The sequence below is a fragment of the Helianthus annuus genome, chromosome 2, assembly GCF_002127325.2.
Source record: "Helianthus annuus cultivar XRQ/B chromosome 2, HanXRQr2.0-SUNRISE, whole genome shotgun sequence".
NCBI classification, from domain to species: domain Eukaryota; kingdom Viridiplantae; phylum Streptophyta; class Magnoliopsida; order Asterales; family Asteraceae; genus Helianthus; species Helianthus annuus.
Genome location: NC_035434.2, coordinates 41,543,496 through 41,615,584, shown reverse-complemented (window position 1 = coordinate 41,615,584; position 72,089 = coordinate 41,543,496). Strand labels below are relative to the sequence as shown.

Sequence of the window (72,089 nt, the reverse complement as noted above, 5' to 3'; positions counted from 1 at the left end):
AATATATTTCTAAAGTTAGACATGAAAATATATTATTTTGGAACTTCAAATACAAGAATACGAATATACATGTATGAGATACCCCCATCCTTGGGAAGGAAATATAAGTATAAATACTTGAGAAGTATTATTACAAAAATATTGTTTAACGGTTATTCCAAAATTAAATATAATTTAAAGTAAAGTAATTATTATTTTTACAAGTAATTATAACTTGGAATAATATGGAAGTCATAAAAGAGACGTAACTCAAAAATGTAAATACTAAGGCAAGGCACGGCCCGTTCGTCTAGTAGACCCTAGTACATTGTAGGTAGTCGTGTTTCCTGAAGGGATTTAAGTTACGAGTACAGAAGACGCAAGACTGTGAGTTCATGTCCCCCTTTTCTTTTAACTGTTTTCAGTTTTATAACTTCGGGGGTGAAATACATGTTACAATTGTTTACAAACGTTTTATACATGGTATGGTTAGCTAAGGAGGGTTATTGCTTGATCATGTGAGTGGTGGGTACAACACTTAAGGCCATTAATCCTCGTCGTAGGACCGAGGGACATGAGTGATAGATCTATTTGGGTGTAGCGAGCCCACACCCATGAGGACCAGGGTGGCCCATGTGGTGACTATGTCCACATACTAATGCCGTGGAAAAATCCACTAGGTTTGAGTTTTCCTGCACCATTTCACACATACCATTGGCCTTGCAAACCATTGGTAATATGTTTTTCCTTATTGCTTCATACCAGGGCTTACATACATACAGACATACTTTAAAGGTTTACTCACACACATGAACTCGCTCAACTTTTGTTGATGCTTTCAAATTACATGTATTTCAGGGAACTAAGTGGATCTGGCAGGTGTTTGCACATTTCAAGCTTCGTCATGAATAAAAGATGTCATCCGAAGTCATTAGGGTTTAGGAAATGTATCTTAATCCTGGAGGAGATACAGGGTTCTAAACTCGGTTTTCTTTAAGGTCTTTTGTCGAGTCTTCGTGAACTCATTTAAACATGTTGCATGGTCTGTAATTTAAATTTGGACTCTACGTTTCAAACAATTTATGTTGTGGTATTTTCAAACTTAATCTATGGATGAACATCTTATGGTTTTATCATATAGTGTTGTTATGATTGATTGCTATGGTATTAAGAAAGTCACACCAATAATCACGCTTCCGCAAAAGTCAGGGTGTGACAGCTTGGTATCAGAGCTTCGATCGTAGCGAACTAGGATTCTTTCTCGAGTCTAGACTACGATCATTAGGGCTCTCACGAAAGTTTTCACAAACATGTTTTCATTGCATACACAAAACGCCCAGATCCAGGAGACAAACATTTTTACAAACAAAAGACACGAGACATATTTCAAAGTTATGGTACATTTTGAGAAACTGGGGAGGTTTAGCCTGAGAGGCTAGGTAGTTCAGTCTGAGAGGCTGGGTGGGATAGTATGGGAAGACTAGGATGAATACATGCTTACATTGTTACTACTTACATGCTTATTTGATGATTGTTGATATATGTGCATATGTTGTGATTGTTTTGTTACAGATACCATGTCCTCTTCTGAGAGTGGACTGTCAGATATTGTAGACCCCATGGCCACTATGTCAGATGATGAGATTGTCCCAGACGCTGAGATTTTTATATCTGACACTGAGAGTGACGATGACGATGATTTCCAGCCTTTTGCTTTACCTGACTTTGGCGACATTGTACCGCATGCTGATGGTCTACCCGACGAGGATCTCTTTCTTGTTCCTATTCCTGACCAGGACCATCTCATCCTCGGACATCCCGACGATGAGCATGTCGTGGTTCCGATCCTCGCCCCTTTTCCTCTTGCGGCTTTTCCCCTTTTCCTCTTTTTATTGAGGGTCCCCCTGAGGATGCCCAGGATGATGGAGTTCCAGTCAATGATGTCGTAGTTGTTCCACTTGTCGAGATTCCTATCGTTGAAATTTCAGCTGATCATTTTGGTCCTGATTCTTTCGAGTCTGTATCATCCACTACTTTGCATGCACTGGGATTGCAGCGTTACCCCATTGATTCTGATTCTGACACGGCTATGTCTGCCGCACCTATTCCTCCACAGGACTTTGAGTTTGATGACGAGTTTGATCTTGACATTGATCCTGAGCACGAGATTGACTTTGTTCTCGACGATCAGCCTTTTGATGCACCCGCTGATCTCGAGCTGATACCCGCTGATGCTGAGCTGGCACCAGCCGACCCTGAGCCTATGCTTGCACCCGAGCCTAATACCTGTTCCTGATCCTCTGCCTGACCATGACCCTGTACCTGTTGGCATACCTGTTGTTGCACCACTAATACCTGACCCGATCCCTGCACCCGCTGACCATGCTCCTTTTGCAGATCAGATAGACCCCAGATATGTATTCACCCGCAATGGGTGGATAGAGGATGATGACGATATGCCTCCTTTTGTTTAGCCCGTTACTCCCCCACCTGCACCTACACATGCACCTGTTGACGTTGCCCCGTTTCACCCACATGTGTCTGATATACACCACACTGACTTGCCGATCACATTCCTACAGGATATCCCTCCACCCCGTGCAGGGGAAGGTCCGTCTAGCTAGCAGCCTGGCCATGTTCCACCTGTGTCAGCAGCATTCCCTTTCATGCCTCAGCTTACACCTGCTGCTCATTTTGCTTCTGCACCCCAGGCGAGCCACTCATATGGTTTCCGTCGAACACTATGCCAGTTTCTGATCCATACCATCCCTCCCACTTAATTGGCTACACGAGGGATGAGCTACTCCTGTCCTTGCAGCTTCAGCGGGAGATTTTGTGTCGTAGAGTCATGGAGCTAGAGAGGATTCCATGTCCTCCACCTTGTACATGTCAGTCACCTTTCACGACTCCACCTGCTCCTCTTCTGCCATACCCAGATTTTGACGTCTGATTTCTTACTATGGAGCAGCAGATAGTTATATGTTGCGTCGCGTTCATGCTCTTGAGGAGGAGTTAGCGCATGTGCGCAGTTTGCTTTTTGTTCCTCCACCTCCTCATCCTCCATCTTCAGCATAGCCGGTTTTTGGTTTTATGCAGGTCGCTTACTTTTGATGAGAGTGTCGCTATTAAGCCCAGTTTGCACAGCCTTTTGAAGACCACTTTTTGACTTTTGACTGTTGTAGCTTGATGGATATTTTGGACAAGGGTGATGTGACCCTGTAATCCCCTTTGATGTATGGTACATTGTAGAACATGTAAAACCATATTTGTGGTCGACGATATATGAAAGCTCAATCGCAATATTCTCATTACATGCATTGTTGAATTACTTGTTTGTGATTATGATTGAGATGTTATGTGCCTACTTGCGTTAATAAATGCTATTACGTATGCATGCCATGTACTTACTATACTTATTATGACCTGACCGATGCAATCTTCTTTTAGAAGATGCCTCCTAGAAGAGAAACTCGATTGCCCACAACAGAGGCTGAGCTACAAGAACGGATTTCACAAGCGATAGCACAGCACGAGGCCCTGTGCTCTGAACATAACGGGGGTACCTCAGGAAATAACCCACCTCATGGTAATGTTTAAGTCACTAAAGACACATTACGTTACATTTGGATATTCCATGTGCGTTCGCTAATGCTTTATGTGAATGATGTTGCTTGTACAAGTTGCACCTATAAGCAGTTCCTAGACTGTAAGCCTCTGAATTTCGACGGCACCGGGGGTGCTGTAGCTCTAGTCAGATGGGCGGAAAAGACCGATTCTATGCTAAGAATGAGCAAGTGTGCGCCGGAGCACCAGGTCACCTACATCTCGGGACTTTTTCTAGACGACACTCTATCATGGTGGAATCTCCAAGTTCAGACCTTGGGAGAAGAGGCTGCAGATGCCATGTCATGGGACGAAATGAAGGAACTCATGCGCAAGAAATACTATTCAAGGGTTGAGATACAGAAATTGGAAACTGAGTTTTGGAACCTCAAGATGGATGGTCCAAAGATTGCTGAATACGTGCAGAGATTTCACGACCTATCTTGCGTCGTTCCTTACATGGTTGATCCGGAATTCAAGCGCATCGAGCGTTTTATTTGGGGATTGGCACCCCAAATCATGAGCATGGTGACGACATCAAAGCCTGCCATGATCACTGAGGCTATTGATCTGAGTGTGGCACTAACCGAAGAAGCAATCAGGTTGAACAAGTTCTCGATTTCTGACCAGAAGAAGAAGGAGACTCACGTTGAGTCATCCGGTGAGAACAAAAGGAAGTTCTCAAACTTCAAGAAAGGTACCAGTAGTGCTAACAAGAAGAAGGATGTGAACCCACCAGCCGAAGTCAAGACTGGTGCTGAAAACAAAGGAAAAGGATATATGGGCACTCTGCCCAAATGTGATGTGTGCCAGTACCATCATGCCGGCCAATGCAGAGTTAGGAAATGTGAGTCTTGTGGAAAGGTTGGCCATTCGAAAGAGACATGCTGGGCTGGTACTGGTCATGGTAATGGTGGTCTGAGAGGTTATAGCAACGGGAATGGAAATAATAACCGTGGTGGTAATGGGTATGGAAACCGCAATCAAGGAGGAAATGGCGGTAATGGTAATCGTGGTAATTTTGGAAATCAAGCTGGTAGTGGAAACCGTGGAGCAACCAACAACCAGGGTGGTAACGGAAATGGAAATGCTCGGGGACCAGGTTGCTTTAACTGTGGAGATGTGGGGCATTTCAAGAGAGAATGCCCAAAGATCAATGAAGAAACACTAGATTAACGACCGGAATCGAATAATCTAGAGGGTTTAGATCTGCATAAAAGGGGGGTTGTTTCTCTCGTTTGATTCGGTACAACAAACCTTCTTCTCCGATGAATTCTACAAAAAAAGAAGCATCGTTAGCCTCGCCAAGGGGAGAAAGGGATTCTCTCCTTGACCCAACTCCGGTGTGAGAATAAGTATGGATTATGAAGAAGAAGATGTATTATAGAAGTGTGTGTAACTTGGATTTCATACCTGAATGGTTCTCATATTTATAGCCGGGAGTCTTTTGGGCGGGAAAACCCGTTAGTGAAAAGTTGACGAAAGATGCCAACCCCGTAAGTGGTTACATTTCCTTCCGTCAAGTTTCTTGATCCGTCGTGAGTGCACATGGATCGTGGTTTAGATCGATGGCTGGGGTTTTGCCACGTGCAAAGTGATCAAATGGAGATGACTCTCCAATTGCATGCTCTCGTTGTGATTTCAGGGATGCCTGAGGTGGCGACACGTGTCCAGACGGTTATAACCGTCTTAGTGGTGCACGATTGAATTCCTTCTAGAATATTACTTCTGTAATCTGGTGTGACTCCTTTTCGTGTGGAATCAGCTGAATAAATAAATCCTAAGTCTGGGTAAATAATATCTAAGCCTGGATATTATTATGCGGAAGTATTTTAACTTAGGATTTTCATCCTTTGTTTGTGGGGAAGGCGCAAGGATTTATGATTTCCTTTTTGCGCACGAGTGCCGTTTGCTATATGCCTTTAAAGCCATCTTTGTAGGACCAGTGCGCGGCCGCGCAAGGTCAGAAGGGCTATTTGACTAAGTTGTGGTATGGTCCCAAGTACTTGTCATAAGGTTTTTGGGACCTTACCCCTTCAAGTCCCCCCAGTCTAGTGTTGCTCTTATGCAAGTAAGTGGAACACTGGACTTATGAGAGAGAAAGTTCTTCTTGGCGCGAAAATGAGAAATCTTTTATGAGAAGATTTAATTTTGTTTTTTTTAAACTTTTTTTTAGGGGAAATTATGATTTTATGCCTTCTTATAATCATGACCTGACGTGTGGTGACGTCAGTTTGTAATAAAAAAATTGATATTTTGCAATATTTTCCTTCTTACATTGGGATACGTAATGGCGCTTGTCAGGCTTCATTAATGGAGATAAGACCTTAGTCCCTGTAGCGTCGTTCAGAGGGGACGTTTTTCTGACAGTTAATCATGGTGATCAAGTTTTTTTCTTTTCCCGGAGTATTGTTCCTCTCTCTTTATATATATGTATTGGGATGCTCGTTTGCTTCCTTAGTTTGAAAAGAATGAAGTGGAAAAGTATCGTTCGTTCCCGGCGGCTTTCAGATATCCTAAGGATTCGTGAAGCTGCTGAGGCCCTCTTACTTCTTGCTAATTCTCCGCCATTAATGGCTACCGGAAAAGAAAATTCTTTCGTCGTTGGCTCTCCAATGGTTGCTGGTTCTGATGGTAAAGTTTTCCGGCAAGAGGGTGTTGCCGATGAGGAAGCCGGTGTCTTGTCTGTTGATGCTTTGATGACCCGTTTTCCAACAATTCAGCATGGGGGATGTGAATTGGTGTATTCCCGTCGGAAAAATCGCCGTGTCGATTATGTGCCAGTTGTTGTTGACGGTCATGCTACTAACTAGGTTAGGTTTGGGAAATAATGTATTCCCTTTTTTGTTGTTTGTATAAATTTGCTGGTTTTGGTACTGGAAAGGTTTTGAAGATCATTGCCATGATCATTGTTATGAAGTGTTATGCTACACTTGATAATGTATATTTGTTTTGGTGTACTGCTGTACCTGTAGATCTTGTCTGTTTTGTGTGTTTGGATTACAATATGTTGCATGTGTTTTAATTGCTTTGATCAGGTAGAGCGAATGAGAGATGGTATTGTGCTCATGTGTGAACGTTTGTCCAGAATATGCGCTTATGTTGTGCTTTTTTCCAGACTGTTCATGAGGTGTACAATGTTTACCATGTTGTTTTCGCATAGACCAAAAGAATTTCATGCAATTTGTAACAAACAGTAACAAGTATCAAGATGATGTTTGTATTAATAAAGTGCGAGGCTTGCAATACAAGTGTAATAGGAAATACATTGCCTGTGAATGAGTTGTCCTATATGTAACACCTGCGCAGCTGCTACGCATTCCATGTGTGGGGAACTAGAGTCCCATCAATTCTTTTTAGGGTGTATGCCCCTTTGCCTAGGACCTCATTGATGATGTATGGTCCTTCCCATTTTGGCGCTAATTTGCCTGGTTTTTCTGCGTTTAACGTTTCACTGTCGCGTAAGACGAAATCACCAGGAACAAAGGTACACACGCGTTCACGCGCGTTGTAATATTTTTCGAGTTTAGATTTGTACCTTGCTTCTGTGATGGCGGCGTTCTCGCGCCTTTCTTCAAGAAGGTCTAAATCCATTCTTCGTTCATGCTCATTGTTTTGTTTTTCCATGGCTATCATGCGCGGTGACGGTATGCCAATTTCGGCTGGGATTACGGCTTCAGTCCCGTAGACCAAGTTGAATGGAGTTTCTCCCGTGCTAGTCTTTGACATTGTTCGATGTGCCCATAGGATTCTAGGGAGTTCATCGACCCATCCTCTGCGCGCTGTGCCTAGTCGCGCCTTAATGCCGTCGACTATTTGTTTGTTGATGCTTTCGACTTGGCCTTTTGCTTGTGGGTGTGCCACAGAGGCAAAGTTGTGCTCAATCTTCGTTTCCTTGAACCATTTCTGTAGATCTTCTGAGGCAAAGTTAGTTTCGTTGTCGGAAATGATGCGCAATGGCAATCCAAATCTGCAAATAATATGTTCCCATATAAATTTGCGGATTACCATTGCTGTGGTTGAGGCCAAGTCTTTAGATTCAACCCACTTCGTGAAGTAGTCGACTGCTACAATGATGAATTTGACTGCGCCTGGCGCGTCAGGAAATGGGCCAACAAGATCAATGCCCCATTGTTAGAATGGCCAGGCAGACGTAACTGGTCCTCGTGGATTCTTTGGCCGGAGTGTCTTTGGCGCGTGACGTTGGCATGCTGTGCATTTCCGTAGTATTTCTACCGCGTCTACGTGCATTCCCGGCCAATAATATCCTGCGCTCATTATTTTCGCTACTACCATGCGTGGTCCGGCGTGTATCCCGCACAAGCCTTCATGGATTTCTCTGACCAGGTATTGTGCATCTGTCTTGTGGACGCATCGTAGTAATGGTCCCATGAATGACTTTCTGTATAGAATGCCGTCCGCCATTTCGTAGTTTATTGCTTTATTCTGGATTTTCCTGGCTTCCGCCTTTTCTTCCGGGAGTTTTCCGTTTTGTAAGTATAAGATGATCGGAGACATCCAGAACGGATTGCCGATCTCTATAATGTTAACTTGTTTGAGAGGAACAGAGGGGTTGGACAATACCTCTATACGCACCTCTTTTGCTAAGTGCTTGAAGCTGGTAGCGGCCAATTTGCTTAGTGCGTCCGCATGTTTGTTTTCGCTTCTGTTTATATGATTGACCTTAAATGTTTGGAATTGACTGATCAACATCCGCGCTTGTTCTAGATATAATGCCATAGCCTCTCCTCTTGCGTCGTAATGCCCATTGACTTGTTCAGCCACTAGTTTTGAATCAACGTTAGCTTCAAGGTTTCTTGCTCCCATTTTAAGCGCTAGGTGAAGGCCTGCTAAGAACGCCTCGTATTTCGCTTCGTTGTTAGTACTTCGGAAGTCTAGGAATATGGCGTATGTAAGCTCGTGGTCATCCGGGCTGACTAGTCGGAGACCTACCCCTGCTCCATCATCATTAGAAGCGCCGTCCGTGTGTATGGTCCAGACCTTTGATTGCCGGTCGTGGTCTGTACATGATATTGTGGTGAAGTCTGCTAGAACTTTTGTGGTGAAGTCTGCTAGAACTTGCCCTTTGATTGCCGGTCGTGGTCTGTACATGATATTGTATCCTCCGAGCTCAATAGCCCATTTGGCCAATCTTCCCGCAACGTCAGGTTTGGATAAGATTTGACCCAAGTGGTAGTTGGTAAGAATTGTGATGACATGACCGGAAAAATATCGACGTAAGCGTCTTGATGCATGTACTAGCGCTAGGACTAGTTTTTCGATCATTGAATAACGCGTCTCTGGGCCAGTGAGCATCTTGCTTATGTAATAAATTGGAGTCTGAACATTTTCTCACTCCACCATCAATACCACACCTACCGCTACTTCCGCAGCAGATAGATATAAAATCAGCGGTTCTTTTTCTCTTGGTGCGGTTAGCGTTGGCCGCTGAATTAAACATTCCTTCATTTGTTTAAAGGCTGCTTCCGCTTCGGGTGTCCACTGGAAGTGAGTTTTCTTTGCGCAGTTTCGCAGCGTGTTGATGAATGGATAAGACTTCGCCGCATGGTTTGCCAAGAATCTGTTCAAGGCTGCTAGACGTCCGGCGAGTCTTTGCATTTCTTTTATTGTTGCAGGTGATGGCATTAGCTGGATTGCCTGCACTTTCTCCGGGTTCACTTTGAAACCGTCTCTTGTGACTATGAAGCCCAAAAATTTCCCTTCCTCCATGTCGAAGGAGCATTTCGTTGGGTTGAGTTTCAAGTTCACGCTACGCAAAGAATCGAACGCGCGCTGGATGTTTGCGAGCATCGTTTCTTCCTCGTGGCTCATGATGACAAGGTCATCCATGTATACTTCAACTGTCTTGCTGTTGGGATTGAACCCTGCCAAAGGAACAGATAATGAAAGCCAAAACTGGATCAGAGCAGTGGATCCAGAATAAGCAGATGTTTGGTTGCAAGTCTCTCCCCTTGGAAGTGGTTTCAACATCTGCTTACCGCCTATCTACTGATCTATAACTGCTAATCAAGTCAAAGTCTGTTGAAGAACTAAAGCTCTGCTGCTCAATCCACTGCCTTGCTTCAAGCACTGCAGATCATGACAAGTACTGCTGGGTTCACAGCAGTGGAAGGTTACAGCAGCAGTTTATGTTTGCTTTATGTATTAAAATGTAATATCAGTAGTTAGCATAGCAGTGTTTGTATAGATCAGAGGTTAGAGTTTGTTAGGAGGTTAGATGTCACTTTCATGGTGACGTCAGCTTAGATGCTCAGTGGTTTGCAAGTGCCTATAAATAGAACAGTACTCTGTACTGTTCTGTTTAGCTCATTCACCATCTTCTTCCTGCACAAACAAACACTGAGCTCGTGCTGAGGGGGAGTTTGCGAATCATACATGCATTGTAATCAAAGTTTGAAATAAATTTAATCATTTGATTCTGTGTTGAAAATGTATGATTGAAAGCATTTCTTCTGTTTGATTGTGAAAAGTTTGTTCCATTTAATTTCCGCTGCACAACTCACTCACAATTCCATATTAATTCAAATACAAATCACAATCAATCCAAACTCAGATCCTAACAATTGGTATCAGATCTAGGACAGTCAAATTTGATTTAACAATCATTTTGACGTAAAAAGTTCAGCTCGAAATCGTTGATACTGATCGTTTGTTCGTTTTGTTGAAAAACAGAGCAAGGTTTAATCACCATCAAAGTTGATTAATCAGTGCCTGTAAAACAACCAGGAAGATGTCTCAGTCACAAGATGATAAAAATAACATTAGCTCTTTGTTTAAACCACCTATGCTTAAAAGAAATGAATACAACATCTGGGAGCGAAGGATGTGTCATATCCTTGCTCAACAAAACACTGGATGTTGGAGGTCTGTTGTTTTCGGTCCTCATGTTCCTATGGTGCCAAGTGCTAAGGACACCAAAAAGTTCGTTCCTAAACCAACTGAAAATTACACTGAATCTGATTTTCATAAGTTCGAACTTGATGCCAAAGCATTTAGCATCATAGCCTCTGCACTACCCAACAAAATCTATGTTGGGCTGTTACATTGTAACAGTGCCAAAGAATTGTGGGATGCATTGAAGGAACAGTTCGGGGGAACGGAAGAGGTTATTGAAAACAACAGGGAAATTCTGAATCAACAGTATGAAACGTTTTGTCACATCAAAGGGGAGTCACTAACCCAACAATTTGAACGTTTCAGTTGTCTCATCAGTGAACTAAGGCTTGTTAAAGTTACATTTCCAAATGCAACTCAAAATAGTAGGTTCCTTAGATCATTGCCTGAAAAGTGGGACACAATTGCTTTTGTAACCAAGAATTCAGCTGAGTTTAAAGATCTGACCCTGACCCAACTCCATGGTAGACTCCTGACTTATGAAAGGGAGTTAAACCAGAAAAGGAAGTTGCAAGAGTCTGGAAAAGTTGCTGATGACTATTCATTTGGCAGCACAGCTCTATTTGGTCAGGAAGAATCTGGTAGCAGCAGTAAGGATCAGAGTTATGACCATTTTATTGACATAACTGCTGGTGGTAATTTTAACAACTCTGATTCTCACTCTGCAAATTATGCTTTCACTGCAAATACTGAAAACCAGATGTCAGATAACTTATGCTTTGAACTAAATGCTTTGCAACATTTTGATCCCACTAACTTAGAAGAGATGGACATTTTGCATCAATTGGCTTTGCTTAGTGTTAGAACAAGCAAATTCTACAAAAGAACAGGGAGAAAATTTCCAGGGCTTCATGGGAATTTGAGGGTTGGGTTGGATAAATCAAAAATCAAGTGTTTCAAGTGCAATAGGCTAGGTCATTTTGCTAGGGAATGTAGGAGTCAAACCACTGGTCCCATAATCACTCACCCTGGCTCAAACCCTAGACCACAACAACAAAACACTGTGCACTATACCCAATATGCCCCTGCAGCACATGTTAACACTGCTCATTATGCTGCAACCCCTGTGCCTATGCATTATGTTCAAACCACTGTTCCACAAATTCAGCATGTTCAAGCCCCTGTTCCTCAGGCACAAGTGCAACCTGCTGCATCTCAACAAGCTGCTCCAACAGTGACACAACCAGATCAGCAAAGCTTTTTCACACAAGGCTTTGTTGATTGGAGCAGCATGCCTGATGAACTTGGTGATGAAAATTTTGCTCTCTATGCTTCTAATGATGCTTTTGATGATGAATTTTGTTTGATGGCATTGAAGTCAATACCAGAAGGGGTTGAAACTGAAGGTGAACAGCTAAGTATTGAAACAGTGGATGAAGTTGCTGAAGCAGTGGTTACTGCAGTTGCTGGTGAACTACTGCTGGGAGAAAATTTAGAAACCCTGATTGAACCACTGACCGACCCCTGGTCCAAAGATGACAAAGAGAAAGAAGAATTGAAGAAAGTTGGTGAGGAAGAAGGGAGAGCTGATGAAGATAATGATCATCAATGTGACTGTGCCATGATGGCTGCTGCTAAGGTATCACCTCAAGTTCTTGAAAAGCTGTGTTAAGATAAATGTATCATTGCATTTGCTAACATCAAAGAGGTAAATGAAAACCTTAGGAATAAAATCTTGTCTGATGAAGTCAAATTTGAAAAGTCATTAAGAGAACTTAGAAACAAATTGCCTGAAAAAGATAAAGAGATCAGCAGTTTAAAAGAAGAACAAAGCATAACCAAAACTCAACTCCAAACCATGGTAGAAAAATACCAAGTTTGCAAAAAGGAGTTGGAGTCTACCCAGATCACCTGTGAAAGATGGGTAGAATCTTATAAAGTGTATGAGGTTATGCTTGAGAAACAGCTTAAAAGCAATGTCAAGTTTGGTATAGGACATAGAAAATATGATGATCTTGTAAACACTGCAGCAATACAAACTGTTTCTTCTGAAATCATACCAACCAACAAAGTAGCCAAGAAGTTAAAATAACTGACAAACTTGGTAACAAAATTACTCTGGAAAATTTAAACCAATTTAAACCCACATGGTCTGATGAGTGTGACATCCTGGAAAATTTCAAACCAAGGGATTTCACAACCACTGATGGTGTAAAAGCTCCAAAAGCAAGGGTGATTCCTATCAAAGATATCCCAACAGAGGTTCAAAACTCTGTTGCAAAGGAATCTGAGAAAAGGAAGAAAAGAGAAAAGATTAAAAACCTGTTTTGTGATTTTTGTGAAAAGAAGAATCATCTAACAAAAGATTGTTTTCATCTAAAAGCACATGATCTAAACAAAACAAATGCCATTGTTCCTGCTGAAAGCTGCACCATCTGTGGTAAAAATAATCACAAAACTAAGGAATGTGTGTATCTCAAAAACTTTGATGAGAAGAAGAAAGAGTACACTGCAAAAACATCCTTAAGTTCATCAGCATCATCTGTTAAGTTCACCAAGAAACAACCACTGTTTGTCCCTGTCCAAACTGCTGTCACAAAACAGTTGAACCAAACATCTGTTCAAAGGGATGTACAGGTGACTGATGCACCTCCAGCCAATCATTTCAGAAAAGGCAAGGACAAAGCATCATACCAAAGGATTCCACACGTTTATGAGGCTTACAAAAAGCCCTCTAAACCAAGAGTGAACAGGCATCCTTTTGGTTCTCAACAGATGATGGGTCAAGACCCCCAACAGTGGTTAGAGAAAAACATTCTCAAAAATGTTCAAACCCCTGTGCTAACCACTGTCCTTACATCTGCTTCCATCCCAGACACTGTTGAGACCCCATCCAAAGCTTTGTTGTCTTTGGAGACCTTTATGAACTAATCCTTTTACTTCATGTGCAGGAAGCTTCTACATGCTTAGATAGTCTATGGTATGTAGATAGTGGAGGCTCCAGGCACATGACAGGATGTAAAGCCCTTCTTCAAGATTTCAAAATTCATGGAGGGGGTGATATATCCTTTGGTAATAATAGTAAGGGAAAGGTTCTGGGGTCTGGTACAGTAAAGTCTGGAAATGTAAAATTTGAAAATGTCAATCTTATTGACAATCTAAAATTCAACCTCCCGAGTGTGTCTCAAATGAGTGATAAAGGGTTTGGCTCATTCTTCACAAAGGATTGTTGTAGGATTGTTGGACCAGAAATGGTTAGTAAGATTGAAGCAATAATCAAGAAAGTCACAACAAAACTTGTTGCTCAAAGAAGTGGCAATGTTTATGTTGTTGACATGTCAAGAGAGTGCCCTAGAGCTGATGCCTGTCTGTTCTCAGCTGCCTCTAACAAAGAGACAGAACTTTGGCACAGAAGACTGGGGCACACAAATCTTAAGACCATCACTGAAATCTCAAAAAATGGCCTTGTAAGAGGTCTACCACAAAAAATGTTTTCATGTCCTGAGCACTGCATTTCCTGTTTAAAAGGAAAAGAACACAAAAGCTCTTTCAAGTCCATTGAAGAGTCTAAAACAACCCAGTGTTTGCAAATGCTGCACATGGATTTGTTTGGCCCAGTTCAAGTCATGAGTCTCAAAAAGAAGAGATATTGTCTGGTTGTTATTGATGACTTTTCTAGGTTTACATGGACTTTCTTTTTGCACTCAAAAGATGAAACTGCAGGCATTTTGCAAGACTTTGTGACACAGGTTGAAAAGCAATTTGACCTTCCAGTAAAAGTCTTCAGGAGTGACAATGGCACAGAATTCAAAAATAAGGAGTTGGATGTCTTCTGTGTGAAGAAAGGGATTGTAAGGCAGTACAGCATCCCTAGAACACTAGAGCAAAATGGGGTTGTTGAAAGGAAGAACAGAACATTGATTGAGGCTGCCAGAACCATGCTTGCAGATTCAGGTTTGCCATTAACTTTTTGGGCAAAGGCAGTAAATACTGCTTGCTATGTCCAAAACAGAGTTTTAATCAACCCCAGGCACAAAAAGACTGCTTATGAAATTCTGTATAAAATCAAACCACTGATCTCATACTTTAAAATATTTGGCTGCCTATGTTTTATCTTGAATTTAACAGATTCCATCTAAAAAATTGTAGCTAAAGTAGATTGTGGTTATCACCTGGGATACTCAACCACTGCTAAGGCCTACAAAGTGTTTAATACACGGACCAAGGCAGTGGAGGAGACTTTGAATGTAAAGTTTAATGAGCTTTCATCAATGAAAATCCAGCAAATCCTGCTGATTTGTTTGATCTTGATAAATTCACTTTTGAAAATACTGTTGTCAAGACTAACAGTGCAGGGTTATCAGAGGATTCATCACCAGACTATGGATATGATATCATCATTCCTCAAAAGTCTGCTTCAATGGGAAGAGCATCAGGTGTTCAAAACAGTTGTCAAAGTTCTCCCACTGCTACCTCAACAGTTGTTGACCAAAGTAGCCCCTTAACCCCTGCTTCCACATCATCAAACACTGCTGACAAAAGTCCTCAAACAGTGGATCAAAGTCAGCAGGTGTCCACACCTTTACCTCCTATGCCACCACCTTTTGAAGCCACTGCTGGGTCATCATAGTCACCAGCAGTGGTTAGCTCAGATGATACACATCTGCAGCCCTCACCACTCAATGCCATTATTCCATACCAAGGAGAGCTCATCTTCTTGAAATCTCATCCACCAGATCAAATCATTGGCAACATCAATGAAGGGGTGCTTACAAGAAAGCAATCCCAAAACATTTGTCTTTTTGCTGGTTTTCTATCACTCCATCAGCCAGTCAAGTACCAAGAGGCACTGAAAGACAACAGCTGGGTATAAGCTATGCAAGAGGAGCTCCAACAGTTTAGAAGACAACAAGTATGGGAGCTTGTTCCATTGCCAGAGGGTGTGAGCCCTATTGGCACAAAATGGGTCTTCAAAAATAAAACTGATGAAAGGGGTATTGTTGTCAAGAATAAAGCCAGGCTTGTGGTTCAAGGTTACAGACAAGAAGAGGGTATTGACTATGATGAAACATTTGCTCCTGTAGCAAGACTTGAAGCTATCCGACTCTTTCTGGCCTTTGCTGTCAACCACAACATCAAGGTGTATCAAATGGATATCAAATGTGCATTCCTCTATGGTAAGATTCAAGAGGGGGTTTATGTTTGTCAACCTCCAGGTTTTGAGGATCCATTTAATCCAGATCATGTCTACAAGCTAAATAAAGCTTTGTATGGCTTGAAACAAGCACCAAGGGCCTGGTATGAAACCCTATCCACCTTTTTACTTTCCATTGGTTTCACCAGAGGCAGGATTGATAAAACACTGTTTTTAAAATGGAGAGGGAAGGATTTGATGATTGTCCAAATTTATGTGGATGACATCATTTTTGGAAGCACATCTAATAAAATGTGTGAAGAGTTCAGGCAACTCATGACAGCTGAGTTTGAAATGAGTGCAATGGGTGAACTCCAGTGTTTTCTTGGTCTCCAAGTAAGGCAGCTGCAAAATGGTACTTTCATCCATCAAGGCAAATATGCCAAAGAACTTTTAAAGAAATTTGATATGGATGATTGTAAGCCATGTAGTACACCCATTGCAACCAATAAATTGGTCATGTCTGAAGAAAAGGATGATTTGGTTGATCAGACCTTATATAGAAGCATGATTGGGTCTTTATTGTACCTAACTGCATCTAGACCAGATATCATGTTTGCAACATGTGTCTGTGCAAGATCCCAATCAGCCCCTAGAAAGTCAAACCTTATTGCTGTAAAAAGGATATTCAGATACCTCAAAGGTGCTCCCACACTTGGTATCTGGTATCCAGCTGATGGTAAAATTGAGCTTTCAGGTTTTTCAGATAGTGACTTTGCTGGATGTGATAAAACAAGGAAGTCCACTTCAGGAGGGTGCCAATTTCTAGGCAATTGCTTAGTATCTTGGCAAAGCAAAAAGCAAGCAGCTGTTTCCACATCGACTGCTGAGGCAGAATATATAGCTGCTGCAAGCTGTACAGCCCAACTGCTCTGGCTTCAAAATCAGTTACTGGATTTTGGTATCACTGCCTTGAAGACGCCACTTATGTTGGACAGCCAGGCAGCAGAAAATATCATCAAAAATCCAGTTTCCCACTCAACCACCAAAGACATCGACATAAGACATCACTTTGTGAGGGATTGCTATGAAAAAGGTTTGATTTCTCTGCATCATGTTCCAACTAAAGATCAGCTGGCAGATGTGCTAACAAAAGCATTAGACACATCCACCTTTAAGAGCTTGATCTCTAGGATTGGCATGCTAAACATGGAATAGCAGGCAAAATCCTGTTTTTCTATGAATAAAAGCATTAAAATGTTTTCAGAAAATCAAAAATCCATCCTTAAAAATAGCTAAAAATGAATTTTTTCATTAAAAATCCTAAAAGTCTGCCATAACCACTGATGGGTTCAAAAGTCTGCTCTACTCCAAAAGTCTGTCCATTGCTGAAAGTCATCCCCTGATCTCATTTTTCACTGATAAGCACTGATATTCAAAATCAGTGTTGTATCCACTGCTGTGCTATCCACTGATAGTTAAAAGCATCCACTGGTCTCCATGTCCGTTACAACTATTGCCTTCATCAGTTGTTTTCACAAAAAGTACTGTTTGAAAGTATTGTCCTTCACATCACCAGGGGATGGCATGCGTACAGTACTTAGTGGTCAAACCTTTTGTAACTGCTGCCACGTCAGCATTTCACTTTTCCTCCATAAAACCCCTTTTCAAAACCCAAACAGGGTTTCACTGTCGAATTGAATTCTAAAAAGTTCTCTTCTCAAAGCAGTTTCCATCACATTTCATCAAATTTCTTCACAGTCTCATTTTCGATCCTCATCTTCAAAATGACAAAATCGAAATCATCCGCAAAATCGTCTAAAGGGGCCTCTCAAAAGGCTACCTCCACAGAAATCCCATACAAACCGTCTCATAATCTTCTGGGTCTTCTCACAAAACCCGGCAACATCGACACATTTGATCCCATCCTCGATATGCTCAATGCATCAAAGTACAAAACTTTGTTAACCGTTGATGCACCCATTTACCTGCAAACTCAGAGAGAGTTTTGGAAAAATTGTACCCTTGAAACACAAGGAGAAGATGTCATAGCCATTAACTCTACTCTGCAGAAGAAAGCAGTCCGAATCACACCGCAATCCATATCAGAAATCAGCTCGATGATCAGGAAGGTAAACTTTCTTTCCCTAAAAACGAGTTAAAAATTGACTTCATTGAGCGAGGGTATGCAGACACAATGATGAAGAGGGATACCTTACAAAAAGGTTTCTTCCCTTCTGCAACACGATTTTTATTCCATACCCTCCTCATGTGTGTTTCAAATAAAACCACTTCTTTTAATGAAATACCAATGAAGATTCAAAACCTGGGATAGGCTATACTTCAAGAAGAAAATTTCAATTATTCCCAGGTAATCTTCAATGATTTGGTTAAAAATGTTGACACAAAATCATTTTTACTGTTTCCAAGATTTTTGAGTTATTATTTTGAGAAAAAATTCAGTAAAGATGATATTGCGGTAATAAACCAAGGTGACTCATTTCAGATAAACAGCTTAACTGCTGAAACATTTACAAGAATGTCAACACCTTGCAAAACACAAGCAGAGGTGCCTGAGCAGACTTTAGCAGCAAACACTGCTCCTCAAGTATCTGCTGCTGAGCCCACTGCTCAAGGTGATCAAGGTGGCCAACCAACTGCCTCGAAACCCACACCTAAAATCACCAAAAAGGCAACTCTGGAGGATGAGATACCAGAGCAACTGCCTGTGACAGCACAAAAGTCACAACAAACCACTGCTGCTACTTCCTCACAGCAGTTGTTAAAAATATCTCAAACCCTAGCCGAAACTCCTCTTGTCTCTTCACAAAAAGAACAGGTTGTACAACAAGGGTCACCACATCATGATGCTCTGGAAGCACTCGTTTCCATCATCCACAACCCAATACCCGGGGCAATTTCACTTTCTAAACCTACCTTCACATCCCCAATTCCTCCAAACACTAAACTACTGTTGGATGCAATTGATTTGAACCTAGCACAAACCAGTCCTTCTCACTCACCTGTTCATGAGAATATACCTCAACAAGAGACTGGGCTTGATGTATCAATCTTTGCTAACCCACCAACACAACCTGAGGAGGTTACACCCCTTTAGTTACAAGTAACTCTTGGTGGTAATCCAAGTGAAGCAGCCACTACAAGTGTTGAACCTACAGGTCTACACTTGGACAGTGGTTACATCAATAAGACTTCCTTGGAGGCAATTCCTTCTCTGTTATCTGCTAGTGAGTTTGTATTAACCACTGGTGCCATTAAAAGATTATCAAGTGTTGAAGGAAGAAGACCCTAGTACCAAGAAAAAGGGGCATCAGTTGTTGATGTTTGGAGTACACTCCCTACCTCAACATCTGATAAAACCACTGCTAGTGGGAAATCAGATGATCCCATTAAATTGGGTGATGGTTTAAATTACCAGGAATTGACGGCAAGAGTTGAAAAGCTGGATACATCTGTTGTAGAAATCAAAGAAATGTTGCATCAGTTGTTGACAGTTCAAATGGTACAATCCACTGTTGTTCCACCTCAAGCACCTGCTCCTCCACCAGCAGATGTTACAAATGAGCTCTGGAACATTTTTCAACCTTTTCTCCAACAACAACATCAACTGGTTGAGCAGCAACATGAAAAACATGTTCAAGATCTGAAACATACAATGGAGACTAGGTTCAAGGATACAAAAGATGACATCAAGGCTATCAAGGCCCATCTGTTGGCAACCACTGGCACTGCTCCTCCAACAGTTCTGTTTATTGATGAAATCCCCATAGATAATGCCAAAAAGGGGGAGAAAATTAAGGAGTGGACAAGGAAAGGGATTGATAATGGGTTGTATCTTGATCCAGAAAAGGATGCAATGCTCAGAAACATTCCTTTGCCAGATGGTAGCAAAAAGGTTGATGTTACCCAGAATGCACTTGATGATGGTGTCATAAGTGTAAAAAGGGATAGAGCGACAAAGGATTTATCAAGGTGGAATGAGGAGAAAAGAGCTTTCATGGAGCTGAATGCGCGGGGTTGTTCTGGTGAAAAGGATGATCAAAATCCTGTTCGAAAAAGAAATCTTACTAGAAAAGTAAGGAAACCCAAGTCCACACCATCCAGTCTTCCAAAGCATACTTCAAAACCATTGTCCAAAAGCCACCAACATCAAACCTCCACCCAAACAGCTGTTGCAGCTTCTGTTGTACCAACATCTGCTAGTACTTCAGTTGTTACAACAACTGCTCTCACTACAACACACACCTCTACCACTGCCCTATCACCATCAAAAACAACATCTCCACCAACTTTTCCTGCAATAAAGCAGAAGACACCAGTTGTTTCAACAACTGTTAGTCAGTCACAAACCACTGCCACCCAAACCACCTCCACTGTTCCATCAAAAACATCATCTGCCTCTCCTAAAATAAAAAGGAGAAGGGTTATCATACCAGATAATGATTCTCCATCACCACCACCAACAGCTTCAAAATCCCAAGCACTTGTCACAATTCCAAAACCCATTCCTCTCTCTTCAGCTCAAATTTACAAGCCCTTACCTCCTGCAGGTGTCCAATTTCCTCTTGAACTCATAACAGTCAGAGAAGAAATTAAGTCCTTTTACTATGAGGATGACCCTGCTAAAAGGAGTTTGCCATCAGTTGAAGGATATCCAAGACCAAACAATATTGAAGAATATTTGAAAGTCAAAGCTAAACAAGCAGAGGATATCTCAAAAAGAAATGCTCAAGGAAATTTTGATAGAGAAATTCAGCAGAACTACCAATTCTTGCTTACACAAGTCAGATCCTTAGAACAATTTGCAAAGAATGTATGTCAACAAATTTCAGAAAGAGCAGATGAAACTCTTAGAAAAGACTACATTGAAAGCATCATGGCAACCAAGAAATACAAGGGGGAGAAACACATGTACAAAAACTGGACCATTCCTGAGCTTGAAAGTGAAGGAGCCAGGATTCAAGAAATGATCAAAAATAAGGTCAAGCAGACTCCCCCTGAAAAATTCAAACAGTTTGAAGCTGACAAAGCCTTAGAGTTGAAGAGAATGAAAGAGGAGCTGATAGTTGCTGAATATGGGTCAAGGAATTCTGTGTCAAAGTGGGGAGAAGCTAGGGTCAGGGCCACCTATAAAAGGTTAGAGGAACTTAGGAAGAAATATCCAACAGCTTCACAAAAACCTGACTACACCAAAGCAGAGGTCTCAAAAGGACCACCAAAACTGCAAGTCAAAAGAACCACTGCTCCTACTGGTGCTGCCATCTAAAAAAGAAGGAGTCAAAACCAGTTGGGTGCTGAAACAGTTCAAGGTCTAATTGCTGGAAATGACATTGTGAAAAAGGGCATCATGTTAATGATGAAAGAAGAATCTGAACTGGAACAATCTGCAAGTACTGCTCAGCCAGTCATGAATAGGCCAGCATCACCAAACACCTCATCAAATAAAAATCTCCCAAGAAACCCACCAGGCTCAAAAGTACTAAAGTGGAAAACTGATAAACAGACCCACGTACCTACAGTGTTCAAGTCTAGTGGAGAAGTGAAGAAATTAACAAGGGAACAAGCTCTTGGCCAGAGTCTTGAAGATTTGCAGGATCTCCTTGATCTTCCACTTAGCAGGGATGATGATGATATAGATGCCTTAACCTTTGAATTGCAACTCAAAGGGCAAATAAGGGAACTGCTGATGAGGCAATAAAGATCTACAATAATGAAGAGTTTTGGCATTATCTGTTCCAGGGGGAGATTGTTGGGATTGAACCCTGCCAAAGGAACAGATAATGAAAGCCAAAACTGGATCAGAGCAGTGGATCCAGAATAAGCAGATGTTTGGTTGCAAGTCTCTCCCCTTGGAAGTGGTTTTAACATCTGTTGACCACCTATCTGCTGATCATGCAATCTGCTGATCTATAACTGCTGATCAAGTCAAAGTCTGTTGAAGAACTAAAGCTTTGCTGCTCAATCTACTGCCTTAGTTCAAGCACTGCTGATCATGACAAGTACTGCTGGGTTCACAGCAGTGGAAGGTTGCAGCAGCAGTTTATGTTTGCTTTATGTATTTAAATGTAATATCAGTAGTTAGCATAGCAGTGTTTGTATAGATCAGAGGTTAGAGTTTGTTAGGAGGTTAGATGTCACTTTCATGGTGACGTCAGCTTAGATGCTCAGTGGTTTGCAAGTGCCTATAAATAGAACAGTACTCTGTACTGTTCTGTTTAGCTCATTCACCATCTTCTTCCTGCACGAACAAACACTAAGCTCGGGCTGAGGGGGAGTTTGCGAATCATACATGCATTGTAATAAAAGTTTGAAATAAATTTAATCATTTGATTCTGTGTTGAAAATGTATGATTGAAAGCATTTCTTCTATTTGATTGTGAAAAGTTTGTTCCATTTAATTTCCGCTGCACAACTCACTCACAATTCCATCTTAATTCAAACACAAATCACAATCAATCCAAACTCAGATCCTAAGACTTGCCGATGTCGCCTCTGAAGACTGTTTGAAATAAATTTAATCATTTGATTTTGTGTTGAAAATGTATGATTGAAAGCATTTCTTCTGTTTGATTGTGAAAAGTTTGTTCCATTTAATTTCCGCTGCACAACTCACTCACAGTTCCATCTTAATTCAAACATAAATCACAATCAATCCAAACTCAGATCCTAACATTTGCCGATGTCGCCTCTGAAGATTGTGTCCATTAAGCGTTGGTAAGTTGCGCCTGCGTTGCACAAGCCGAAGGGCATTTTTGTATAACAGAAGATGCCCTTATCTGTGCGGAATGTGGTCTTGTCCTCGTCTTCTTGCTTCATCTGGACCTGATGGACTTTATCACCAAATTGCCTAAGACGCCGAAGGGAAATGATACTATATGGGTCATAGTTGATAGACTGACTAAGTCAGCACATTTCTTGCCCATTAGAGAGACCTTCAGCTCTGACATGCTAGCCCAACTGTACGTGGATAAGATTGTGGCTTTGCATGGCGTACCAGTATCTATTATCTCAGATCGAGATACTAGATACACATCTCATTTCTGGAAGAGTTTCCAGCAGTCTCTGGGCACTCAATTAAATTTCAGTACGGCTTACCATCCTCAGACGGATGGGCAGAGTGAGCGTACTATTCAAACATTGGAAGACATGTTGCGTGCATGTGTGATTGATCTAGGAGGTAGTTGGGACAGGCATTTACCGTTGGTTGAGTTCTCCTACAATAGTAGCTACCATACTAGCATTAAGGCTGCGCCTTTTGAGGCACTATATGGTAGAAAGTGCAGAACGCCCATTTGCTGGGCAGAAGTAGGAGATACGCAATTGTCAGGTCCTGACTTAGTCTTCGAGACAACGGACAAGATTGTCCAAATTCGCGACCGCCTGAAAGCTGCTCGAGACAGGCAAAAGAGCTATGCGGATGAAAGGCGAAAACCTCTCAAGTTTGAGGTAGGCGATAAGGTTTTGCTCAAAGTATCACCTTGGAAAGGGGTGATGCGATTTGGCAAGAAAGGTAAGTTGAGCCCAAGGTATATAGGACCATTCGAGATCATCGAATGTGTAGGATCAGTGGCTTACAAGTTAAACTTACCTGAAGAGCTCGATGGTATTCATAATGTATTCCACGTCTGCAATCTGAAGAAATGTCTGGCCGATGAGTCGCTAGTCATACCACACACAGATGTGCACATAGACGAGAGCTTAAAATTTGTGGAAAAACCTGTGTCGATCGAGGATCGACAGGTAAAGAAGCTTCGGAGAAAGCTTGTGCCTATTGTCAAGGTGAAGTGGGACGCCCGCAGAGGTCCTGAATACACATGGGAGCTAGAATCCTCAATGAAAGAGAAATACCCTCATCTTTTTCCTTAAATCTCGAGGACGAGATTTCTTTTAAGGGGGTGAGGATGTAACACCTTGAAAATTTGTGTCCAATAAAGTATAAACACGTGTCATAAGCTCTGAACGTGAGAAAGAATACTTTGGAGGGACTAAAGTTGACAAACAGGGAAACTATGTGAATATAAGGGTCCAAAGTGTCAACAATGGATAAATATATTCTAAAATAGCCCTACATAATGTTTATACCTTCCAACGAATAAATCATGGATCATACGAAGCGAAACATAAAGGAAAGTGAGAAATTACAAACTACAGGGGCTAAAAGTGTCAACATGTGCAAAGTATACCTCTGAGTGACCTTTTGGCAGACCCGAAGCTTTGTAATGATAAAATATACTCACTAGAATATGTGGTTAAAATTTCATAAAGTTTCGTGATCGTATGAGAAAGTTATGATCAAATTCGTGTTCGAGGGGTTAAAAGCGTCAACATTGAATTCTATGGCCTTATGAGTGGTTACAAGGTTAGTCAAGGACTTAACCAAGTTAGTAAATGTCCCAAGGCCCTTAAAAATCAAGTTTGGAGGCTGAAATGGCAATTTAGAAGCTCAAAACCACGTTACAAAGGACCAGGGACCAAAAGTGCAAACTTTGAAAATTTGTTGACTGATCAGACAGGTCAGGCGGCCCGCGTTAGAATTCCCTATATCCTCAGGCGGGCCGCGTCAGGGTGCCAGCGACAGAAAACACCTACAGGTGTCTGTCCAGCCTGTTTAACCGACTTTGTGGCCTATGAAATGATACCAGGGGCTGTGCAAATTGTTTTTCATGCACTAGGGACAGTTGTGATGATCCGGGAGCATGCATAGGGTCTTGTGGCATCATCTTGTAAGATCAAAGAGGCTATATAAAGGCCTCATGTTGTAACCATTTGAACACCCACTTCCAAGAAGTTCACAACTCTTTTCCTGGAGCTCTCTGGACAGCAAGCAAGCCTCTTAGTGGTCCCTAAGCATAATTAGGACTCTAGTAAGTGCCCTTAACCCTTCCTAATTCGTTTTAGCTTAGTTAATTAGCTAAAAGTCAAACCGTCGTAATTAAGGTTTGACTTCGTGATTAATTAAAATGTGCTCTGTCAAATCACGAATTAAAAGTACCTTTAAGTAGGTAATTATGTGGGTAACAAACCCTTAAAAGGGTATTTCCAGATTCCCACTCTAACTATGTTAATTGTCGAGTCAAAGCTTGTTATAAAAAGTCAATAGAAAGGTTATTTGCGAAGTAATACATAATTAGCAATGTAGGATGCATGCAACCTGTTTGATCATTAAAATAACTTGATAATTAATGTAAGAACATGTTCCAACATGTTCAACTCGACAATTTTCAGTTTAGGCTCGGTTTGGAACCGAAAGTCGCAAAGTTTGACTCCTTCTTTGACTTTCAGTTCTGACCCGTTTAAGCCAAGATTAGGATTGCCTTAGAGCTTCTTTTGAACCTATTTACATGTTAGTATAACTCTCTGAGACTATACAACTTGGTTCATTAGATATCCTATTCACATGCATGTTTCCGTTAATCGCTTATATGTTGACCATTATGCCCATTTGACATTAAAACGTGATTTTTGAAAATATAAAAGGGTAGGCACCTTAGCTACTGATTTATAAACTTGCACCCAAAATTTGAAGTCAGTTTGAGGTCTAGATTAAGAGTTATGCTCAATAGCGTAATTAAGAGCTTCTTTGCTAATTAAATGGCGTAAATTATGTATAGCCTATCAAAACCCAAATTTTTTATACCAAACTTTATACCTACTGTTATAAAATAATATTTTGGGATTTTTGAAGATTTTTATTTATTTTTAGGCTGAGCATAACTTAGTGATCTAAGATTTATTCGGTTTATGCCGGTTTTGCCCTTTTTAGCCATAAAATGAGTTTTACAAATCCTTTTGACCTCAAACCAATTTCTACTGATTTGTTTTGATAAATAAATTATTTTGAGTCTTCTGGAATATTAAAAATATCAGCTTTTTACAGAAAACCCGGAAATGGCTCCAAATCGCCTTTTTAGGCATTTTTAACACATAAGTGTGCACTAGAACCTTATTAAGCACAAAGGTTGATACCTACTGATATGTTTAGTAAATTTTTATATTTTAAACAGTAGGCAAATGTTTTGAACTCACAATTCCAGAATTGACCTTTTAGGCATGTGAAATTACCAAAATGCCCCTACGGTGCATAGTAAGGTTAAAGATAATAAATTTCAGAGTAAACTGCCATTTTGGTCCCTGTGGTTTGGCCAGTTTTGCCACTTTAGTCCAAATCTCAAACTTATTACATCTGGGTCCCTGTGGTTTGCATTTTGTTGCCATTTTAGTCCAAAATCCAAAAACCCTCATTTTTTACTGTTGAAAGCTGTCTATTTTGTCCTTTAGTGCAGGGGCATTTTGGTCATTTTTTAAATTGAAAACTGATTATTTTTTTTAGCTCTGTCTCTCTTATTAAAGATTATCAGCTCTCTCTCTCTCTTATTACCCAGATCAATGAAATATGCTCTCTCTCTCTCTCTCTTCTCTCTCTCTCTCTATAGCACCACCACCACCGCCACGACGCCACCTCCTCCCTCTCTCTCTAGAAAGAAACTCAGCAGCACACTGATTTGCGGAAGAAAGACGGTGGTGGCGTACAGTCGCTGGTTGTGGTGGTGTTAAGCAGCAGGGGGCGACGAGGCTGATGTGGTGGTTACGGCGGTAGTGGTGGCCTGCCCGATGGTGGAGGTGTTCGTTGGTGGTGGTGGGTTTCGGGTGTTGATCTGTGATTTTGTGATGGATGATGATCTGTGAACCCAGTCCTTTTATTCACCACGAGGCTGTGATGATTTCACCTAATCCGAGTCAAAATTGGGTCAACATTTGAGATTTTCCGCAGCTTGGCATGGCAGAATCGGAGGAGGGCAAGTGCGCTTGCAACCTCTGTTTGCAGCCATGGCGGTTTTGATTTGTTGTTGGAGCCTCGTTTCTTTTTACAAAACGGTTTTTGTTTTGATTTGTTGTTGTCTGTATTTTGATTTTTGTGATGGTTTCTGGTTTTGTTCTGGGTTCTTGATTTTCTTAAAGATGATGTTCTTGATTTTCTGGGTTTTGATGATGATGTTCTTGATTTTCTGGGTTTTGATGATGATGTTCTTGAAGATACAGATCTGAGCCTCGTTTCTTTTTACAAATCGGTTTTTGTTTTGATTTGTTGTTGGAGTCTCGTTTCTTTTTACAAATCGGTTTTTGTTTTGATTTGTTGTTGTCTGTATTTTGATTTTTGTGATGGTTTCTGGTTTTGTTCTGGGTTCTTGATTTTCTTGAAGATGATGTTCTTGATTTTCTGGGTTTTGATGATGAAGTTTGATGATGTTCTTGAAGATGATGTTATTAATTATTGAAATGTTATAATAAATTAATATGGACCAAAATGCCCCTGCACTAAAGGACAAAATAGACAGCTTTCAACAGTCAAAAAGGGGGGTTTTTGGATTTTGGACTAAAATGGCAACAAAATGCAAACCACAGGGACCCAGATGTAATAAGTTTGGGATTTGGACTAAAGTGGCAAAACTGGCCAAACCACAGGGACCAAAATGGTAGTTTACTCTAAATTTCACATAAATTTGATACCCTACTGTTATAACTTAGTAAATTAAGTATATTTACTAATTTAATCAGACCTGTAACTCAGGTTATTATTTTAACCCTTTTTCACCTTATAAAATGACCAAAACGCCCTTATGAGGCATAGTTTTGGTTTAAAATCATTTGGGGCATAATGGAAGATATCATTCTGATATCACAACATATTTTAAGCATATTGACTTCAGAAACTTGTATTTGACTCTTATGGTTACTCGTTACGCATTATACGCGTTCGGATCGGCTTATATGACTAGTTTGGCCATTTTAGCCGAAACGGGTCAAACCATATCTTTTTGGTCTCAAAATCCAGAATGTGATTATGTTACCCATATAAAACAAGTATGCAAGCTTGTTGGGACAAAACCACATTCTAAAACGGTCTTCGCCTTATTGTGCGTTTAAAACCGTAATCTTTATATAAAACTAACTGGTCTAAGCTTAAGACCCGTTAGGATTCTAATAGGTTATTAAAACCTTAATTTCCAGATCTAGGAGCCCAGTAAAAGCTACTTGCACTCGTTATATTTGGTTTATACTTTGCTAAGGTAAATACGTTTAACTTATTTTCCCTATACGGGCTTGGGGTACGGTATATAAAATACCGCTTGGTCGGGAAATTGACCATAACTGGTCTTGGTTATGTGCAGTCAAATGAACCCGTTTGAAAATGCTGTTTTGTTTGTTTAACGCCTTTGGGGGCTTAATGACCATGTCCCGGATATCCTTGGCATCATTCAAAGAATGGCCACGACCTTAGCACTCGGGTGTAGGCGTACACCCGTAGCGCTGTATAACATGTATAATCGTCGGTACGAGAGAAGTCTCGCGGCGGAATTATATTAAGTGGTGTGTCTATTAATCCTTAACCCGGAAGAACCCGGGCTACTGAACGCAGAATGAACATGTAATTCTTTTATAAGATTATTAAGCAAATAATTATCCCAAGTTATAAAAAGTTTTATGCCACGTGCATTTAAATCAATTTTAAACGTTTTCAAAATGAGTCAGTTAAATTGTATTTACCAGTGTAAACTGACGTATTTTCCAAACAAGACTAAGTGCAGGTACTACGCGTAATAGGCTGGTCACTCCTTAAGCATCCATAGAAGTCTCGCAAGCTTAGGATGCATGAAGTCTGTTGAAATGAAGTTTCCTGTTTATTTGATTCTGCCTGTGGATCTTATTTCGACATTTTGTGATACTTGGATATTACAATAATTTTAAGTTGAAATAAATCTTTCTTTGCTTCCGCTGTGCATTATAATTTGTGTTGTTTGACTATGATGATATCAACTACGTCACGGCAATCCCCCACCGGGCCCACCGGTGACACGTGGGAAATAGGGGTGTGACACCTAGCTGAATGGTTTGTTCTGGTTATTCATCGTTCAGAACCCATTTCTCCGGTTCATTTGACGTTGAGGGCTTGGCTACTTTTGCTGGTGGCTCATCGTCCACGTACATGACCTCCTTGCTAGAGTATAGAATTGCGACTCCAGTTTCTGTTGGAAAACCGCATGCAGCATGTGGGATTGAAGTGATCATGCTGAACTCTCTTTGTGACCTTCTGCCGAGCAATACATCATGGTGTGATGTTGCTGGCATGACCATGAAATTCACTGTGACTGTGCGCGAATGCTCGCCATCAGATAGAGTCACAGGGAATGCTATTTGTCCTAACGGGAACACATCTTCATTGCAAAATCCGGTGAGAGGGAAATCTACCGGCTCCAGACGTGCTTTGTCTTCTGGATCTAACTGTTTAAAGCACTGCTCGTATATGATGTCCATTGAACTTCCTAGATCTATAAACATATAGTCCGTTCTGTAATGGCCGAAGATGCCAGTAATGATTACTGGTCGCTCTTCCTGAGGGCCTCCAGGAACAATAGGAAACACCACTTGCTATTCCCTCCAATGTTGATCATGATGTCGTTTGTTTAGCCTTCGTGAAGGGCCTCCTTGCACCATGTATATTTCTTTTGATTCGGCTAACTGGCTACTGGTAACTTCTGATTTTGGGATTGCTTTGGCATGACTGTTAGATTGGATGTCCCACTGATAAGGTATCTGTGGGTCCAATACTATAGTACCAATCGTACCATTGTTTCTTTGCAAGGTATCAGATCTGATGTTTAGGAACTCGGATCTGTTGATTTGTGTGAAAATTTGGTTTACGGCCATTTGAAATCTGTCAAACCAATATTCTGGAGCTCTCTTTATGAGTTGATCTGAGGAGTCCTTTTTGACTGAGCGATTGTCATATCCATTGATTCCCATGATTCCGTTGATCCGAGTATTTGGGGTTGTAGAACCCTTGAATTCAGACCGAGGACCTGATGGGTGAGGTGATGAATTTTCTGCCATGTGAGAACAGAGAATGAAGGAAAATGAATCGAAACGAGATAAAACTGAAAAACAGAGAAATCGGTGGGCGCCAATGAAGAAACACTAGATTAACGACTAGAATCGAATAATCTAGAGGGTTTGGATCTACATAAAGGGGGTTGTTTCTCTCGTTTGATTCGGTACAACAGACCTTCTTCTCCGATGAATTCTGCAAAAAAAGAAGCACCGTTAGCCTCGCCAAGGGGAGAAAGGGGTTCTCTCCTTGACCCGACTCCGGTGTGAGAATAAGTATGGATTATGAAGAAGAAGATGTATTGTAGAAGTGTGTGTAACTTGGATTTCATACCTGAATGGTTCTCATATTTATAGCCGGGAGTCTTTTGGGCTGGAAAACCCGTTAGTGAAAAGTTGACGGAAGATGCCAACCCCGTAAGTGGTTACATTTCCTTCCGTCAAGTTTCTTGATCCGTCGTGAGTGCACACGGATCGTGGTTTAGATCGATGGTTGGGGTTTTGCCACGTGTAAAGTGATCAAATGGAGATGACTCTACAATTGCATGCTATCGTTGTGATTTCAGGGATGCCTGAGGTGGCGACACGTGTCCAGACGGTTATAACCGTCTTAGTGGTGCACGATTGAATTCCTTCTAGAAGATTACTGCTGTAATCTGGTGTGACTCCTTATCGTGTGGAATCAGCTGAATAAATAAATCCCAAGTCTGGTTAAATAATATCCAAGCCTGGATATTATTATGCGGAAGTATTTTAACTTAGAATTTTCATCCTTTGTTTGTGGGGAAGGCGCAAGGATTTATGATTTCCTTTTGGCGCATGAGTGCCATTTGCTATCTGCCTTTTAAGCCTTCTTTGTAAAACTAATGCGCGGCCGCGCAAGGTCAGAAGGGCTATTTGACCAAGTTGTGGTACGGTCCCAAGTACTTGTCATAAGGTTTTTGGGACCTTACCCCTTCAATCAACCAAGCTCAGGGAAGGGTTTTCAAAATCGGAGCTAGGGAAGCTCTCCAGGATCCGAACGTAGTCACTGGTACGTTCCCTATCAACCAATGCTTTGCATCTGTACTGTTTGATACTGGTGCCGATTATAGCTTTGTATCCTTAGAATTTAAGAATATGCTTGGGTTAGCTGCTAGTAAGCTAGATATTCCGTACTCGATAGAGCTAGCTAATGGAAGGCTAGTAGAAGCGAATGAAGTCATTAGAGGTTGCGTGATAGAACTTCGGGGAGCATGAGTTTATGCTTGATCTATTGCCAGTCGAGTTGGGAAGCTTTGACGTGGTAGTCGGAATGGGTTGGTTATCAAGTAACCGAGCGGAGATTTTATATCACGAGAAGATCATTCGCATTCCAATGGTGAATGGTGAGACGGTTGTGGTGCATGGAGATAAGCACGATATGCCCCTATGGATTATCAGCTGTTTGAAAGCTCGAAGATGTTTGCAGAAAGGATGTGTTGCCTTCTTGGCACACGTCATGGACAAGGAAGCCGCTGAGCCGAAGTTGGAAGACATCCCAGTTGTGAAGGTGATGTGGTAAATGTGGTCTAATAAAAACTAAACCTAATCTAGACACCCTAGTTTTAAATTTATAAACTAAGACTCTCTAAATGCTAGACCACTGACAGGCAAGTGTACCTATCGTACGTAGTAAAGCCTAATGAAGTCCGAGTATCGAACCCGCGAGACACTAGCGACGCTTAACTAGACTCTGACTCAACTAATTACTTAACTGGTTTTGATTTATATTTTTGGATTCTTTTCTAATAACCAATAATCTAATTAAATTCTAAAACAGGTAAACAAGAGAACAAGACAAGCAAGCAAGATGGAGTGACGGGAAGCAGACAGTGATGAGAGAGAACTACCTAGGTATCGAATCCCTAGAATCATGCAATGCTAATGTGACAATGATAACGGTTAAATATCTATTTCCCTCAATTGACCCCCCGCTAGAGATGTCCCAAATGAAGAAGCAAGACTAAATGTGAAGTGCTAGAACGAACCGGCTCGAGCTATCGATACCAAATCCTACGAAAATAGAATCCTTTTGACCTCAGAGACAGTTATGTTAAGAGAAGATCCCAAAATCGCAAAGCAAACCCAACTTTGATAATTGAAATCCTAGGAAACCTTAATTACGATGCAATAAACGAGCCCGAGCTATCGGTCACCCAATCTACCCACCAATAATTAGCTAATAACCTAACTCACCCTAATCGTCTTTCGAGTCACAAGATGAGGATGCAAGTTTTAATATAGTGATTTTAATTATCAGTCAACTTGGTCAATTTCTCAACACAATACCTAACTCGAAAATCTTAAGATCAACGAATTAAATTAAATCCTAAGTCTAGGGGGAATTTCTTCGTGCCTAAACCGCTGAATTTATTGACTAATAAAATAACCAAAACATGCCAACATGCAATATCAAGGTCAATATCAAAGAAAAGTTATGTAAATCACATCAAATAACCGAAAACATGTCACAAACGCATTACAATCCTCTAGTCCATCTAAACCCAGGTAGCATGAAAAGATTTAGCCAAGAATCATAGTCGCTAAAAAGGAACAAGTCTCAAATAATAAATAAAACATAGTATCAAATCTGAAAACACAAAGTCTTAACAAAATTGAATACTAATAAATATCAAACCCGGACTAGAATCTTGATCGCGACTTGAACCTTCAAACCAATCTTTTTTCTTCTCTCTTGATCGCAGCCTACTCCCAACCAAAACTGCCGTCTAACTTTCTTCCTCTATTTCGAAAACAATGATTCCTTTTATAATTGCCGTGCCTTCTCTCAAAAAATAATAAACCCTCTGCTTCTTTGATATTTTCCGAAAAACAACCATAATAATAGGCCATCCCCCTTATGCTTGTTGCTGTCCAAGTTATGATTCTGGGACCAGCCACTCATGGCCCAAAAGATAAGTGCAGCCCACTTATACTTCGTTTATTTTTTTTTTTCTAATTCTTGTTTCCCACAACAATCACCAACTATATATATGTAGTATAGGGTTTTGTCTTAATAATATAGAGATAAGTGGGTCTGACCCAATCAAGGAAAATAACAGCAATTTTACTTCGGTCCCTGGCACACCACTCTGCCCAACTGGCTGGTCATTTCCATATTACTCTTTTTTGCTCCATTTGCACCAGGACCTGCCAAAACACAAACTAATATAATATAATACTAAAACTAAATAAAACAAATAAAAACTATACAAAAATTATACATTTTACACGGGACAAATATGTGTATTTTACAACACATCAGAAGGAATATCCTGAAGTCTTTCCCGAAGACTTGCCAGGATTGCCGCCACATCGACAAGTCGAATTCCACATTGACTTAGTTCCAGGCGCTGCGCCTGTAGCTAAGGCACCTTATCGACTTGCGCCATCCGAAATGCAAGAGTTGTCGACACAACTTCAGGAGCTTTTGGACAAGGGATTTATCAGACCAAGCTTCTCGCCTTGGGGACCTCCAGTGCTGTTTGTTAAGAAGAAGGGCGATAGTTTCCGCATGTGTATCGACTACCGAGAGCTAAACAAGTTGACCATTAAGAATCGGTATCCTTTGCCAAGGATCGATGACCTGTTTGATCAGCTACAAGGTTCAAGTTTTTACTCCAAGATCGATCTTCGATCAGGCTATCACCAGTTGAGAATTCAAGAAGCGAGTATTCCGAAGACTGCCTTTAGAACTCGATATGGACACTACGAGTTCCTTGTTATGCCGTTTGGTTTGACAAACGCGCCAGCAGTGTTTATGGATTTGATGAACAGAGTTTACAAGCCATATTTCGATAAATTCGTAATTGTGTTTATCGACGATATTTTGATTTATTCAAGGACGAAGGAAGAGCATGAGCAACATCTAAGAGCTATTTTAGAGCTGCTCAAGAAAGAGAAATTATACGCAAAGTTCTCAAAGTGCGAGTTCTGGTTGCGTGAGGTTCAGTTCCTTAGTCACGTGGTAAACGAAGATGGAATTCATGTGGATCCCACAAAGATCGAAGCGATCAAGAATTGGGAGACTCCGAAGACGCCAACCGAGATCCGTCATTTCCTAGGTTTGGCAGAGTATTATCGCAGATTCATCGAGGATTTTTCGAAAATCGCTCAACCATTGATCTCCCTTACTCAAAAGGATAAGAAGTACGAATGGGGAGATAAACAAAAAGAAGCTTTTCAGTTGCTGAAGAACAAGCTTTGCGATGCACCCATCTTATCCCTACCCGAAGGCACCGACTATTTCATGGTATATTGTGACGCCTCACGTTAAGGGTTAGGATGCGTGCTCATGCAGCGACAGAAGGTTATAGCCTATGCTTCGCGCCAGTTGAAGGTTCACGAGAAGAATTACACCACGCGTGATTTGGAATTAGGCGCAGTGGTGTTTGCATTAAAGATTTGGTGACATTACCTGTATGGCACCCGATGCACGATCTTTACTGATCACAAGAGCCTACAACATATATTCGATCAGAAGGAGCTTAATATGAGACAGCGACGATGGGTTGAGCTGTTAAACGATTATGATTGTGAAATCAAGTATCACCCAGGAAAGGCGAATGTGGTGGCAGACGCCTTGAGTCGTAAAGAAAGAATCAAGCCCATAAGGGTCAGGGCTTTGGAAATGATTATTCAAACGGACCTCTCATTACGCATTCGTGCTGCGCAGAGAGAAGCTGTTAAGAAGGAGAATCTTGTGAACGAATATCTCCGTGGGATGGAGAAGTAATTGGTACCCAATGAGGAAGGAACATTGTGTTTTATAGGAAGAAATTGGGTTCCCCTCTTTGGTGGTCTTAGAGACATTATTTTCGATGAAGCTCACAAGCCAAGGTACTCGATCCATCCAGGATCGGATAAGATGTACCAAGATTTAAAGGATTTTTACTGGTGGCCAAGATTGAAAGGTGATGTTGCAACGTATGTTGGCAAATGTTTGACCTGTGCCAAGGTAAAGGCCAAATATCAGAAGCCTTCAGGTCTTCTGCAACAACCTGAAATACCCATGTGGAAATGGGAGCAGATTTCAATGGATTTTATAACGAAACTACCAAAGACACCCAGAGGACATGATACGATTTGGGTAATCGTAGACCGTCTGACAAAATCTGCACACTTTCTGCCGATTAGGGAAAAGGATAACACATGTAAGCTTGCCGAGCTGTACCTCAGAGAGATTGTTGCACGTCATGGAGTGCCTCTCTCGATTATATCTAATAGAGACGGAAGATTCGTGTCAAGGATTTGGCAATCCTTCCAAGAAAGGTGTAGCACGCTTTGGGAAGCGTGGAAAGTTGAACTCGCGATACATTGGACCATTCAAAATCCTGGAGAGGATTGGTCTTGTAGCTTACAAGTTGGATCTACCCGCAGAACTGAATGGCGTTCATGATACATTTCATGTATCTAATCTGAAAAAGAGTCCAACTCTAGAAACAGTTGTCATTCCTACCGATGAAGTTCACATTGACGACACACTCCACTTTACCGAAGAACCTGTTGAGGTTACTGATTGGAAGGTTAACAAGACACGCAGGAGTAGTGTTAAACTCGTCAAGGTTCGTTGGAACGTGCATCACGGCCCAGAGTTTACTTGGGAGCGTGAGGATCGCATGAAAGCAAAATATCCGCATTTGTTCCCCAACTCCCCTACAGCTAGTAGCAGAGCTTAAAATTTCGGGACAAAATTTTCTTAACAGGGGAGAATGTGACAACCGTCAAAAATCCAAGTATCCATACAATTTAATTAACCATGATTCGTGCTTAATGACTGTGCTGAATTACAAATGACTGCTTTCTGATTACTGCATCATACTTACATGTGCATCACATATTGCATAATGTCACATCATATTTACATACAAACCATATTAACAAAAATGATGCACCAAGCACAGTTAGCACAGTTAGCGGATAACTTAGAAAAATGCTGACAGAACTCAGCACATAGACAGACAGTGTTTTGAGACCCAGTATGGGCCAGAGACTAAGTACTACACTAGTATGGTGTGTAGGGAAGTAAGGCCCATAAAACTGCATTTTTAAGTGATAGTTTGAGTGCCGGGAAGTGCCTAAAACCCACATAAAGTGCTGAATTCAGCATAAATCAGCAAAAATCAGCTTTTTAACAAGCTAGTTACATGCAAAAATATGACTAAATGGTCCTGAATGCTTTCCTAAGTGCCGGGAATTAAAAGTGTCACAAAAGGATACATAAAGAACACTAAACAGTATAGTTTAACACTTTAACGAACCGGTATCTAACCGAACAACTGGACACTACCCGAAACATCAAAATTACACTAGAAGCATTGTTTTAATGTTTCCTAGCTAGTTATGGGCCCCGAACACCCTAACACACTATATAACACCATAACAACTTAAACACTAAACACCACACTTAGAATCTAACCATTTAACCTAACTTATCATCAAACCCCAACCAAGACCCCCCCCCCCTTGTGTGGACGGTCACCAAGGGTGGCCCACCCTTGATTTCCCTTGATCTCATGGAGATTTGTTAAGGATTTGCCATGTACTTAAGTAGCACATTATCCATTGGTTAATCCCTAAACATGTGTATAAGTAAGACATGAAAGATCATAACCTCATTCTCTTTCACCCACTAAACACACACTTCACCCTCTTCCTCTCCTCCCCACTCTCGGCCGAACACCATCAACCATACCACCACCTTCATTCAATCTTGTTCATCCAATCCATACACTCATAAAGGTGCTAGAAGGTCTACAAGAAAGCTTGGTGGTCTTGGAGATTGAAGGACCTCTTCCCTTTGCTATTATCCACCACATTTATCATCTTCATCATCTTGAGTTCATCCCTAGCCTTGAGCTAATAGTAAGATCTTCTACACACCATTTTACTTCTTATTTAGTTGGTTAAAAGATGATATGTGATGATAATCATGAGGAACACTAAAGAACATAATCAAGAAACATGAACATAAGCTTGATATATGATGAAATCTTGATGAAACTAAGTTGTTTATGTTATGAATGCTTGTTGATCATTGATTTGTTTATAAAGATGATGTTGATCATCATAGCATCTTGCTAAATCATGATTAGAAACATAGTTTAGCAAGATGAGAAATGTAAGAAGTTGTAGGATGAAAGATCATCCACCCCTAAATCATGAACTTGAAAAGAATACTTGATTTCTTGAAAAATAATAATCAAGTGAGTTAATAATCATATCGATCTAAGATTTATGAAAGGTTTTCCAAAAAGAACCAAGTTCAAAATATGATTTTTAGTAGATCTTGGTTCTTACTTAAACATACACTATTTTTGATGATAAAACAAGTGTAGAACCACTTGTGAAGCAAGAAGATTTCATAAAGAAATATTTTTTGTAAATACAAGTTGTAAACACCCAAATCTTTCAAGAATGAAACTTTTAAAGAAGTAAACACATTTTAAAGGGTAACTAAACCTACTAAACACATTACCAAGTTACTACAAGTTTTTATGAAAGTTCAAGTTCATGTTGTTAGGTAAACTACATAATTTTGGCACTAGGTAAGTGTTGATTGTTTATGATGATTTTAAAAAGAAAATGATATGCTTTGATAGCATGGAGACCTCCATTTTTAGGGAAAACTATGGCAAAATTTTCTAAAAATATAAACATTTAGAAAAATATTTTCAAACAAGTATTTACAAGTATATTTTAACCATGGGTTTCCATATAAACTTTGCCATAATTTTTGTTACAAAAATACATATATTGGAGGTTGGTTTTTATAAATAAAAATGGCTAGATATATATTAAAGACATGTGTGTGAATATTTGTATACTTTGTGTAATAGTTATATTATTTTAGGGTTAAAATAATATGACTTAACAAAATACCAAGAATTTTCAATCCAAAATAATACCAAAAATCTCAAGTAATAAATATATAAGTTATACACATAATATTGTGAAACTGAACGAAAGAAGTAACTTACAAAATATTCCGGAAAATGCCTTTATAAATATATTTTTGGTAAATAATATTTTGAGTACAAGAAATGAAAATATCATTTTTCTAAATATTACCAAGTTATATCATATTTTTAAAAAGGAGAAAATATATTATTTTTGGGAAGTAAAAATATATTTTCTTGGAATTTTTAGAAGATATATAATTTTTGAAAAAATACATATTTTCTTGGATAAACTTGAAATGTATTATTGTTGGATATAAATAAGTTTAAATATATTTTCTAAAGCTAGACTTGAAAATATATTATTTTGGAACTACAAATACAAGAATACGAATATACATGTATGAGATACCCCCATCCTTGGGAAGGAAAGATAAGTATAAATACTTGAGAAGTATTATTACAAAAATATTGTTTAACGGTTATTTCAAAATTAAATATAATTTAAAGTTAAAATAATTATTATTTTAACAAGTAATTATAACTTGGAATAATATGGAAGTCATAAAAGAGACGTAACTCAAAAACGTAAATACTAAGGCAAGGCACGGCCCGTTCGTCTAATAGACCCTAGTACATTGTAGGTAATCGTGTTTGCTGAAGGGATTTGATTTACGAGTACCGAAGACGCAAGACTGTGAGTTCATGTCCCCCTTTTCTTTTAACTGTTTTCAGTTTTATAACTTCGGGGTTGAAATACATGTTACAACTGTTTACAAACGTTTTATACATGGTATGGTTAGCTAAGGAGGGTTACTGCTTGATCATGTGAGTGGTGGGTACAACACTTAAGGCCATTAATCCTCATCGTAGGACCGAGGGACATGAGTGACAGATCTATTTGGGTGTAGCGAGCCCACACCCATGAGGACCAGGGTGGCCCATGTGGTGACTATGTCCACATACTAATGCCGTGGCAAAATCCGCTAGGTTTGAGTTTTCCTGCACCATTTCACATATACCATTGGCCTTGCAAACCATTGGTGATCTGTTTTTCCTTATTGCTTCATACCAGGGCTTACATACATACAGACATACTTTAAAGGTTTACTCACACACATGAACTCGCTCAACTTTTGTTGATGCTTTCAAATTACATGTATTTCAAGGAACTAAGTGGATCTGGCAGGTGTTTGCACATTTCAAGCTGCGTCATGAATAAAAGATGTCATCCGAAGTCATTAGGGTTTAGGAAATGTATCTTAATCCTGGACGAGATGCATGGTTCTAAACTCGGTTTTATTTAAGGTCTTTTGTCGAGTCTTCGTGAACTCATTTAAACATGTTGCATGGTCTGTAATTCAAATTTGGAGTCTACGTTTCAAACAATTTATGTTGTGGTATTTTCAAACTTAATATATGGATGAACATCTTATGGTTTTATCATATAGTGTTGTTATGATTGACTGCTATGGTATTAAGAAAGTCACACCAATAATCACGCTTCCGCAAAAGTCAGGGTGTGACAAGGGATGGGGCTTAGGGTTTTATAAAGAAAATTTGTTTTTACACATCACCATGCCACGTAAGCAAAAATGACCACATCAGCATAAAAAACTAACCTAGTTAGTGTATGGTTAACGACGGGGTGACACAACAACCCAAGTGTTAAGTTGGGGGTGGTGGGAGTCAAAGTGAAAATTGGGAGTGACAATGGCCAAAATTGATTAGTTTGGGGTGATAAAATTCATTTCCCTGTAAATAACTTTGATAAATACATAACACATATGTACATAGTATTTTAGTATTTTAAGGATTTAGGGGCCGTTTGTTTACCTCTTAGTTAGACTCTTAATGGTTTAGACCTCTTACTGTTCAGCACTTAATGGTTCAGACCGTTTGTTTCCTGAGCAGATGTCTGAATGGTTCAGACATTTGCCTCTGAATGGTTAAGCATTATACAGAGTCTGAATGGTTAAGACCTCTAATCTGAATTGGTCAGACATTTGCCTTTGAACGGTTAAGCATTATGCTGGATATTAATGGTTCAGACCTCTTACTGGTTCAGCACTTAATGGTTCAGACCTCTTACTGTTTCAGCACTTAACCATTCAGATGTTGCCAAACAGCCCCTTAATGGAATAAAACATTATGTAGTTCTTACTTCTACTTGGACTTTTTATTAATCTAAACTAGTGGTTTTCCCCCGCGCTATGCGACGGGAACTCAATTGGTATCGGGTCGGTTCGTTCCAATACCGAGATTCACTACAACACCTGAAAGAGAAATCTAAAAAAATAAAATCGTGATATGCTGAAAATGATATGTTTTATATCAATTGAAAACCATAAAAAAATATTGGTTCCGATACTACCGATGTTAGTACCGATGTTGTTCGATTGAAATCGATTCGGTTAGTGACGTATCAAATACTCGTATAGTTTATGATACAAAAAATATGTGTTTTTTTAATATTCTTACGGGTATTTTACGATAAAAATAAATAAATTACAATTTATTTTCAATTAAAAAAACAAATCAAATTAGAATAAATCAAAATAAATATAATATAATATGATTAAAACTTTAATTTACTATTTATCATGAGTTCATATTAATATATATAATAATAATAATTTATAGACATTGGTTCAATAATAAATGCTCGAGTGAAAATATATTTTTGTGGGAGGGTGAATTAATAATAATAATAATAATAATAAGGATAAGGTTAAAAATATTTCAAATAAAATATAAATAAATATAAAAGAGAGAATTTCATGTAACATATTTTGGAATCTTTATTACAAGTCAAATAAAATAAGATGTTCTTAATAAATAAAAAAATATATCTCCATGGTTAAAAAATTAGTGTTTTAAAATATAATAAAAAATAAGATAAGATGTTCCATAACTTCCAATACTAGAAAGTAAAACACACGGACCAATTGTCGGCTCCATTAGAAAGCTGCTCACCCCCACCAACATTCTTTATTAGTACAACAAGAACCTTCATCTTCATCACTCCTCTTCATTCCTTAACAAATTCATGTAAGTTTCTTCCATTTCTTCATCATTTCACTCTTAATTTACTCCATTTTAATTCATCCTCTGCTTTTCATCCTTCAATTTCATATCAAATTCAGTTATTTCACCTTCAAAATTCAGTTAAATTGCATAAAGTTGAGCTTTAATATGTGCTTTTCATCTTCCAATGTTAAATTCAGTAATTTCACTTTCAATTGAGTAAAATTGAGCAATACATGTAATTTTGATCTTAACTCAATATTGTTTTTTTTTTTTTCAATTTTGATTATTATTATTTTTTTTAATTTTTATCATGACTGTGACAAGTTTAATTGAGGTTTCAAATATGATCTAGTTCATTAATTCAATAGTGTTTTTTTTTTTTTTTTTGTGTGTGTGTGTGTGACAGTGTTACAGAATTATGAACTACAAAAGCTTCAATAATCAACCAACAACAGAGATTGCGAGCGGGAACGCTAGACCGCCCGGAAACTTCCATCTAGCAAGACAAGGATCAATATACTCATTAACCTTTGATGAGCTACAAACCACCATGGGTACCAGCATTGGTAAAGATTTTGGGTCAATGAATATGGATGAGTTGTTAAAAAGCATTTGGAATGCAGAAGAAACTCAAACAAATATTAATAATAATAATAATACCGCGGTTAACAACGGTGTTGTTGAAGGTGGTGGAATGATACAAAGACAAGGGTCTTTGACTTTACCAAGAACATTAAGTCAAAAGACAGTTGATGAGGTTTGGAAAGATATATCGAAAGAGTTTAACGCGTTCGTGCAACCGAATTTGCCTCAAAGGCAACAGACATTAGGGGAAATGACTCTTGAGGAGTTTTTGGTTAAGGCTGGAGTTGTAAGGGAAGATAATCAGTTGGTTGATAAACCGAATGATAACGGGTTGTTGTGTAATTTAATGAATTCGCAAAACACGCAAAACAAACCGGTTTTCGGGGCTGTTGGATTCCAACAAGGTGTGAGTAGAAACAGTCATAATCTGCCATTGAATGTGAATGGAGTTAGAACTGCACAAAGTCAACAGAAAAGTCAACAGTTGTTTCCAAAGCAAACTAATGTTGCTTATGGAGGTGGTATGAAGGGTAGTCCTGTAATTAGGAATGGGATCATGGGTGTTTCTGATGGGGTGTTACAGGGTGGTAACATGGGGTTAGTGGGACCCAGGGTTACGGCGGTGGGGTCGCCTGCGGTTTCGTCAGACGGGATGGGGAAGAATAATGGAGATACGTCTTCGGTTTCGCCTTCGCCTTATGAGTTTAGTGGGATTGTGAGGGGGAGAAAAAGTGGAGCGGTTGAAAAAGTTGTTGAAAGGCGGCAAAGACGAATGATTAAGAACCGAGAATCGGCTGCTCGGTCGCGGGCTCGTAAGCAGGTTCGTGTCGGTTTAACGGGTTTTTTAGTTGCGGTTTTCGGTTTTTTCTTGTATGTAATGTGACTTGTATGTTTTAGGCATACACTATGGAACTGGAAGCAGAAGTAGCAAAACTGAAAGATGAAAATCAAGAACTGAAAAGAAAGGTAAAAAAATTTAAAAAAATAATTATTTATAATAAAAAAATTAAGTTATAAACTATATATCTGAAGAAACTTTTAAATCATTTTTTTGATAGAGTTGTTTATATTCTACAGGCTGAGATGATGCAAATGCAGCAGAATCAGGTATTGTAATCATTTTTTTTATTTTATTAAAATTGGTATAGTTTTTTTGAGAAGGTGACATATGATATAGGTGGTATGACATTTAGGTACGTGTTATATTCGTACATGACAAAGTAAATAGTATTGGGTTGACCCACAAAACACTTTCTTGTTGAACTTTTAAAACATTTTTAAGCAGTTAAAGTGTTAAGTATGATTATAAAAGTTATATTATAACGGTTATTAATTGAATAATAGCAGGTTATGGAAATGATGAGCACGCAGCCTGGAGCGAAAAGACGGTATCTGAGAAGGACACAATCGGGTCAATGGTGAAGGTGTGCACGCACACATGTACCAATGTTACTTGACGTTCCACAAGGTTAAAATGGGAATTTCACATATCGATCTGTACATATTTTAGAAATGGGGTTTAGGGTTTAGAGTTAAGGATGTGGAGTGATATATTGGTGTAAGATGAATTTAAAGTTATTTAAACTCCATTGTCACATGAAGTAGAGGTAAAAAAGGTTAGGCAAAATCGTTGCCATGACTGTTCGTGTTCTGTTACCGTATTTGGTTTTTTCATTGCTAACTAATCAATTGTAGCGTGAAAATGTATGATATACATTAGAGGCATTTAATGGTTCGTGTTTGCAAGTTGATGGGTCGAATATGACACGATACAAACTTGAAAATCATGTCAAACACATGTACTCTAATACGACACGAATTCTCATTGGTCGATTTGAACACGGCCATTTAGCTTAATTTTTATTTTTTTATTTTGCAATGTAATACTCAAGTTGTGTAATTCTTTATACGTCATTATGACCTATTTAAACATGATGTCACGGTTCTCTTTTATCTTTTAAATGCCATAAAGTACAACTTTAATTTATTACATCATCATCATCATACTCAGTATATGTCATCAATAACAAAACTAAGGTAGGGTCTCAGAAAAATAAAATGCAGACAACCTTACATCTCCACCGTAGGAATAGAGAAGTTGCTTCCATGAGACCACCGGCTCGATAGTAGTTTTGCATCACGCCTTGGACATAAGGCGCATAACACTCAGCAATTGAGACAAACGTCGATTAGTGCATGTACCCCCTTGTCTTTCGTCTATCAACACCACCACATGATGGATGATTAACCATCCCCTTCTTTTAAAGTCATTTTCACTAAATTAGTAAAATAACGTTAAAATTAGTGCACTTTCACTTTTGCCCACTAAGAACCCACCTATGCAGTTAATAGCGGCGCTATAGCGGTGCTATAGCGGTTAGCGGAGGTCTGGGCTTGTAGCGGTCCAAATAGCGGTTGCTCATAGCGGTTCCGCTATTAGCGGCGCCATAGCCCGCTATTTGCCGCTATTTGGAAACCTGTATAGCGATCGAAGTCAAATTAGATCAAAGTTTGAAAAAATTGGTCAAAAGTTGCCTATAATCGGACCAAATCGGTCAAAACTGGATCAGATATTAGTAAAAAATTGACCAAATCGGTTAAGTGAAACGAATTGTTACCTTAATTCGAACAAAAATCAGTTGTTGCTCCATGATTTTGAACCATTGTAAAGATAACTGATGGAGAAGAGAAGGGGAGCGGGAAAGAAAACGGCGTATGACGAAAGTGGGGATAATTAGGGTTATTTAAGTTTGGGTATTTTAACATATAACCCCCCTCCATCTTCATTAGTTTATATTTAGTCCTCATACTTGTGAATTTATATATAAACAATATAAAATTAATGGTATATATATATAATAATATAAAAATACATAAATTATGCATGGTATAAAAATTACCGATATATTACCGCTATACCACCGCTATAACCTATATATCGTATAGCGGACCTTGACCGTTATCCGCTATTTTACCGCTTTAACTGCTTAGGAACCCACACATATATACATTCTATGAGCATCCTGCAAACGGGGCGTTTACGGTTCAAGTTATTACAAAAGACGGAATTTTAAAATATTATTAAAATTACTTGGGTTAAACAATGAACCTGTGAGGTCGAGCATAACACAAGCTTTTAAAACAAATGTGTTCATTAGTTCCAACTTCCAAGCTAAAACTTACACAAACTCATTCAAACTAAATTCTAAATTCAGACCTGTAAATTTATGATCGGTGTTGTCATGTATCAAAATTAGGGGTGCTAAACGGGTCGTGTTCGCGGGTTGGCATGATCGGTTTTGATTCAAAATTCACACCCAATAATAAACGGATTAATTTGATGGTTACGCAAGTTCAACTGTTTATAAACACCATGAAATATTCGGAAAAAGATTCAAAAACCTCAACTGAAGGTCGGTATGGCTCCCGACCCTGCTCCTGTTACTTTTCCGAATATTTCATGGTGTTTATATTTTTATAAAATACAAGGGATGGAAAAAAAGTTTGCGGTTTAAACCCAGAGTCCTTATCTTCACCAATAGCAACAATCCTCGTACATCCAAATACAGTTCCAGTTATTAATAACAAACAATAATTCTTCCTATAAATTTCCCGTAATGATAGATATTACATACCCATCTAAAAAACCTGGATCCACCACGCTCCATCAAGTTGCCATGGCGAGACACGGAGGGGGTTAGTAGCAATGGTGATGTTGACCATTTGACCTTAGCTAGGATATCCAGAAGTGCACCCGTTGTCTTTCCAGGAGATCATTTTCCTATGATCCCGGCCCCTGTATGTTCTGGATGCAAGCCCACCATTAACGGGCTTGCACAAACCGACATCAACCACACAAGTGCTATTTCCCCTCTCGGTAGATGAATCTCCGTTCACGTAAAAGTCAAACAGCATTGCAAGGCAACATATTTGATGGCCCAATACCATGTTTTCTTCCTCCCAGGGTATTGTTTTTATCACATGAATATTCACCTTAAAGAGAGACAAAGATAGATTACTATAAGAAAGACCAGTTTGACCCCTGATTATTCAAAAAATCATACTTTCTTACCTCAGCTTCCATGGCCCGGAGTTCATTAAACCACTCGTTAGCCTCAGCCTCTGATTCGGTTTCCGTACTAGCGGCTCTAAAAAGATTCAACGTAAAAAGTGGCGGCCTGAGGGGATACTCCATGCTGACTGTGATCTGCCATCCAAGTTTTAAAATATATTAAAAATGTCATTTTCGTCCCCTGAGGTTTGGCCAGTTTTGCGACATTAGTCCAAAGGTTTGTTTTTCCGCATCTGGATCCAAAAGGTTTAAAATCTTGCCATTTTCATCCGGCTCGTTAACTCCATCCATTTTTCTTCGTTAAGTCAGGGGTATTTCCGTAAATTTGCTAACTTAAAAGGCAATTCGGTCTTTTTCACTTTATGTAAAAAGACCGAATAGCTCTAAAAACGACGGAAATACCCCTGACTTAACGGAGAAAAATAGACGGAGTTAACAAGCCAGATGAAAATGGCAAGATTTCAAACCTTTTGGATCCAGATGCAGAAAAACAAACCTTTGGACGAAAGTCGCAAAACTAGCCAAACCTTAGGGACGAAAAAGATATTACAAATTCAACATGCCGAATCACAACATAGCTCACCGAGTCAATGACTATACCTTTGCTTCTAACTTTATATACCCATCACCACTGTTGACTTTTCTCGTTAAAACAAGACGGTAGTCCCGGGCCCCACACGCAATCCACGAGTTATCAATCACATGTACGCCTCCATTCCCTGTTAGTACAGGTTCAGGCTCGGATTGTAACGGCTCATCCACCTCATCGTCAGACACTAACATCAAATCCAAATCTTCATCAAGCTTTCTAGAGCTAGGTGATTTACCCTTGCTCATTGGAGACGCCACTGATTTAGTAATCAACGCAAGACGTTTCGAGTGATCAGTGCCTGATATCTTCAACGGCGTAACTGTAACCACGGTTTCATTCGCAACGGTTGCAGCTGGATTTAGAGACGGAAGCTCGCCGTCTTCGCGTATGTTCTCTATCTCAGACTTTGAAGTGTCGGGTCCAGCAACCGTCTCGAGTTCTTGACGGGATTGATTTTGTTCTTCAATGGGTACGGTGGGCTTATGTGAGGGTATAATTGTCCAGTTTTGTAAACTGCATAGACGGGCATGCGAAAACCACGGTACGGTTTGACAAGTCAAACTAGGCCATTTAAGCTTTGTTAGCGAGTCAATCTGTTCCCTGTAAGTCAACCAAAGATTTCAAATTTTACAATATCCGTTTAGATCAATTTAGTTAAAAGCAATTCCACATAAAAAAAAAAAAAAGACGTAACATCCAATAAAAGTACGAAACCATAATATTCATTTATTTCAAGAGTTCTAACTAAATAACATGTCAAATTCACTGGACTACATTGTGATAATGTGTTTGACTCACGCAAGGGCCAGTTGGGCCTTCTTTCGGGCCCGAATTCTTTGAACAACAGTCTGGACCCGATTCTGCTGGCGATATACTGATAGCCCGGAAACTATAGCAGTTTGTTTTGTTGTTTCACCGTTTGTAGAATCTGCACCTGCTGTAAGAAGGGGTGAAACTTCTGGTAAAAAATCAATTCCCGCTAAATGTTGGGCCCATTTATACGGACGTGAAGATCGTTTTTCATCGAATATTGGGCCATCACCAGTCCAAAGCTTAGCTGACTGCATGATATCAAAACCAATAAACATACTACAAATCATAAAAATACCCTTACATACAAATCATTAAAAGTCAAAAATGACCGGATCAAACGAATAAAAGTCAACCTGGTGAGGAAGCTCGAGTCCCGGGTCATTTGGGAAAAGATTGCATAAAATGTTACTCTCTGGGCCGTCATTCGATCTCTCAATACCAACGCAAACAACATTCAACTTCAACAAATACTCGAATGTTAATGCAATAAGCTTTGTAGATTTAGGATCAGATGCCTCGTCATCGTGTATTTGGAGGATAAGTGTAAGTGGGTGTGTTTGGTATATTCTTGCCGCGTCAACGTTTTCTTTTACTTGGACTTTTTTCGGACGCTTTCTCCTCCGTTGACCGTCATCTTCCTCGTCAACCACATCATCTTCCATCTTGGAGTTCTCCATATTAGTAGTGGACATGCCTGCAGCATCAAAATATATCATTATTCTTCGACTATATAGACATTTTCGTCCCTAAGGTGTGGCCAGTTTTGCGACTTTTGTCCAAAGGTTTGTTTTTCCGCATCTGGATCCAAAAGGTTTGAAACCTTGCCATTTTTATCTGGCTCGTTAACTCCATCCAAATTTGTCCGTTAAGTCAGGGGTATTTTCGTCTTTTTTGTTAACTTAAAGAGCAATATGGTATTTTTCAGGGGTATTTGATCTTTTTACATAAAGTGAAAAAGACCGAATTGCCCTTTAGGTTAGCAAAAAAGACGGAATTGCCCCTGACTTAACGGAAATAAATGGATGAGGTTCACAAGCCGGATGAAATTGGCAAGATTTCAAACCTTCGGATCCAGATGTGGAAAAACAAACCTTTGGACGAAAATCGCAAAACTGGCCATACCTCAGGGACGAAAATGGCATTTTACACTTATATCTTTTCTTCTAAAATGTTGCATATATATATGAAGTAACACCCATGTAAGAAAGAATAAGATATAATTGTTGTAAACGGTTACCGTTATCCTTATTCGCTTGTTGTCGTGCAAAAGTAAGAGCGTCTTTCAAGCTTCCCACGATCTCGAGATCGATACTCTCGCCGAACGCTTCTTTATGAGCCAACATTTGTGAGTAAATCATGAAAAGAGGAGGTGGAAGCAACTCTGCTGATTGATGCTGCTTTAGTTTCTTTGTGTGAAGAATTCCCAGTTGGTTTTGCACCGGCAAAGATGCCTTTTTTAAAGATTTAAGTTGTGAAGGAAGACTTGAAAGAAACTTTTTCCTGTTTGCAATAGTGTCCTGAAGAACTTTCTTTTGCTCTTCCAGTTTCTCATGAAGTTTTGCCAACTCTTTTCGCTAACAAATAAGAACAATAAAATACAGCAATAGAAAAAATTAAGTATATTTTAATCATTAACAAGATATGGATTATTAAACTCTGCTTGTCACTAGGGCTGCAAACAAACCGAATGTTCATCAAACAGTTTGTGAACCGTTTGGCGGGAAGTTTGTTTGTGTTTGTTTGTACAATAAATGAACGAACATGAAAGAAGGTGGCGTTCGTTCATTCATGTTCGGTAACGTGTTCGTTTATGTTCGTCTGTGTTCGATAGTTCGTTAGAGTTTATAATTTTTATATTTTATTTAAAGCCTTCAAAATTCTGACAGATAAAATATTTAATAAGTATAAGTGTATTTGTATATTTTGTTTTTGTTCATGAAAGCTTGTTTGTGTTCGTTTGTTTTCATTTATGTTTATGAAAATTAGTTTGTGTGCGTTTGTGTTCATGAACGTTCATTTGTGTTTGCTAACTAAAATTAAACGAACACGGACACGTTCATTTCCTTAACGAACGAACACGAACAAAAAATCTCGTTCGGTAAGTATTCATGAACAGTTTGTGAACACATATATTTCCTTAACAAACGATCATGTCTCCGTGTTCGTTCGGTTCATTTGTAGCCCTACTTGTCACTCAATGTATACCTGGAACAGCTCAAAGTTGAGCCTCTTAAGCATCAAATTATGGGCACTGTCTTTCGACTGTACGGAGTTTTTTATTTCTTCTGGCGCGTCTTTGTGAAACTCTTCTTCGGGAACAAGTTCAATGTCCGGATACTTTGACTTGAAGTCTTTGCAAGCCTTTATCGCTTTAACATAATGATTCTTCTCATACATAAGATTGTGGAGTTGCAGGGTTGTGAAGTCCACAGGTGCTTTTGCATGTTCTGTTTCTGCTTTCACAAGATCTTCTTCAAGCAATATAGAACGATTTGCCTGCAAAAAAAAACACAATAAAATGAGATAAATTAAATAATTAAACATGTTATATCTCAATGTTCCTGTAACTATTATCTCACTTCCTTAACATAAACAGTAGACATACTGAAATTAGGTCATTCTAGAGACAATTTTGTTCAATGTAAACCCTAATTTCTCAAAATCAGAACCACAAACATGTCCATAGATCATAACTATTATTCTACTTCCTTAACGGCTTAACCTCAACATAAAAATAGAAGATTAAAATCAATACTTAAAACAACACACTTCAAATTATTAGGTCATTTTGTTCAGACTAAACCCTAACTTCTCAAAATACGAATGATAACAAATCAATAAACAATTACAGCTGAAAATACATGAAAACTCCGGTACCTTACGAAGATTGACGAAGTTGAGAAGCATCTGAGTGACGAGTTCAGGTAATTGAGATCTGGTAGTATCGCCTCCGTCTTTCTTAATCGAAAGCATCTGTGCGACTATATCCTCGACGGAAGTGCGAGTAGTTTGAAGCAGATCGTATGCCGACGTATCTATTTTCCGATCCGGTAGAATCTCGCCGGGTTCCACCATGTTTAGGTCCATTGTTATCCCCTCCGCCGCTCGCCGCTCGCCGCTGCGGTATTCGGTGGTTTCAGAGTTCTGTTCTGACTAGTTCTGTACTGGACATGATCAGGTTGGCGGTTTTTGGCCCAGTAATTGTTATTGTTGGGCTTCTTAGCTTTCTGGACTCATTTAGGGGATGTTTGGGTAAGCTTATTGAAACAACTTATTGGCTTATTGGCTTTTTGGAAAAAAGTCAGGATTTTGTGACTTATTGACTTATTGGTTTTTCCTCCTCACATACACCCTCTTTGCCAAACATCATTTTAGAGCTTATGACTTTTCAAAAAGCCAATAAGTCAATAAGTTGTTTCAAAAAGCTTACCCAAACATGCCCTTAGTTTTAGTCTCTTGGTAGAGGTGTACAAAAACAAGCTTGGGCCGAAACCGAACCGGTTTTTTTAATGGGCAAACCGGTTCAGGTTATATATTGATATTAGGGGGTGAAAACCCAACCTAGACAAACCGATTTGGATCGGGTTTAAAGCAGTTTGGAGGATTAAAATCAATCTTTTATCGGGTCCAAATAGAATTGGGTTGGAACCGGCTCTCAACACAAACGTCCTGAACCTGTGCCAAACTGCCGAGTTGGGTTGGGGTTCAAATCGGTTTTTTTTGGGATCCAGTCAGGTTGAAAACTAGCTCATCAGGCCCAAACCGGGTTTTTCTTGTACATCTCCATCTCTTGGCTCAGCTTTTTTTTTCCTAAATACTTGATAAATTTATTATGAATAGAAAAAATGGATATTTATACACCTTTATGACGAGCCTAATGATACATGGGTAAGTAGATAGATTAGGAAAGAGATATGATAAGATCAATCTCATAAGCATAATTGTGAAGTGTAACACTCCGTGTTTTCGAATGTCAAAGTCAAAGTCAAAGTCAAGTTTGACTTCTTTGACTATAATTAGTCTATTTTATGTTTTACTATTTGTATTATGTGGAGTAAGTGTTGATAATCAAAGAATCGAAGTAATCAAATGTGTAATCGACGCGAAACGTTTAACGACCTTGAATAGTAGGAAGTAACAATGCGATAAAGTTAATCAATCAATAATCAAGCTAATCGAATCATCAATCGAACTCGAGACTCGAATTATGCGACTTTGGTATTGTTATACGTGTGTGTGTGTCTTACGTGTTACTTGTGCATGTTTACTTTATGTTATGTGTGGTAATCAATCGAATCGAAACTCAAAACTCAATCGAAATCAATCGAAATCGAATTATGATGAATGGTAGCGAAAGGATAGTGTGAAATATAGATGCTTGTATGTAGATATAGTGGTTGGGATTAAAAGTAATTTGAATAGGAAACTCCATCGTATTCGTATCGTCTTCAATCAAAATCGAAATATCAGAAATCGTCGCACTGAACACTCGAAGCAGGCTGTTGATCGATCAGGCTCCTAGCCGATCGAACAGCCCAGCCGATCGGACGGACTGTCCGATCGAGCAGGCTGTCCGATCGGGATGCCTGGCCCATCGGCCAGCCCTTTCCCCTTTTGGAAGCCTATAAATAGCCCTGTCATTGTCATTCTTTCCACTTTTGGAAACTCTCTGACCGACCAGCTCGTGTTCTTCACTATTTCTCAGATTTCTCTCAATCCCGGTAAGATTTCATCCTAAACCTTGTACGTTTTTAATCTACGCACACTTCTACACCTTTCTATCTTTCAAATCTTGATTTCTAACCGTGAAATCATCAAGATCTAAGTATTCTAGGATGATGTCATCATGGTGTTCTTCAAGAACTCCATGTTTTGGCCTCATTCCACCAAGAATACTTGGATCTAATTGATTTCCACATAAACAAACAAGGATCTACCATAGATCTAAACATATTTACGGTAGAAAAGGATTGAAAGATTGTTTTCCAACTTTCTTTCAACTCTTTTACACTCAATGCCTTCAAACCGGTAGAAACGGAGCTTGGGCCAACTCACTAATCATTCAAATAGTTGAGTGATTCAAGAGTCAGATTCTATCTACGAGGTTCACCGATTTCGGGTTAAACTTTAACTCCGTTCCGAACTGTTCACCGGCCGGATTTGGGTGATTCCTGTCCGAGTAGGGGAAACAAGTAAGAACGAAGGTCCTATGGTTCAACTTGTAGGCAAAATATCTCGATAAAATGTCAAACAATTAAAAATAGCCAAGTGTTAGACGAACAGGCCAACCAGGTCGGGATGCTAACCGATCGAACAGGCTGTTCGAACGAACAGCCCAACCGATCGGACATATCAGTCGATCGACCAGGCTAGCCGATCGGCTAGCACATGGCCCCACACTTAAACAATTTCATGAAGTTTAGTATTGAACGAAGTGATGTTCGATCGAACGACTGTTTGATAACATTACTCATTGGATCATGAGATACTACGCTTCAACACTTAATCGATTTTCAAATTCGTTCAACGTATGGAGTGCCACCCGATCGAACATGTTGTCCGATCAAGTGACATCCTGTTGAGGACCATTTCTGAAGTACCTAACCGATCGGTTAAGCCGGCCGATCGAACAGACCGTTCGATCGATCGACCTGAAAGGTAAGAACACTTCAGTGTTCTCAAATACTACAACGAAAACCTCAAAAGGTCAAGCCATCATACACAAACACATTCTACTCAAAGGTGTCGTAATGAATGAAATAATTCAATAATACCGGTGATCGAACAAGTATCACCTGTGTTTTGCATGAAACGATCGATCATGATTAGCCCAAGCTACAAGTTTGTACCAACACCACAAGGTGTCGTAATGATTTAAACAATCCAATAATAGCGGTGATCAAACAATTTCATCGTGTTTGAAGTCCAATGAATGCGCAGTAATGGGAATCTGAAAGTTTGTTTCAAATGACATCATAGAATTTTCAATTGAAAATGAAACATCAAAGAAATAACGTTCTCGATCGAAGATGAAGAAGCAATGAATATCGCAAAACATTCGATTGATGTTGGAAGGACCGTTAGGGGGTACACAGGAATGTAAAAATGAATTTGTGTACCACTGTCTTAACACACTATTGTATCAAGACCGCTTTGATATAATAAATCGAAGTGGATTTAAAAACAAATCAATGAATAATTATTTAAATCCATGAATATGATGTGTATACGAGATTAGCGCAAGCTTCAAATTAGTGAAAATCACCATCACATGGTGTCAGAATCAACAAACAACTTAAGGGAGTCGTAGACCAAACAAGTCTACAACGACTTAGAACAAATGAAGTGCTCGATAAAAATTGATTTGAATATGATGCTCCCAATACATCCTATGATGTTTTGAATTGAATATGTGTAATAGACAGGTTCAACAATTGAATTTGATTTCGGCGCAAGCCGGGAATAAATGCATGTATCAACAAGACAACTTTCGGCATGGTCGCAACGAAAACCATGTATGTAACTTGAAAAAAAAAAGAAATTTCAAGAAAATGTGTTGACTTGATAACAAAGAAGCCAACAATTTCAATAACGCGGGTCATTCGAATCTCAAATCAATAATTAGATTTAGCGAAATAATATTTGAATCCTTGATGGAACACTTATTCGAAATGAAACCACATACGTAACAAACGATGCATGCGTAACATATGAATTTTCAAGACATGAAGTAAACGAGTATTCGCTATAATGGAAGAAATGTTCGTGGTACGGTGACCAATAAGAGCAGTAGAGATACGAAAATCTACTCAGTAAATGCGAAAGTCGAAATTTCAATAAAAGAAATTTAAGGACTTTACCTGGGGTTGCATGTGACGTCCGATTGTTAGGTGACATTACCATGGAATGTCAAACATAGCGTATTCGTCGTTAACCAAAATAGGGGGATGGGTAGACGTACGTCTTTCCCTTGGAGTAATTCGTGTCGTTGCAGGATCGCGTGAAAAGTTGTCGTTTCCTGGCCGTTAGTTCTCCTGCTGACATGAATCTAGCGTCGTCGTTGAATTGCGCCATCGTGTCTTTTCAAAGGCCTCGCCTCGATAGTCGTATGTGTCGTACTTCAACCTCCGTTGATGTATAGCTTAAGTTTCACGTATACCTGTGCACTAGCGTTGTGTGCCGCGTAGAAGGTGATGTACCCCGACATCCGTTGACGTAGAAATTGAGTTCCATGTATTCTCGTGCGCTAGCGTTTCGTTTTGCATAGAATGTGATGTACTCCGACATCCGTTGACGTAAAATTGAGTTCCATGTATTCTCGTGCGCTAGTGTTTCGTTATACGTAGGTTGTCTGCTCGGGAAGTCAAAATATCATAGACAACATGGATAATAATATGTGCCCGAGTTAATATTCGCGGTTCCTACGTGATGACCTTTAATAAACACACACATGCACAAATAATCAATCATATAATCAAATAAACATGTTAGTCACCAATAAGCAATCAAGTAATTCCCCTAGTCCCACTAGTCTATCCTCCCAGCCTCTCAGACTGAATCTCCTTTTCCGAAGGTCTTAAATGCATGTTTCCTAAACTCTTAGAGTTTTGTGTACTGTATGTAATTGTTTTGTGTACCGTGTATAAAACATCACAATAGTGTATGTTTGAAAAAAAAATTTGACTGTTTGCTTTTCGGCAACGGTTGGAGACCATATTCGAGTACTAGGCGTTCTGTATGTATTCAACGTCTTAATAGTCTAAGTCCCAGAGAAAAGTGAGGTTAGAGCCTAGGTATCACAACAGAAACCTAATTCGCTGTAACCTATAGCTCTGATACCAATCTGTCACACCACGAAATATCAGAGCATTGGCGTGACTGGACAGGTATCTTCATTGCACAGCGGAAGCAAATAAGCTAAGTCTTTCTAGAAACTGGACGCCCACTAAGTACTCGAGTCTCCAATGGTCCTCCTATTCCAACCGTGCCTTGACTTTGAAAAGCAACCTGAGAAAGAAACATGCGAAAAAGTCAACATAAAGTTGAGCGAGTCCATAGTTTGTTTGTAAAAGATTTGAAATAAATCTTTTGAGTTGTGAAAGATTTGAAATAAACCTTTTGAGTTGAGAAAGATTTGAAATAAATCTTTGGAATAACCGGTTTTTGAAATAGTATTGAGAAAACGAATCAAAAGTCATTTTCTTGCCAAGTTATATGGAAACGTTGTGTTTGTAACATAGTATGTTCATGAAAACCATGTATTTGTAAAGTCTTGTATTTGTAATGTTCGCATAACCGCCAATGCCCACCCTGACTTTGACTCCATACCCGCATAATCTTATGCTTTGAATTTTGTATAAAACATGGTATTTAATTTGTATGAACAAGTAGTTTCGTAAGTATATATGTCCCTGGTATGCAGCAAATAAGGAAAAAGAGATCACCAATGGTTTGCAAGGCCATTGATATGTGTGAAGTGCAAGTAGGAAGACTCAAACCTAGCGGATTTATGCGTTGGGCACAAAGTCACCCCGAGGTCCGTACTGTTGGGCCTGGGGCTGGGCTCGCTACACCCAGATAGATCTACCGCTCCTGTCCCTCGGTCCTACCCTGAGGATTAATGGCCTCAAGTTTCCGCCTACCCACTCACATGATCTAAGTAGTAAACCCTCCTTAAGCTAACCATACCATGTATAAAAATGTCTGTAAGTGTCTGAAATCATTGTACATGTATTTTACCCCAGTCTCTAAGACTGATCCTACCTCAGTCTCTAAGACTGATCCTTCCTCAATCTTATCACCAGATGATCTCATCCTTAGTCATGAAAATCATTCACCTTTTGATAATACGCATTTGTTTTGTAAAAACCGGTATGTTTAGTATGAACCTTTCGTAAATCATTTGAGTTCCTCGAAATCCCTTCGTAATATGATTTAGAAATACGAGTTTTGCGTTTGTTCCAAAACTTTGTAAGTTCTTGCAAAACGTACTTTGTCTAAAAATATACAGTCTTTGTTTGTCGAAAACTTTGTATGTCTTGAAAAACGTGCATGTCTTTCCACCCTGAAAACATTTACAAAAATGTAAAACAGTAAAAAGTGGGGGTTATGAACTCGCCTGAATATTCCTGTGCAAAGCTAGCTAATTACGACTTCGTGATGTCGCTTCCAAGATGAGACTCGCTAGCGTGCATCCTACAATATTCCTAACATGGAATATCTAATAAGTTTCTAAATAACGCAGTATCTAAACTACGTGTCATCGAGCTCTACCGAATCGTTAACCGAACGATTCGACGGTAAGTTATTGACTTAACGGAAATGAGTAAGTTATACCCGTTTAGCTTCGCTTAATGTCGTAAGTAATCAATAAGTCTCAAAAAGACTTGATTCTCGAGAGATTTAAAGACAAATAAATATTTATATAAAAATATAAATATGTTGTTGTAATTGCGTTAGCCGTCTCGAGAAGTCGTATGTGTATAAAAGAATATTTATACGAAAATAGTATATGACAAGCTCGTATTATATATCGCGTTTGATATTTGAAGTAAATATATAAACTATACTTACTTTGTAAAACGAATAAGTGTCGTTTGAACTTTGAAATAAGGAAATAAATTATATTTATCCTCAAAAAAAGAAGCTGTATTTCCCGATTGTTAGAATAAATATAAACTATATTTATTTTCATGAAACGGCTTCGTAGTGTTCGATGTTTGAGATAAATATATTTATTTTTATAAAACATTTTCGTGTTATACGAAAGTTTGAAATAAATGTAAACTACATTTATTTTTATAAAATAGTTGTCGTAAATAATTCCGAATCGTCGCTTTCGTGATGTTGTGAAATGTCGTTGAAAGTAATATATACCTGTATTTTGTTTTATAAAAGTCATTTGTAGTCGATCGGTTCTGCTTCATTTTATAATAAAACGTAATTATTTTACGGATTTTCTCGAAAAACGGGCAGAGTTTCCTCTGTTTTTGGACGCCCCGACAACTAAAGTGTCGTTATTTTTTTATCAAAATCCAATCAATTCAATCAATATAATAAATATTAATTCAACAATTAATCAATCCAAATATATAATTTTCGCCAAATATATCATAATTTAACTGTATTCTCGTCGATTGGTTCGAGCTCGTTTTTCACGTGTAGAAACATAAAAGTATACGAATAATGAAATGAATTTCGCCATAAAATTTTTACCACTCTTCGTGTCGAAATGTAAACGGGTTGACCGAGTTGACTCAGTAAGTTGACCAGCTGAGCTGACCGAGTCAACCGGGTTGACCGGCTGAGTTGACTCGGTTGACTGAGTTGAACTGAGTTACGCCGAGTTAAGCCGAGTTAAGCTAAAGCACACCGAGTTGGACCGAGTCAAGCTGAGTCAGACCAAGTTTGACTTGTTGACCTGAGACGAGTCTAGACTGAGTCGACTCGCTGACTGAGTCAACCGAACCGAGCCTCCTAACCGAGTCTGACCTGAGCAGATTCGAACCAAAAGATATCAAACCAACACTAAGCTCTGAACCGAAACAAAACATAACCCGAACCTGTAAGACTTTCACTCGAACCTATACCGAGACTTGACCCGCAACTGAACCAACCTGAACCACTCCACGTCGAAGCCTGCCGGATAAAGTCAAGGACCACCGGTCGTTGACACGAACCCCCGGTCCGAGACGTAACCCACCGGACCCTGGTCATGGACTGCCGGTCCGAGACGTAACCCAGCGGACCGAGATGCAGCCCACCGCCACTCACCACCACCGTCGGCTCCTCCACCGCCGCCGCCGTACAGCTTCCGATGCGGCTCCGATAGCCGTCGGGCCTCACCGCCATCACCAGAAAATAGAACCGAGCGGCAGTCCGAGCTTTTGACCGCCGGTTCTTCATCTCTTCCGGTCTCTCTCTCTCTCTCGGTCTCTCTCTCTCTCTCCCGCTTCTGTCTTCAGCCGCCGCTCACCACCACCCGACTATGGTGGTGGTGGTTGTTTCTGCTCAATCGAGGGGGGGGGGTTTGTGGGTGTGTGAAGAGTTGAGAGAGATATAGGTGCTTGTGTGTGTGATCTGGCCGGAAACCGGCGCCGAACGACCGGATTTTGCTCCGGTTGCCGGAGTTCAGTCGAGAGAGAGAGCATGTTGTGTTGTCTGGTTTGTGAATGCTCTGCATAAGAATGGAAAGGATGAAGGGCACGTGGTATTTTATAAGCAGGAGGTTTGTAAATGGGCTTTGGGCTTGGGCCCGAGGCCCACAAGCCCAACTCTCGCGTTTTAGGTGGTCCGAACGTACTAACGTATCCGTTAATAAAACCCGATAGCCATCCAAGTTCATAAAATATAATTTGCGAAATTTTAAGGGCGATAATTGATGTTCGCGCGTTCGTTTGTCAATAACGGTAATAATCGCGAGGAATTTACATCGTTGCCGTCTTTTACCCGTTTTTCGATCTGATTTCGGATACGGTAGTTGAAATTTAATTACGAACTAAATAAATCGTAAAAATTTAATATTTTTCGGCGTTGTCAGAATTTTGTACGGTTTCAATCCGTTGCCGTCTAACGTTTCGCAGGTCTCTCTGTAAACCATCGTTCGCGCTTTGTTAAGATGGATAGGCGTTCCCAGGCACTCCAAAGGCCTAATTACATTAATTTGCTTTGTAAACACTAATTATTATTGCGTTAATCCTCTATTAATCACATAATTAGGATCCGTAAATTACCGGTTGTCACATTCTCCCCCTGTTACAGAAATTTCGTCCTCGAAATTTAGATTATGTTATCTCTTCAGAATTGTGTTTCAAGAGTTGATGTCAAGGGAAACAAGATGTATAGATACAGTCACTAGTTAACTAAGTTAACAGGATCCAACAATGAACAGGAACTCCGACCAATCGAATTCCATATGAATGTTTATAACATGTAAACGAGTTCTAGAAGTAATGACATCCACTGGATGAACTTAGAATCAACAATCTCAAATATAATAGTTTGCATGAAATGCTCGATCGTGATCAGCACAAGCAGCAAGTTATACCGACGCCTCAAGGTGTCGTAATGAATGAAATAATTCAATAATACCGGTGATCGAACAAGTATCACCTGTGTTTTGCATGAAACGATCGATCATAATTAGCCCAAGCTACAAGTTTGTACCAACACCACAAGGTGTCGTAATGATTTAAACAATCCAATAATAGCGGTGATCAAACAATTTCACCGTGTTTGAAGTCCAATGAATGCACAGTAATGGGAATCTGAAAGTTTGTTTCAAATGACATCATAGAATTTTCAATTGAAAATGAAACATCAAAGAAATAATGTTCTCGATCGAATATGAAGAAGAAATGAATATCGCAAAACATTCGATTGATGTTGAAAGGACCGTTAGGGGGTACACAGGAATGTAAAAATGAATTTGTGTACCACTGTCTTAACACACTATTGTATCAAGACCGCTTTGATATAATAAATCGAAGTGGATTTAAAAACAAATCAATGAATAATTATTTAAATCCATGAATATGATGTGTATACGAGATTAGCGCAAGCTTCAAATTAGTGAAAATCACCATCACATGGTGTCAGAATCAACAAACAACTTAAGGGAGTCGTAGACCAAACAAGTCTACAACGATTCAGAACAAATGAAGTGCTCGATAAAAATTGATTTGAATATGATGCTCCCAATACATCCTATGATGTTTTGAATTGAATATGTGTAATAGACAGGTTCAACAATTGAATTTGATTTCGGCGCAAGCCGGGAATAAATGCATGTATCAACAAGACAACTTTCGGCATGGTCGCAACGAAAACCATGTATGTAACTTGAAAAAAAAGGAAATTTCAAGAAAATGTGTTGACTTGATAACAAAGAAGCCAACAATTTCAATAATGCGGGTCATTCGAATCTCAAATCAATAATTAGATTTAGCGAAATAATATTTGAATCCTTGATGGAACGCTTATTCGAAATGAAACCACATGCGTAACAAACGATGCATGCGTAACATATGAATTTTCAAGACATGAAGTAAACGAGTATTCGCTATAATGGAAGAAATGTTCGTGGTACGGTGACCAATAAGAGCAGTAGAGATACGAAAATCTACTCAGTAAATGCGAAAGTCGAAATTTCAATAAAAGAAATTTAAGGACTTTACCTGGGGTTGCATGTGACGTCCGATTGTTAGGTGACATTACCATGGAATGTCAAACATAGCGTATTCGTCGTTAACCGAAATAGGGGGATGGGTAGACGTACGTCTTTCCCTTGGAGTGATTCGTGTCGTTGCAGGATCGCGTGAAAAGTTGTCGTTTCCTGGCCGTTAGTTTTCCTGCTGACAGGAATCTAGCGTCGTCGTTGAATTGCGCCATCGTGTCTTTTCAAAGGCCTCGCCTCGATAGTCGTATGTGTCGTACTTCAACCTCCGTTGATGTATAGCTTAAGTTTCACGTATACCTGTGCACTAGCGTTGTGTGCCGCGTAGAAGGTGATGTACCCCGACATCCGTTGACGTAGAAATTGAGTTCCATGTATTCTCGTGCGCTAGTGTTTCGTTTTGCGTAGAATGTGATGTACTCCGACATCCGTTGACGTAAAATTGAGTTCCATGTATTCTCGTGCGCTAGTGTTTCGTTATACGTAGGCTGTCTGCTCGGGAAGTCAAAATATCATAGACAACATGGATAATAATATGTGCCCGAGTTAATATTCGCGGTTCCTACGTGATGACCTTTAATAAACACACACATGCGCAAATAATCAATCATATAATCAAATAAACATGTTAGTCACCAATAAGCATTCAAGTAATTCCCCTAGTCCCACTAGTCTATCCTCCCAGCCTCTCAGACTGATCTCCTTTTCCGAAGGTCTTAAATGCATGTTTCCTAAACTCTTAGAGTTTTGTGTACTATATGTAATTGTTTTATGTACCGTGTATAAAACATCACAATAGCGTATGTTTGAAAACAAAATTTTGACTGTTTGCTTTTAGGCAACGGTTGGAGACCATATTCGAGTACTAGGCGTTCTGTATGTATTCAACGTCTTTATAGTCTAAGTCCCAGAGAAAAGTGAGGTTAGAGCCTAGGTATCACAACAGAAACCTAATTCGCTGTAACCTATAGCTCTGATACCAATCTGTCACACCCCGAAATATCAGAGCATTGGCGTGACTGGACTGGTATCTTCATTGCACAGCGGAAGCAAATAAGCTAAGTCTTTCTAGAAACTGGACGCCCACTAAGTACTCGGGTCTCCAATGGTCCTCCTATTCCAACCGTGCCTTGACTTTGAAAAGCAACCTGAGAAAGAAACATGCGAAAAAGTCAACATAAAGTTGAGCGAGTCCATAGTTTGTTTGTAAAAGATTTGAAATAAATCTTTTGAGTTGTGAAAGATTTGAAATAAACCTTTTGAGTTGAGAAAGATTTGAAATAAATCTTTGGAATAACCGGTTTTTGAAATAGTATTGAGAAAACGAATCAAAAGTCATTTTCTTGTCAAGTTATATGGAAACGTTGTGTTTGTAACATAGTTTGTTCATGAAAACCATGTATTTGTAAAGTCTTGTATTTGTAATGTTCGCATAACCGCCAATGCCCACCCTGACTTTGACTCCATACCCGCATAATCTTATGCTTTGAATTTTGTATAAAACATGGTATTTAATTTGTATGAACAAGTAGTTTCGTAAGTATATATGTCCCTGGTATGCAGCAAATAAGGAAAAAGAGATCACCAATGGTTTGCAAGGCCATTGATATGTGTGAAGTGCAAGTAGGAAGACTCAAACCTAGCGGATTTATGCGTTGGGCACAAAGTCACCCCGAGGTCCGTACTATTGGGCCTGGGGCTGGGCTCGCTACACCCAGATAGATCTACCGCTCCTGTCCCTCGGTCCTACCCTGAGGATTAATGGCCTCAAGTTTCCGCCTACCCACTCACATGATCTAAGTAGTAAACCCTCCTTAAGCTAACCATACCATGTATAAAAATGTCTGTAAGTGTCTGAAATCATTGTACATGTATTTTACCCCAGTCTCTAAGACTGATCCTACCTCAGTCTCTAAGACTGATCCTTCCTCAATCTTATCACCAGATGATCTCATCCCTAGTCATGAAAATCATTCACCTTTCGATAATACGCATTTGTTTTGTAAAAACCGGTATGTTTAGTATGAACCTTTCGTAAATCATTTGAGTTCCTCGAAATCCCTTCGTAATATGATTTAGAAAAACGAGTTTTGCGTTTGTTCAAAAACTTTGTAAGTTCTTGCAAAATGTACTTTGTCTAAAAATATACAGTCTTTGTTTGTCGAAAACTTTGTATGTCTTGAAAAACATGCATGTCTTTCCACCCTGAAAACATTTACAAAAATGTAAAACAGTAAAAAGTGGGGGTTATGAACTCGCCTGAATATTCCTGTGCAAAGCTAGCTAATTACGACTTCGTGATGTCGCTTCCAAGATGAGACTCGCTAGCGTGCATCCTACAATATTCCTAACATGGAATATCTAATAAGTTTCTAAATAACGCAGTATCTAAACTACGTGTCATCGAGCTCTACCGAATCGTTAACCGAACGATTCGACGGTAAGTTATTGACTTAACGGAAATGAGTAAGTTATACCCGTTTAGCTTCGCTTAATGTCGTAAGTAATCAATAAGTCTCAAAAAGACTTGATTCTCGAGAGATTTAAAGACAAATAAATATTTATATAAAAATATAAATATGTTGTTGTAATTGCGTTAGCCGTCTCGAGAAGTCGTATGTGTATAAAAGAATATTTATACGAAAATAGTATATGACAAGCTCGTATTATATATCGCGTTTGATATTTGAAGTAAATATATAAACTATACTTACTTTGTAAAACGAATAAGTATCGTTTGAACTTTGAAATAAGGAAATAAATTATATTTATCCTCAAAAAAAGAAGCTGTATTGCTCGATTGTTAGAATAAATATAAACTATATTTATTTTCATGAAACGGCTTCGTAGTGTTCGATGTTTGAGATAAATATATTTATTTTTATAAAACATTTTCGTGTTATACGAAAGTTTGAAATAAATGTAAACTACATTTATTTTTATAAAATAGTTGTCGTAAATAATTCCGAATCGTCGCTTTCGTGATGTTGTGAAATGTCGTTGAAAGTAATATATACCTGTATTTTGTTTTATAAAAATCATTTGTAGTCGATCGGTTCTGCTTCATTTTATAATAAAACGTAATTATTTTACGGATTTTCTCGAAAAACGGGCAGAGTTTCCTCTGTTTTTGGACGCCCCGACAACTAAAGTGTCGTTATTTTTATCAAAATCCAATCAATTCAATCAATATAATAAATATTAATTCAACAATTAATCAATCCAAATATATAATTTTCGCCAAATATATCATAATTTAACTGTATTCTCGTCGATTGGTTCGAGCTCGTTTTTCACGTGTAGAAACATAAAAGTATACGAATAATGAAATGAATTTCGCCATAAAATTTTTACCACTCTTCGTGTCGAAATGTAAACGGGTTGACCGAGTTGACTCAGTAAGTTGACCAGCTGAGCTGACCGAGTCAACCGGGTTGACCGGCTGAGTTGACTCGGTTGACTGAGTTGAACTGAGTTACGCCGAGTTAAGCCGAGTTAAGCTAAAGCACACCGAGTTGGACCGAGTCAAGCTGAGTCGGACCAAGTTTGACTTGTTGACCTGAGACGAGTCTAGACTGAGTCGGCTCGCTGACTGAGTCAACGGAACCGAGCCTCCTAACCGAGTCTGACCTGAGCAGATTCGAACCAAAAGATATCAAACCAACACTAAGCTCTGAACCGAAACAAAACATAACCCGAACCTGTAAGACTTTCACTCGAACCTGAACCGAGACTTGACCCGCAACTGAACCAACCTGAACCACTCCACGTCGAAGCCTGCCGGATAAAGTCAAGGACCACCGGTCGTTGACACGAACCCCCCGGTCCGAGACGTAACCTACCGGACCCTGGTCATGGACTGCCAGTCTGAGACGTAACCCAGCGGACCGAGATGCAGCCCACCGCCACCGCCGGCTACTCCACCGCCGCCGCCGTACAGCTTCCGATGCGGCTCCGATAGCCGTCGGGCCTCACCGCCATCACCAGAAAACAGAACCGACCGGCGGTCCGAGCTTTTGACCGCCGGTTCTTCATCTCTTCCGGTCTCTCTCTCTCTCTCGGTCTCTCTCTCTCTCCCGCTTCTGTCTTCAGCCGCCGTTCACCACCACCCGGCTGTGGTGGTGGTGGTTGTTTCTGCTCAATCGAGGGGGGGGGGGTTTGTGGGTGTGTGAAGAGTTGAGAGAGATATAGGTGCTTGTGTGTGTGATCTGGCCGGAAACTGGCGCCGAACGGCCGGATTTTGCTCCGGTTGCCGGAGTTCAGTCGAGAGAGAGAGCATGTTGTGTTGTCTGGTTTGTGAATGCTCTGCATAAGAATGGAAAGGATGAAGGGCACGTGGTATTTTATAAGCAGGAGGTTTGTAAATGGGCTTTGAGCTTGGGCCCGAGGCCCACAAGTCCAACTCTCGCGTTTGAGGTGGTCCGAATGTACTTACGTATCCGTTAATAAAACCCGATCGCCATCCAAGTTCGTAAAATATAATTTGCGAAATTTTAAGGTCGATAATTGATGTTCGCGCGTTCGTTTATCAATAACGGTAATAATCGCGAGGAATTTACATCGTTGCCGTCTTTTACCCGTTTTTCGATCTGATTTCGGATACGGTAGTTGAAATTTAATTACGAACTAAATAAATCGTAAAAATTTAATATTTTTCGGCGTTGTCAGAATTTTGTACGGTTTCAATCCGTTGCCGTCTAACGTTTCGCAGGTCTCTCTGTAAACCATCGTTCGCGCTTTGTTAAGATGGATAGGCGTTCCCAGGCACTCCAAAGGCCTAATTACATTAATTTGCTTTGTAAACACTAATTATTATTGCGTTAATCCTCTATTAATCACGTAATTAAGATCCGTAAATTACCGGTTGTCACATTCTCCCCCTGTTACAGAAATTTCGTCCTTGAAATTTAGATTATGTTATCTCTTCAGAATTGTGTTTCAAGAGTTGATGTCAAGGGAAACAAGATGTATAGATACAGTCACTAGTTAACTAAGTTAACAGGATCCAACAATGAACAGGAACTCCGACCAATCGAATTCCATATGAATGTTTATAACATGTAAACGAGTTCTAGAAGCAATGACATCCACTGGATGAACTTAGAATCAACAATCTCAAATATAATAGTTTGCATGAAACGCTCGATCGTGATCAGCACAAGCAGCAAGTTATACCGACGCCTCAAGGTGTCGTAATGAATGAAATAATTCAATAATACCGGTGATCGAACAAGTATCACCTGTGTTTTGCATGAAACAATCAATCATGATTAGCCCAAGCTACAAGTTTGTACCAACACCACAAGGTGTCGTAATGATTTAAACAATCCAATAATAGCGGTGATCAAACAATTTCACCGTGTTTGAAGTCCAATGAATGCACAGTAATGGGAATCTGAAAGTTTGTTTCAAATGACATCATAGAATTTTCAATTGAAAATGAAACATCAAAGAAATAATGTTCTCGATCGAAGATGAAGAAGCAATAAATATCGCAAAACATTCGATTGATGTTGAAAGGACCGTTAGGGGGTACACAGGAATGTAAAAATGAATTTGTGTACCACTGTCTTAACACACTATTGTATCAAGACCGCTTTGATATAATAAATCAAAGTAGATTTAAAAACAAATCAATGAATAATTATTTAAATCCATGAATATGATGTGTATACGAGATTAGCGCAAGCTTCAAATTAGTGAAAATCACCATCACATGGTGTCAGAATCAACAAACAACTTAAGGGAGTCGTAGACCAAACAAGTCTACAACGATTCAGAACAAATGAAGTGCTCGATAAAAATTGATTTGAATATGATGCTCCCAATACATCCTATGATGTTTTGAATTGAATATGTGTAATAGACAGGTTCAACAATTGAATTTGATTTCGGCGCAAGCCGGGAATAAATGCATGTATCAACAAGACAACTTTCGGCATGGTCGCAACGAAAACCATGTATGTAACTTGAAAAAAAAGGAAATTTCAAGAAAATTTGTTGACTTGATAACAAAGAAGCCAACAATTTCAATAATGCGGGTCATTCGAATCTCAAATCAATAATTAGATTTAGCGAAATAATACTTGAATCCTTGATGGAACGCTTATTCGAAATGAAACCACATGCGTAACAAACGATGCATGCGTAACATATGAATTTTCAAGACATGAAGTAAACGAGTATTCGCTATAATGGAAGAAATGTTCGTGGTACGGTGACCAATAAGAGCAGTAGAGATACGAAAATCTACTCAGTAAATGCGAAAGTCGAAATTTCAATAAAAGAAATTTAAGGACTTTACCTGGGGTTGCATGTGACGTCCGATTGTTAGGTGACATTACCATGGAATGTCAAACATAGCGTATTCGTCGTTAACCGAAATAGGGGGATGGGTAGACGTACGTCTTTCCCTTGGAGTGATTCGTGTCGTTGCAGGATCGCGTGAAAAGTTGTCGTTTCCTGGCCGTTAGTTTTCCTGCTGACAGGAATCTAGCGTCGTCGTTGAATTGCGCCATCGTGTCTTTTCAAAGGCCTCGCCTCGATAGTCGTATGTGTCGTACTTCAACCTCCGTTGATGTATAGCTTAAGTTTCACGTATACCTGTGCACTAGCGTTGTGTGCCGCGTAGAAGGTGATGTACCCCGACATCCGTTGACGTAGAAATTGAGTTCCATGTATTCTCGTGCGCTAGCGTTTCGTTTTGCGTAGAATGTGATGTACTCCAACATCCGTTGACGTAAAATTGAGTTCCATGTATTCTCGTGCGCTAGTGTTTCGTTATACGTAGGTTGTCTGCTCGGGAAGTCAAAATATCATAGACAACATGGATAATAATATGTGCCCGAGTTAATATTCGCGGTTCCTACGTGATGACCTTTAATAAACACACACATGCGCAAATAATCAATCATATAATCAAATAAACATGTTAGTCACCAATAAGCAATCAAGTAATTCCCCTAGTCCCACTAGTCTATCCTCCCAGCCTCTCAGACTGAATCTCCTTTTCCGAAGGTCTTAAATGCATGTTTCCTAATCTCTCAGAGTTTTGTGTACTGTATGTAATTGTTTTATGTACCGTGTATAAAACATCACAATAGCGTATGTTTGAAAACAAAATTTTGACTGTTTGCTTTTCGGCAACGGTTGGAGACCATATTCGAGTACTAGGTGTTCTGTATGTATTCAACGTCTTAATAGTCTAAGTCCCAGAGAAAAGTGAGGTTAGAGCCTAGGTATCACAACAGAAACCTAATTCGCTGTAACCTATAGCTCTGATACCAATCTGTCACACCCCGAAATATTAGAGCATTGGCGTGACTGGACTGGTATCTTCATTGCACAGCGGAAGCAAATAAGCTAAGTCTTTCTAGAATCTGGAAGCCCACTAAGTACTCGAGTCTCCAATGGTCCTCCTATTCCAACCGTGCCTTGACTTTGAAAAGCAACCTGAGAAAGAAACATGCGAAAAAGTCAACATAAAGTTGAGCGAGTCCATAGTTTGTTTGTAAAAGATTTGAAATAAATCTTTTGAGTTGTGAAAGATTTGAAATAAACCTTTTGAGTTGAGAAAGATTTGAAATAAATCTTTGGAATAACCGGTTTTTGAAATAGTATTGAGAAAACGAATCAAAAGTCATTTTCTTGTCAAGTTATATGGAAACGTTGTGTTTGTAACATAGTTTGTTCATGAAAACCATGTATTTGTAAAGTCTTGTATTTGTAATGTTCGCATAACCGCCAATGCCCACCCTGACTTTGACTCCATACCCGCATAATCTTATGCTTTGAATTTTGTATAAAACATGGTATTTAATTTGTATGAACAAGTAGTTTCGTAAGTATATATGTCCCTGGTATGCAGCAAATAAGGAAAAAGAGATCACCAATGGTTTGCAAGGCCATTGATATGTGTGAAGTGCAAGTAGGAAGACTCAAACCTAGCGGATTTATGCGTTGGGCACAAAGTCACCCCGAGGTCCGTACTGTTGGGCCTGGGGCTGGGCTCGCTACACCCAGATAGATCTACCGCTCCTGTCCCTCGGTCCTACCCTGAGGATTAATGGCCTCAAGTTTCCGCCTACCCACTCACATGATCTAAGTAGTAAACCCTCCTTAAGCTAACCATACCATGTATAAAAATGTCTGTAAGTGTCTGAAATCATTGTACATGTATTTTACCCCAGTCTCTAAGACTGATCCTCCCTCAGTCTCTAAGACTGATCCTTCCTCAATCTTATCACCAGATGATCTCATCCCTAGTCATGAAAATCATTCACCTTTCGATAATACGCATTTGTTTTGTAAAAACCGGTATGTTTAGTATGAACCTTTCGTAAGTCATTTGAGTTCCTCGAAATCCCTTCGTAATATGATTTAGAAATACGAGTTTTGCGTTTGTACCAAAACTTTGTAAGTTCTTGCAAAACGTACTTTGTCTAAAAATATACAGTCTTTGTTTGTCGAAAACTTTGTATGTCTTGAAAAACGTGCATGTCTTTCCACCCCGAAAACATTTACAAAAATGTAAAACAGTAAAAAGTGGGGGTTATGAACTCGCCTGAATATTCCTGTGCAAAGCTAGCTAATTACGACTTCGTGATGTCGCTTCCAAGATGAGACTCGCTTGCTTGCATCCTACAATATTCCTAACACGGAATATCTAATAAGTTTCTAAATAACACAGTATCTAAACTACGTGTCATCGAGCTCTACCGAATCGTTAATCGAACGATTCGACGGTAAGTTATTGACTTAACGGAAATGAGTAAGTTATACCCGTTTAGCTTCGCTTAATGTTGTAAGTAATCAATAAGTCTCAAAAAGACTTGATTCTCGAGAGATTTAAAAACAAATAACTATTTATATAAAAATATAAATATGTTGTTGTAATTGCGTTAGCCGTCTCGAGAAGTCGTATGTGTATAAAAGAATATTTATACGAAAATAGTATATGACAAGCTCGTATTATATATCGCGTTTGATATTTGAAGTAAATATATAAACTATATTTACTTTGTAAAACGAATAAGTGTCGTTTGAACTTTGAAATAAGGAAATAAATTATATTTATCCTCAAAAAAAGAAGTCGTATTGCTCGATTGTTAGAATAAATATAAACTATATTTATTTTCATGAAACGGCTTCGTAGTGTTCGATGTTTGAGATAAATAAATTTATTTTTATAAAACATTTTCGTGTTATACGAAAGTTTGAAATAAATGTAAACTACATTTATTTTTATAAAATAGTTGTCGTAAATAATTCCGAATCGTCGCTTTCGTGATGTTGTGAAATGTCGTTGAAAGTAATATATACCTGTATTTTGTTTTATAAAATCATTTGTAGTCGATCGGTTCTGCTTCATTTTATAATAAAACGTAATTATTTTACGGATTTTCTCGAAAAACGGGCAGAGTTTCCTCTGTTTTTGGACGCCCCAACAACTAAAGTGTCGTTATTTTTATCAAAATCCAATCAATTCAATCAATATAATAAATATTAATTCAACAATTAATCAATCCAAATATATAATTTTCGCCAAATATATCATAATTTAACTGTATTCTCGTCGATTGGTTCGAGCTCGTTTTTCACGTGTAGAAACATAAAAGTATACGAATAATGAACTGAATTTCGCCATAAAATTTTTGCCACTCTTCGTGTCGAAATGTAAACGGGTTGACCGAGTTGACTCAGTAAGTTGACCAGCTGAGCTGACCGAGTCAACCGGGTTGACCGGCTGAGTTGACTCGGTTGACTGAGTTGAACTGAGTTACGCCGAGTTAAGCCGAGTTAAGCTAAAGCACACCGAGTTGGACCGAGTCAAGCTGAGTCGGACCAAGTTTGACTTGTTGACCTGAAACGAGTCTAGACTGAGTCGACTCGCTGACTGAGTCAACCGAACCGAGCCTCCTAACCGAGTCTGACCTGAGCAGATTCGAACCAAAAGATATCAAACCAACACTAAGCTCTGAACCGAAACAAAACATAACCCGAACCTGTAAGACTTTCACTCGAACCTGAACCGAGACTTGACCCGCAACTGAACCAACCTGAACCACTCCACGTCGAAGCCTGCCGGATAAAGTCAAGGACCACCGGTCATTGACACGAACCCCCCGGTCCGAGACGTAACCCACCGGACCCTGGTCATGGACTGCCAGTCCGAGACGTAACCCAGCGGACCGAGATGCAGCCCACCGCCACTCACCACCACCACCGGCTCCTCCACCGCCGCCGCCGTACAGCTTCCGATGCGGCTCCGATAGCCGTCGGGCCTCACCGCCATCACCAGAAAACAGAACCGACCGGCGGTCCGAGCTTTTGACCGCCGGTTCTTCATCTCTTCCGGTCTCTCTCTCTCTCAGTCTCTCTCTCTCCCGCTTCTGTCTTCAGCCGCCGCTCACCACCACCCGGCTGTGGTGGTGGTGGTTGTTTCTGCTCAATCGAGGGGGGGGGGGGTTGTGGGTGTGTGAAGAGATGAGAGAGATATAGGTGCTTGTGTGTGTGATCTGGCCAGAAACCGGCGCCGAACGGCCGGATTTTGCTCCGGTTGCCGGAGTTCAGTCGAGAGAGAGAGCATGTTGTGTTGTCTGGTTTGTGAATGCTTTGCATAAGAATGGAAAGGATGAGGGGCACGTGGTATTTTATAAGCAGGAGGTTTGTAAATGGGCTTTGGGCTTGGGCCCGAGGCCCACAAGCCCAACTCTCGCGTTTTAGGTGGTCCGAACGTACTTACGTATCCGTTAATAAAACCCGATCGCCATCCAAGTTCGTAAAATATAATTTGCGAAATTTTAAGGTCGATAATTGATGTTCGCGCGTTCGTTTGTCAATAACGGTAATAATCGCGAGGAATTTACATCGTTGCCATCTTTTACCCGTTTTTCGGATCTGATTTCCGATACGGTAGTTGAAATTTAATTACGAACTAAATAAATCGTAAAAATTTAATATTTTTCGGCGTTGTCAGAATTTTGTACGGTTTCAATCCGTTGCCGTCTAACGTTTCGCAGGTCTCTCTGTAAACCATCGTTCGCGCTTTGTTAAGATGGATAGGCGTTCCCAGGCACTCCAAAGGCCTAATTACATTAATTTGCTTTGTAAACACTAATTATTATTGCGTTAATCCTCTATTAATCACGTAATTAAGATCCGTAAATTACCGGTTGTCACATATAGAGCTATGTAGATAGAGGGCATATAAGGTTAATGACTTGTTCTCCAAGGTGCTTAACCGCCTATGCCAAGGTCCGTTGTGGGTTGGCTCACCGTTTACGAATGGCACACCGGCCCGCCGTGTTATTTAGCTCCGTTAATGAAGTCTTCGTTATTTGGTTAACGAGCATAGAATGGACCGTTGGGGAGCGATTTTTTAGGTCAAAAGAGCCGTTTGGGGGGAGGGGGTATCCGTTGGGGTTGGGTTTTAAATAATTTTTTTATTTACTATATATATAAAATTCAAACCATTTTAAAATTACACAACTTTCTACACCACAACACACCTTCAAAATCCACACTCTCTCAATTTAATATATGAATCCTTGGGATCCAAAACACCTGTTTTTTTTTTCTTTTTTTCCTTTTTTTTTCAAACACACAACAGAACCCACCCTTGTTAAATGAGGTAAACAACTCTTATAACCTTTTCGATTCAAGGTACTTCGACCAAGGCTACGTGTATCGTCCTACATAAGAAAGTTAACCCTCAACAAACTTGGAATATGATTTTGGTCTTGGTTTGATTCCAGAGAAGCAATTAATTTCCGACACACAACCGCCAACGCCAAGCGAACCGGAGTCATCACGCAAGAAAAAACGTGGTGGTAATAAGCGTGGTTCCAAGCGAACCAAAGAGGAAGCAGTCGGCAAATCGCATGAGAGGTGGACAGGTGATGAAGAATATGCCTTAGCACAAACGTGGCTCCCCGTTTCCGAAGACTCGATTGTTGGTAATATAATTTATTTACTTTTAATAGGGGATGGTCAAAAGGCTATAGGTTTTTGGAAAAGGGTTCATGTTAAGTTCCACGAAGTTATGGAACGAGAAAAGTACCGTGAATCGGACAAAATATCAGGAAAATGGAAAGCGATACAACAAAGAGTCAATCACTTTAACGCGATCAACAATCGACTTGTTAATAGCCGTAATTGAGTAAGTGGAAGAAATGATCTGGACATCATGGTGGAGGCTAATGATCAATTTAAAGCTCAATAACTTTATCCCAAAGAAATATTATCACGAGGTCAGGGTCTTTCATTTCAGCTTTCTTGTTTCTTATTATTCCATTGTGGGGGCTTACACCCGTGGAGTGAAGCTTGAACGAGTATTATTATATAAATAGGATTTAAAGAAATTACTGTTTAGCTATTGGATCGTATTACAATTAACGCTAGATGAATCAAAACCGTTCCTTGCTTTT

The 72,089-nt window shown here is 39.6% G+C and overlaps 2 protein-coding genes across 2 annotated transcripts; one reads left to right on the top strand and one right to left on the bottom strand.

The window, feature by feature from the left end:
* The first annotated feature begins 40,320 nt into the window (after positions 1–40,320).
* On the top strand, positions 40,321–42,666 carry LOC110914686 (ABSCISIC ACID-INSENSITIVE 5-like protein 5). The gene is made up of 5 exons (XM_022159466.2): positions 40,321–40,446; positions 40,832–41,830; positions 41,908–41,976; positions 42,088–42,117; positions 42,358–42,666. Exons 2-5 carry the CDS (start codon positions 40,844–40,846, stop codon positions 42,430–42,432), a joined length of 1,161 nt encoding a protein of 386 aa, XP_022015158.1. The 5' UTR covers positions 40,321–40,446; positions 40,832–40,843; the 3' UTR covers positions 42,433–42,666.
* Positions 42,667–44,513: 1,847 nt separating this feature from the next.
* LOC110914699 (THO complex subunit 5B) lies at positions 44,514–49,678 on the bottom strand. Its single transcript, XM_022159471.2, has 8 exons — positions 49,365–49,678; positions 48,693–48,983; positions 47,725–48,061; positions 46,841–47,181; positions 46,473–46,735; positions 45,683–46,274; positions 45,083–45,217; positions 44,514–45,003 (listed from the first exon to the last, which is right to left on the bottom strand). Exons 1-8 carry the CDS (start codon positions 49,572–49,574, stop codon positions 44,740–44,742), a joined length of 2,433 nt encoding a protein of 810 aa, XP_022015163.1. The 5' UTR covers positions 49,575–49,678; the 3' UTR covers positions 44,514–44,739.
* Positions 49,679–72,089: the final 22,411 nt, after the last annotated feature.

Excerpts from the sequence above, each read along its gene's own strand:
- LOC110914699 (XM_022159471.2), bottom strand. The coding sequence starts at position 49,574 with ATGGACCTAAACATGGTGGAACCCGGCGAGATTCTACCGGATCGGAAA. Across the intron at positions 48,062-48,692 it reads TCAACTTTGAGCTGTTCCAG|CGAAAAGAGTTGGCAAAACT; the intron begins GTATACATTGAG and ends CTTATTTGTTAG. Across the intron at positions 45,218-45,682 it reads ATATAAAGTTAGAAGCAAAG|ATCACAGTCAGCATGGAGTA; the intron begins GTATAGTCATTG and ends CTTGGATGGCAG.
- LOC110914686 (XM_022159466.2), top strand. The coding sequence starts at position 40,844 with ATGAACTACAAAAGCTTCAATAATCAACCAACAACAGAGATTGCGAGC. Across the intron at positions 41,977-42,087 it reads ATCAAGAACTGAAAAGAAAG|GCTGAGATGATGCAAATGCA; the intron begins GTAAAAAAATTT and ends TATATTCTACAG. Across the intron at positions 42,118-42,357 it reads TGCAAATGCAGCAGAATCAG|GTTATGGAAATGATGAGCAC; the intron begins GTATTGTAATCA and ends GAATAATAGCAG.